The 71,503-nt window shown below is 44.5% G+C and overlaps 1 protein-coding gene and 1 long non-coding RNA gene across 3 annotated transcripts; both read left to right on the top strand.

Moving 5' to 3' along the window:
* The first annotated feature begins 5,895 nt into the window (after positions 1–5,895).
* On the top strand, positions 5,896–46,830 carry LOC134739067 (uncharacterized). Its single transcript, XR_010125531.1, has 3 exons — positions 5,896–6,373; positions 10,144–10,191; positions 46,687–46,830. It is a non-coding gene; the product is annotated as an uncharacterized LOC134739067 (long non-coding RNA).
* A 2,500-nt stretch (positions 46,831–49,330) lies between these two features.
* On the top strand, positions 49,331–65,098 carry PLP1 (proteolipid protein 1). Of its 2 annotated transcripts, none has more exons than XM_054472895.1 (7): positions 49,331–49,477; positions 58,059–58,245; positions 58,942–59,203; positions 60,275–60,443; positions 60,914–60,987; positions 61,809–61,874; positions 63,003–65,098. In XM_054472895.1, the coding sequence occupies exons 1-7, from the start codon at positions 49,474–49,476 to the stop codon at positions 63,072–63,074; spliced, it is 834 nt and encodes a 277-aa protein (XP_054328870.1). In that variant the 5' UTR covers positions 49,331–49,473; the 3' UTR covers positions 63,075–65,098. The 2 variants fall into 2 exon arrangements, with proteins under 2 accessions (XP_054328870.1, XP_054328871.1); XM_054472896.1 differs by having other exon boundaries at positions 58,942–59,098.
* Positions 65,099–71,503: the final 6,405 nt, after the last annotated feature.

The raw sequence follows: 71,503 nt of genomic DNA on the forward strand, positions 1-71,503 counted from the left end.
GTTGTCTCCATCCTAGTAAGGAGATCATTTCAGCCACTAGACAAATCATGGATGAAATGAATATGGTGTTTTTTTTTTAAGGGGTTAAATCTTCTTTGCTCCACCACCTCCTGACTCTTGCCACCAACCCTCTTCAACCCTGCCCTATAGCTTGGCCTAGCACTACCATGAGCAGAGATGGAAGTAGCCTTGACTGTAATTTTCGACAATTTAGAAGTGTCTTGTGCCTTCTATTTGGTGCCTGAAACATATTGATTTGGTGAGGAAAGGGAAAAGGACTGAAATTCAAGTGGAGATTCTTGCATGGGGCAAAGGAACAAGAAGGTCTAGAATCCCCCATACTCCCCAACATCTCATGCTAAACCACCAAGTTATATAACGTTAGAAATGACCAGATATTAAAGATCTAATTCGGTCTCCTCTTTTTGAAGGCCACAGAAGCGTGAAATGACAGGCTCAAGGTGATCTGTGATTTAGTGCAGGGTTTAGATTAGATCTCAGAAACTTTGGCTTCCAGGCCAGCTGCCCCCATCACATTACTGCTTTCCCCCAAAAGCTCAAAACTGTCCTCTGCTTTGTGCTTTGTGCTTTGTGCTTTGTGACATTTCCCCTTGGCCTCTCTCCACAAGGCGCCCATGTGCACTCCTATACACTGTGCACTGCACCTTGTAGCCATGAACTCTCCCTGACAGGCACAGGCCCAGGCAATCTGGCCTTCCCAAGTTGCAGAAAATGTTCAGCAGTGGGGCCAAGGGAGTCATTTAATATTAAGCCAAAAGTCAGCTAAAGTATCCACACACAAACTACTTCCTCCACTATTTACTCAGTAACTCATTCTCCTTCTTAAATCAGAGCTGGGAGAATAAAGAGAATAAGAGAGGAGAAGAAAGCAAGAGAGAGAAATGGAAATGGCCAGATTTCCTTAAAATTGTACTCTCCTCCCTTACCCAAATAATTTATTTAATGTCTGTTCTGTGGAACCACCTTCCCTTGCAACCCTGGGCATACACTGTCTCAATATAATAATAATAATAATAATGTTGCCTCAGCAGTGTCTGTCTGTATCTAGAGACTTTGTCAGCACAGAAGATTGGTTTTGTAATAAAATGTTTGCTTTGCAGAGGGCTGGGTCTCTTTTTCTACCACAAGAAGTAAACCATCTGGAAAGAGGAAGCTGCTTACTCTAAGAGATAAGTAGGGTCATGCCATGGGCAGCCTTGGGTTTCCCTGCTTTGAGAGAGCCAACCCTGAGAGTTGGTAGGAGCCAAGCACCTTCAGGCCCATCTCACCTCTGGGAAAATTCAGCACCACCCTGCTTTGTTTCCGGTACAACTTTCCCATGTAGAAGTGATTCTGCCTCTAGAAAATTAACCCCTCTATGTCAGGCATCATGTTAGGTGTTTCCATAGCCATGATTTTTGCCAACTCGTAGCATCATTGTCCCCAGAAACAAGCTCAGAAATGGCAAGTGGAGAGACAGACTTCATAGACAGGATTCCTGACACTCAGTGGTCTCTCCATAACACAGTTGCCTATGGATAGGCTGGGCAGAGCCTAACTCATGGGAAATACTTGCTGAACGTGTGTTGCATGAAGGAACAAATGAGAGAATGTGTGAACGAACTGAAGAGAGAAGAGAATCATGGTGAGAGCTCCTCCACTCCCTTGCTGCTTCACTGCTCCCATGGACCTAAGCAGAAGGACATGTGTTTTTTTTACACGACAGTTTTATTGACCAGGGACACCCTTCAAATAATGCTGATGAAAGGGTTTGCCAGGACCACATTCCCATTCAATGAATGCAGACAGGATCTTCTTTTGAAACCTCTTCATGAAAGGGGGCAGACTTGGCTGTCAGACTGCCTAGGTTTAAATCCTGACACTACCACTTACTAGCTCCATGACCTTTTCCAAGTGTCATAACCAGTCTAAGTCTCTGTTTCCCTATGTGCGAAGTGAAGTCATAAATAATACCTACAAGGCCGAGGCAGGAGGATCACTTGAGATCGGGAGATCGAGACCAGCGTGGCCAACATGGTGAAACCCCATCTCTACTAAAAATACAAAAATTAGCAGGATGTGGCGGCGGGTGCCTGTAGTCTCAGCTACTCGGGAGGCTGAAGCAGGAGAATCGCTTGAACCCGGGAGGCAGAGGTTGTAGTGAGCCAAGATCGGGCCACTGCACTCCAGCCTGGGTGATGGATCGAGAGTCTGTCTCAATCAATCAATCAATCAATCAAACCTATGCCATCAGAATTGTCATGAAGATTAAATGTGATAATAGATATAAAGCTCTAAAGTAGGGTCAGGCACATGATCAACACTCAAAAAACCCCAACTGTTACTATTCTCCACCCTGCAGCCTTTGTTTCCCTTCATCTGCTCTGTGGGCTAAAATGGTTTTACTAAACTGTCCCCTAGCTCAGGGAGATGGGATGGTGGTGGTGTGGCGGGACACCAGAAGAGAGGGCGTGGGATTTCAAGAAAACACCATAGAGAACTCACCCAATGCAAAGACCAACACTTACTAGGCCATCAGAACCGCAGCTGATAAAATATCCTGGAAGAGGGCTTAGCTCTGGGAGAAGAGAGGTGGTTGGAAATATTTGTCTAGGGAAGCAGGGACAGGAATTGTGGGGACAGAAAAAAACAGAGATCGAAGGGAAAGGAAGGATGGGAGACAGGAGAAGAAAAGGTTTGGGAGAGACAGGGAGGGGCTAGGAAAGCCCAGAAGGAGCTAAATTGCTACTGGAACATTAAGCACAAATGAGGGGGAATAAAATTAACATCTTTATTGAAAAGAAAAACAAAGAAGTAAGAAATATCCCTGTTTGGGGAAATCCTGTTTGGGGAAATCTTGTGTAGAATGGAGCAGGTGCTGGGGGCCTTTGGAGGCTGGTTGCCATGGCGATGCTATATGTCATGTTTTCTATTACCCTGTGAATATGTTAGCTGATAGTTTCTTTCTGCTCCAGTTTCTAAGACCAGGGCTTAGCCCTTGGTAAAGCTTTGATCATTCCCATCTCAAGCACATTGGTTATGCTGTGGGACCTACTGGCTTATTGTCATGTCTCCTTTTTGATATGACACAGTCCAGAAAGAAACAGGAGAAAGCATGCATGCTGGGGAGTTGGAGGGAGAAGACTTTTCTGTGCACCTCTTGTCACACGGATGAGAAGGCAAGTTTAGCAGGTGGGAGCACCTTGGCCATAGGAAGACTGGGGAGACTTTTAGTGACTCCTCCCTTTTCTAGGTGAATCCAGCTAGGCACTTCTCTAGGACACTAGGTTAACCAGTCATCCTCATTTGTCAAAGATATTAAGGATCCAATTAATATCAAGACTGAGGATTTCCTGGGATACAGAATTTTCAATGCTAAAACTGGGAGAGTACCAGGCAACCCAGGAGGGTTGGTCTCCTTAAGAAAAAATCCACTCAGAAATTCCAAGGTGGCTGGGCGCGGTGGCTTACGCCTGTAATCCCAGCACTTTGGGAGGCCGAGGCGGGTGGATCACCTGAGGTCAGGAGTTCGAGACCAGCTTGACCAACATGGAGAAACCCCTTCTCTACTAAAAATACAAACAAACAAACAAACAAACAAAATTAGCCGGACGTGGTGGCGCATGGCAGTAATCCCAGCTACTTGGGAGGCTGAGGCAGGAGAATCTCTTGAACCTGGGAGGAGGAGGTTGCAGTGAGCCAAGATTGCACCGTTGCACTCCAGCCTGGGCAACAGGAGTGAAACTCTGTCTAAAAAAAAGAAATTCCAAGCTAAAGAGAGCCTACACTCTTCCGAGCCTGATATTAGAAAAAACGACATGCAGAGACCAGAGATAGCTTTTGAGAAAAAGTCACTATTAAACCCAGGCTTGTAAACATGGGCGGTGGTTTACTAGCTCAGTTTTTGCCACCAACCCATTTTCCTCATACTATGTAGTATGTCAAGAGATTCCTGGCTAGGCGCGGTGGCTCATGCCTGCAGTCCCAGCACTTTGGGAGGCCAAGGCAGGTGGATCACCTAACGTCAGGAGTTTGAGACCAGCCTGGCCAACATGGTGAAACCCCGTCCCCACTAAAAATACAAAAATTAGCTGGGCATGGTGGTGCATGCCTGTAGTCCCAGCTACTCGGGAGGCTGAGGCAGGAGAATCGCTTGAACCCAGTGGGGCAGAGGTTGCAGTGAGTCGAAATTGCACCACTGCACTCCAGCCTGGGTGACAGATGAGACTCTGCCTCAAAAAAAAAAAAAAAAAAAAAAAAAGAAATTCTCCAAATTCGAGCAACCTCTTGGGGTCCTTGTTAAAATGCATTCTTGGGCCCCACCATTACTGCTTGGGCCCCACCATTCTTGGGCCCCACCATGACTGCTCACTAAAATGCTCTCAGGCGAGTGCAGCCTAGGTATCTGTATCTTATCAAGTTTTCCTGGTGACTCTGATACACATAGTCTGTGGGCTAGGCTTTGGGAAAGCCCACGTGGTGGTAGTCAGAGTTTGACAAGTGGAAGCCAATAAGCATCCAGACCTCAGAGAGCCTCACTCCTCTAAGACAAAACTGTTTGGAAATGACCCGGGCCGGGGAAAGGAACTCACCTCGCCCTTCCACCTGCACCAACTTCTCCTTCACTCTTTGCCTGTTTGATGCCTTCTCTTTCTTTCTCAGTGTCCAGATTTAAACATCATCTCCTTGGAGTTTTTATTTATTTATTTGTTTTTTGACATGGAGTCTCCTTATGTCACCCAGGCTGGAGTGCAGTGGTGCACCTTGGCTCACTGCAACCTCTGCCTCCCGGGCTCAAGCGATTCTCCTGCCTCAGGCTCCCGAGTAGCTGGGTTTACAGGCGCCTGCCACCAGGCCTAGCAAATTTTTGTATTTTTTTAGTAGAGACGGGATTTTGCCATGTTGGCCAGGCTGGTCTCCAACTCCTGACCTCATGTGATCCACCCACCTCAGGCTCCCAAAATGCTGGGATTACAGGCATCAGCGACCTCACCCAGCTGCCTTGGAGTTTTTTCCTGGCCCCTTACCCAATCTTATTGGTGCTCACAACATCTTGGGTTTTTAAAAAACTCTATTGTGTGTGATTCTTCAGAGATGCTCCTCCTTAGTAGCCTCTAAGCTCCACGAGGGTGAGGCCTGGGCCTAATTTTCTCATTGCTGTGCACCCTACAGCACCTAGTTTAGGGCCAGGCACAGGGTAGGTGCCAGCTAAATATTTGTAAATGAATACATGAATGAATAAATACAAGAATGGATGAGGAGGCACTGGTGCCTGCCCTAGCTTGGACAACAGTGCTGAGTGTCAGTTGCTCCATGGGGGCTCATCTTAGCTGCTCTGGTGGCAAGGTTTCTTGCAGCATCATTGTCTTAGTCAGCTAGGGATGCCATAAAAAAATACCACTGACTGGGTGACTAAAAAATAAGCGAAATTTAGTTCTCACAGTTCTGGAGGTTGGAAATCCAAGACCAGGGTGCCAAGATGGTCAGGTTCTGCTGAGGGCCCTCTTTCTAGTGAAGGAAATCAAAATATTTTACCCCAAAATATAATTTTTTGACACATTTTGAAATGACTGCTCAGAGGGCCTGCAAACTCAAGTAGCCTTGCAAAGCTGTCTTCTGTAGGGGAGATTTGCATTTGTAGAGAAAACCTGCATCGCTGCAGCCAGACTTTCCAAAGGCCTTTCCTTTTCGGGATCTAGGAACAATTAACTGAGATTCTGACAACTTTAAAGGTCTGAAAGGAACATTTACCACCTATTCTCTGTGAGAGCTGCTACCTGTGAGGTTTCATTTACATAACAAGACTGCATTTGCTGGCCAGGCCTCCTCTTCTTTCTCGCATTAACCTGTTTTGCCACTCCAGGCCCCCATTCTTTCTGTAAGAGAGAGAGCGCGTGCACCCTAGTCTCTTCCTCTTACTTTTATTTTATTATTTCTTTGAGATAGTGTCTCATTCTGTCGCCCAGGCTGGAGTGCCGTGGTGTGATCACAGCCCACTGCAGTCTCGACCTTCCTGGCTCAAGCGATCCTCCCACCTCAGCCTCCTGAGTAGCTGAGACTACAGGCACTTGCCACCACACCCGGCTAATTAAATTTTTTGTTTTGTTTTGTTTTGTTTTAGGGCTGGGGTGTCACTATGTTGCCCAGGCTGCTCTGGAACTCCTGGGCTCAAGTGATCCTCCTGCCTCTGCCTCCCAAAGTGTTGGGATTACAGGCATGAGCCGCCATGGCTAGTTTAAATGGTTTTTCAGGGTCACATATCTCGGAAGATATGTGGGATGTAAACCCAGCAGCCTGGCCCCAGAGCCCATGGTCTTCATGGCAGCAGCATGTGTGCTGCCTCTCATGTGTACAAGTGAATGAAGAATGAAAGGTAAGCAGCGCACCGTGGTCATCCCCGCAGCCAGGAGCCTCCAGAGGTGCCATTCTGTCTCTCAAGTCCCTGGGTTTTGGGGACTCCCTGTCACAACCCCTTTGGGGTAGCCTCCCACCCCTGCCACTGCATCTCTTCCTCCCCTTGTCTTCTCTCTGTCTAATTGTGAGCGCGCTGCGCTAAGTAGGTCACTCCCACCGAGGGCTTTTTTTTTTTTTTTTTTTTTTTTTTTTTTTTGAGACAGTCTTGCTCTGTCGCTCAGGCTGGAGTGCAGTGGCCCGAACTCACTGCAACCTCCGCCTCCTGGAGTCAAGTGATTTTCCTGCCTCAGCCTTCTGGGTAGCTGGGACTACAGGCACCTGCCATCACATCCTGCTAATTTTTGTATTTTTAGTAGAAACAGGGTTTCACCGTATTGGCCAGGCTGGTCTCAAACGCCTGACCTTGTGATCCGCCTGCTTTGGGCTCCCAAAGTGCTGGGATTACAGGCGTGAGCCACCGCGCCTGGCCTCACCCAGGGCTTTTAATGAGAAGTTTTGCCATACCAAGGCAGCAAAGATGAATAATTCAGTGAAGAAGGAATGTTATTCTTTTTTTTTTTTTGAGTTGGAGTTTTACTCTTGCTGCCCAGGCTGGAGTGCAATGGTGCAATCTTGGCTCGCCGCAGCCTCTGCTCCCAGGTTCAAGCGATTCTCTTGCCTCAGCCTCCCGAGTAGCTGGGATTACAGGCATGAGCCTCCATGCCTGGCTAATTTTGTATTTTTAGTAGAGGTCGGGTTTCTCCAAGTTGGTCAGGCTGGTCTCGAACTCCTGACCTCAGGTGGTCCGCCCGCCTCGGCCTCCCAAACTGGTGGGATTACTGGCATGAGCCACCACGCCCTGCCTTTTTCTTTTCTTTTTTTTTTTTTTTTTGAGACGGAGTCTTGCTCTGTCACCCAGGCTGGAGTGCAGTGGCACAATCTCAGCTCACTGCAACCTCCACCTCGCGGATTCAAGTGATTCTCCTGCCTCAGCCTCCCGAGTAGCTGGGACTACAGGCACCCACCACCACGCCCTGCTAATTTTTGTATATTTAGTAGAGACGGGGTTTCACCATGTGGGCCAGGCTGGTCTCGAACTCCTGACCTCAGGTGATCCACTCGACTCGGCCTCCGAAAGTGCTGGGATTATAGGCTTGTGCCATCTCGCCCAGCTGGGAATGTTATTCTTTCACAGAAGAGTCCCTTGACAGTGGGAGAGGCAGGGAAGGACTGCTTATTATGGGAGGAGTGGGGGCTGGGGTGACAGAAGTAGAGAGGTGAGGAGGAAAGCCCCACATGAATCACTAGCAGAATTCTGAGGGATCCTTGTCAAAGCCTCTGCCATTTAGGAGTTAAGCCTACTTAGGCTGGTGCAAAATCCCCAGTAATCTGATGGCTTTTGCCCCATAAAGCAGTGATCTCTTTACGACCAATGCCTACTTCCAAAGAGAGGTGTTGTCATATCTAGGGGTGATGGCCTGTTTTCTTAATTCACTGAAATTTCAAAATGATTAAGACTACTCAAAGGGGAAAGAGGACAGATGGAGGGGAGTGATGTGCATTCCCAGTCCTCATTCAATGCCTGTTGTGGGGTGGCAGGGGGGTTGCTAATCCTTAGACAGCAACTTTCAGAAGACATAAAACAGTTTTCCTGATGATGTGTTTCGAATTCTGACAGAACATATGAGATGCAAGCCTTCTTCTCAATTGTCAGTTAGCCATTTGGGACATAGAACTGGGGCTCTAGTTCACCCTTGTCTGAATAAAATGCAGCAATCTTTTTTTAGATGGAATCTTTCTGTGTTGCTCTGGCTGATCTCAAATTCCTAGGCTCAAGATATCCTCCCCTCAGCCTCCTAGGTAGCTAGGAAGACAGGCATAGGCCACCAGCAAGCAGTAATCTTTTTGTGGGAGTTGGCATCTGACACAAAGCAAGTTTTCTAATGTTTTATGTGCCAAAAGGATCCAGTGGCTTATACTCTGGTGCTCTAGAATAAGAAGAGTGGATTTTAGCCCCTGTTCTACTACTTCTTGGCTGTGTGACCTTAGACAATTTATAACACTTCGCTGATCTTCAGTGTCCTTATTTAAAAACTGAGTAGCTGTAACAAAACTCTCTCATGCTTGCTGTGAAGACTGTAGGAAATAAAAATGTATTTTTTAAACGGAAACTTTGTACATATGTAAGGGATATTTACAAGTAGAAAGGGGTACTTGGCAACTTCTCTGTACTTAGCACACTCTCACCTGAGCCCCTTTGGATAAACTGATTTGCTAGGGTTGAGAACAAAGTATGTGGCCATGGAACTGTTTCTATGCAAACCTAACTGACATGTCAGAAAGCCAAATAGTGATCTTAGTCTCAATGGCACTTTCCTATCACCAGAGGCATAGAGAGGCAATCTTTGGAGTCCAAGGTATCTGAGTTTGGTACTAGGTTCTGCCATTTATTAACTATGTGGGAAAATTAATCAACATCCTTGAGCCTCATGATTGTCATCTGTGGAACAGAATTAATAACAGTTTCTGTCCCTCAAAAATGTCCTAAGTTTTAAATTAGAATGTCCATATGTAGTCCATAGCACAGGCTCTGACACAGTAGCTTTTCAATAAATGGAAGCTTTAGATGCTGCTGTTATTTTAAAAGAGCGAAAAACTCTGAGATTTTACATATACTAAGATTCGTTTAAAATTTCTTCACTATAGTCTGGGCAATATAATGAGACCCCATCTGTACAAAAAAATTAAAAAAATTAGCCAGGTGTAGGGGTGAGCATCTGCAGTCCCACCTAACTACTTGGGAGGCTGAGGTGGGAGGATCACTTGAGCAGAGAAGGTCAAGGCTGCAGTAAGCCATGATTGCACCACTGCACTCCCCAGCCTGAGTGACACAGTCAGACCCTGTCTCAAAAAAAAAAAAAAAAAAAAGATCTTTACTGAATGCCAACCATGTGCCAAGGAATACTAGAGATACAGTGGTGGCCAAATTACCTGACTTTCAACAAGCATTTGGGAGTGAGTGAAAGCAAGACTCTATTCTGGCTCAGAAATTAATATGCCTAAGCTGTTAAGGTCTTGGAGGCTGAGGCTGAAGCGGAGATGATTTTTTTTAAGACTCTGGGACTCAGCTACTCACTAAAGGAATGGGAAAGTGTGCAGATAGTATCAGGCACAGGAGGACATACAGAGGAAGAAAGGTAGTGTTTTTAAGGAGGAAGTAGTACTACTTCCCTTTGCAATAGGAAAAACCAAACCAAATAAGGAAACAAAATGAACAAGTAACGCTTCACTAGCTGTGGACAGGACAAAAACACCAAGGGGCCTCACCTGAGTTTTTCCTTTCCAACATTCTGCCTTTTCCTTGTCAAAGCAGGAATTTAAGAAAGGATCTAAGAATTCATTCATACCTCTGTGTTGTAGGACCAATGTGAATTGCCTGGAGACTAGCCTCAGGAGTGAGTGATATCATAGTCAAGTCCCAGTTCATTGTGGGTCAAGGAATCTGGCTCCAGCCTCAGTTTCTTAGGAAAGAAGCCAGTGGGAGTTACACAGCCTCTGATATAACTTGAAAAACTGCCCACCTTGGCAGATGGTTATCCATCCATGGGGCTCAGTGACCTGTGATCAGATGGAACCAAATGAGGGCTGTGGCAATGGTGCCTTTGGGAGGCTTGGTGAGGCAGAGTTGGAGGTCGGAGAAGCTAAGTTGCCCTGAACCTTTCCTGAGGAATGTGTCTTCTGTTTCTTTAGAAAGTTACACTCTCACCAATGACCAGCTGCCTTCTGGGTGAAGTGAAAGTGAGTACCCTGCTGACTTTTACTTTCTGTCTCCTCTTCTTGGCTTTGGTTCAAGACAGAGCAAATCACTTTGTGCTGCAAAGAGCTGACTGACACCCCTACGCACTGCATCATCTTGCTTTTGGGGAATGGGGAAGAGAATGGGCAGGGTTGGCCTTCATCAAGACCGTTAAGGGTTAACACAAGTTGGCATTGGAGGCCCTTACCACCTTCCCAAGAGAGATCCTGAGACATGCTGCCTAATGGAAACTTGCCATTCCTCACTTCAGCATTCCCTTTCCTCTCTCTGCCTCTTTCCTCCTTCAACTTCCACAGCTCCCCAGGACCAGTTTAATTTGTCCAGTATTGAAATCATCCCAGGCAAAGCAGCCAGCCTCCTCTCTTTACTAACAGCTGGAGTGAGGACTGAGGAGGCCTGGAGGCTTACTGCTTGCCATGGTGAGAAGTAGGCCCTGAGAGGATTATGAGCAGGGAGCTGGAGTTTTTTTGTTTGTTAGTTTTGATGAGTTTTGTTTGCTTTTCTTTCTGCACCCACCTGCCCCCCTGTTTCCTTCCCACCTACCCCTCCAGAGTCTCAAACCACTAAAGCAGAAGGAGATTACTAGGAGCAAAATCAGCTCCTGACGTGAGCTACACTAAATCCAGGCTGCCCTGCTGAGGGTAATTGGTGTGTACTTTGTGAAGTAGACTCTGGGAGAGCCAAGTTTGGAAGGCAAGATGTACCACCTTTGTGGCATGGCACAGCATCCTGAGGCAGAGGGGGCCTGCTAGGGGAGGAGGGGGCGTTGAAGCTCTCTGAAGCCTCCACACTTTTTCCTTTCTGGCCAAATAGGAAAGTCGCAGGCAAACTAAAAGCCAGTTTAGGCTGAGAAAGGCAGCTAAGTCCTGAACTCCTGTCCTGTGTCTGCCACACCCCAAGGTCCCTTTCTACCAGAGTCCAGGCACCCACTCCACAAAATCTCCTTCAATCAGCTTCCTCTCTTCCCACTGGTGACCAAGGCAGATCATATTCATAGAGAAGATATGAGCTCCTGAAAGGGTGTGAGGTTATTATGTTACATCTATTCCTGTTGTTATTAGTGTTTTTGTGTTATTATTATTATTTTGAATTAGTTCCCTTCAATTTAATCCATGGCTCTGAGAATGGAGACAGCTGATTCAGGGAGATTTTTTGGACTGGGTACCTGAACTGCACTAAAAAATGACCTTGCTTCCTTATTAATTAGTAACCTGGGGCTGAGGAGCAATAAGAAAGGAGAAGCGCATGGGAAGGAAACTCTGAGCGGACCAGCAAGGCCAGATAATGGCCAATGGTGAAGTCTCAGTGTCTCCTATCTCCTCTTTCATTCTGTGGCAACTGCATAAAGCTACCTTGATTCGAGGATCATCTCAGAGTGAAAATATCCAATGGTGTCCCTGTACTTCTAGTTCAATCCTTTTATCCATCCCAGCCTAGAAATGGGTACCCTCCTCCCTTTTTGACCCTCCAAACATGTATTCTCAGTTTCCAAGGTTTCTATTTATCCTCACTTAGGTGTTGCTTTATGTATACTCTCAAAACCTTTTCTTTTGTCCATGTTTTATTTTCCCAGCAAGATGGCACATTTCCTGAAGGCAGGTTCTGCGTCACAAACTCCACTAGAATCCCTCTTCTTCAGGGCTCTGAATACGATGGGAGCTTGGTGAATGTATCTTGACTTACTGCTCATGAAGCAAGAGCCACAGGAAAGGTCCATGCTATGAATAACAGGCATAAAATAGGAGAAATTGGCTTATTACATAAAAAAATAAGATTAAATGCTTATGTCATGCCATGTACATAATAAACACTAGAGGTATTGCACACTTAAACATGAAAGGCAAAAGTTTACAACTATAGAAATACTGGAGAGGCTGGGCGTGATGGCTCATGCCTGTAATCCCAGCACTTTGGGAGGCCGAGGCAGGCGGATCACGAGGTCAGGAGTTCGAGACCAGCCTGACCAACATGGAGAAACCCCGTCTCTACTAAATTTTTGGTAGAGACGGGGTTTCTCCATGTTGGTTAGGCTGGTTTGGAACTCCTGACCTCCAGGTGATCCGCCCACCTCAGCCTCCCAAAGTGCTGGGATTATAGGTGTGAGCCACCACGCCTGGCCAACATTTCTATATCCCCCTAGAACTACTCTCACAGGTACACAAAGTAGCTTGCATGAAATGTTTGTTGCAATATTGTAATACAGAGAAACTGAAAACAACCTAAATGTCCATCAACAGAGGAATGGATAAATAAAATGCAAAATATGCAAATCATGGAATATTATATAGTGGTTAAAATGAACATATTAGTTTCACAGTTATCAACAGAATTAGTTCTCAATAATTATAATATTACATGAAACAAAGAAGCAGAGAAGATGTACAGAACAATACCATTTATGTAAATCAAACACACAAGAGTGCACATCTGGCCGGGTGCAGTGGCTCACGCCTGTAATCCCAGCACTTTGGGAGGCCGAGGCGGGTGGATCACCTGAGGTCAGGAGTTTGAGACCAGCCTGGCCAACATGGTGAAACCCTGTCTCTATTAAAAATACAAAAAATTAGCCGCGCATGGTGGCGGATGCCTGTAATCTCAGCTACTCTGGAGGCTAAGATAGGAGAATTGCTTGAACCTGGGAGGTGGAGGTTGCAGTGAGCCAAGATTGCATCATTGCACTGCAGCCTGGGCAACAAGCGTGAAATTCTGTCTCCAAAAAAAGAGTGCATATCCATCATGAAAGGAGATGGGATTGGGAAGGGTGATAAAGAGGGAAATAAATAAAGTAAAAATAAATAAAAATAGAAATAAAATGATACAAAGTGGGCCATGCATAAACTGATGATGATAATATGACTCTAACAGTATTCCAGTCAATGAAATTCTTTGCACCTGAAGCACACCCCTTACCCTGAAGGAAAAAAAAAAAAAAAGAAAGAAAGAAATGGGATAAGGTATAGGAAAGTGCCCAAAGCAGTGTCTGGCAACCAATACTTGCTCAGCAAAAGCAAGTTTCCATTTTCCTGCTTCACCCTTCTTCCTTGAGAGGGAAGTGGTAGTGAGCAGGGAATACTAAGAGCCCAGAAGCTAAACATCTGTTGTCTTAGTCTGTTTTGTGCTGCTATAACAGAAAACCAAAGACTAGGTAATTTATAAAGAACATAAATTTATTTCTCATAGTTCTAGAAGCTGGAGAGTTCAGGATCAAGGTGCCAGTAGATATGGTCTCTGGTTCCAAGATGGGGCCTTGCTGTGTCCCCAACACTGCACCCTCAAACGGATAAGGCAGAAGGGCTTGAGAGTGAACCAACTCCCACAAGCCCTTTTTATAGTGACATTAATCCATTCATGTGGTTGGAGCCTCCCAAAAGGCCCATATTCCAACACTGTCACTTTGGAGATTAATTTCCAGCATATGAATTTTAAGGAATACATCCGAGTCCATGGCACCTGAACATTTAGACCTGTCCTTGGATGTCAATTGGTCCACCTGGAGGAGGTGCCACTGCTGAAGGGCACCAAAAGTGAAACAAAAGCACCTCGTTGGAGACCAGCAAGGGGCCTCCACAGCCTGAATGTTTCTCATTGGGATGTGAGCTCCCTTTGTTCCTCATAATCCCAATTCCACCATCTTTGTGCTGAGAACTTGATCCAAGGAGCCTAATCAGTAAGGCTGCTAGCTTGGCAGTCCTGTATTTAATGAAACCAACCTCTCTATTCACTCAAGGATCATTAAAAAGCTTTATTTCTTCTGACAGATGCAACACTACACTTGCCCAGAGATTCCCCTGGCTGCTCTGAGAAATGGGCAGCATAGCTCAGGAAGCTGAGGGCTGAGACACCTGAAAGCTGGTTTAAGGAAACTGCCAGGCCGGGTGTGGTGGCTCATGCCTGTAATTCCAGTACTTTGGGAGGCTGAGGCGGGTGGATACCTGAGGTCTGGAATTCGAGACCAGCCTGACCAATATGGAGAAACCCCGTCTCTACTAAAAAATACAAAATTATCCGGGCATGATGGTGCATGCCTGTAATCCCAGCTACCCGGGAGGCTGAGGCAGGAGAATCGCTTGAACCCGGGAGGCAGAGGTTGTGGTGAGCCGAGATTGCGCCGTTGCACTCCAGCCTGGGCAACAAGAGCAAAACTCCGTCTCAAAAAAAAAAAAAGAAAGAAAGGAAAGAAAGAAAGAGAGAGAGAAAGAAAGAGAAAGAAAAGAAAGAAAGAAAGAAGGAAAGAAAGAAAGAAAAGAAAAGAAAGAAAGAAAAAGAAAGAGAGAAAGAAAGAAAACGACCTTTCTTGAATAGGGACACAGTATGAACACAAAGGCAGGGATGGTGTTTGATTGAGTATACCCAGACACTTAGCTGAAGGGTCTCTGGTAGGCAAATGCTCAGACAGCCTGCTTTTTACCTGTTTCAGCTTTGATTTCTACTGAAGGCCGATCATTTTAGCCCAACCTAGCTTCAGCCTGAAGATAGCCAGTTCTAGAGATAGTAGCCTTTAGAGACCTTCTGCTAGAGAAGAGAAGAGAAGAGAAAACAATGGGCAAATCCTTGCTCCCAAGGACATGGTTTTAGGAAGAGCAATCCCTGAGACTTGAGTGGTGACAATGGAGACAACCACACAGGAATGCAAGTCTCCAGTCTGGCTCTGACCTACTTTATAGCTGGGGAATAACATTTCCTTGCAGTGGTCCCAAGACAGAAGCAGGCCAGTTTTCTACAAACTAGGAAAACGGTATAGATGAGAAAGGAACAGACAAATATATATGGGGTCATAAAAGGGAAAGACTTCTGCAAAGAGCACTTGCTTATCATTTTTTTTTCACTTCTTCTGAGCCAAGCTCCTGCTGGCTAGGATTGTCATTGGGCCAGTGTCAGGACCTGACATCAACCTTGGTTTTAGCAATACCGAGAAACAAGGAGGCCTGGTCCTAGCAGCCACAAAGCTGCTTGACGGTCTGCCTAGGGGAAAAGGAATTCGGCCACATGGTAAGAGTCCGTATTTGTGCACACTTGTCTCCTCGCCTTCATTTCGTCTTTATCTCTACCTCCTCCCCCAACCCCAAGCTGTGGGGTATTTGGTCCTCCTGGCTCCTTTCTCTACATCTGTTGTCTATCTGTCCTTTTTGCATCCAAGGTCAGGCAATTGGGATTTGCTGATTTAAAATTTGTATTTAAAGATTTTGCATGCTGCCAGCTCAGGAACACAAATGGAGTACCAGTCCGCTCTGGATACTCTTTTGTCCAATGTCCTTGGTGGGATGAGGGAGGGAGGCAGGAAGAGCTAGGGCCAGGTGATAAGGGAGTACTGCTGGTTATGTGTCCCAAAGCATACTTCTTCAGCTCTATTACCAACTGCCCCTCCCCATCCTCCTACTGGACTCCTGATGAGAGAGGCACTGAGGTTGGGGTGGGTGCAGAGATAAAGGAAGAATTACTGTGTTATGGAGCACTCACTACATGCCTCCAACCATGTCAGGAAATCTACATATATTGCTTTACTTCGTGCTCACAACAGGCTGTGAGGTTAGTAATATTATCGTTCCCTAGTTTATAGTTGAGAATACTGAGCCCCAAAGAGGATAAGCAACTTCCCTCAAGGTCTCACAGACAGTAATAATGTTGAGCCAAGATTCAAACCCAGGTTTGGCTGACTAGCCGTAATGCCCTTAACAGCTGCTCTGTTAAGAGCACTAGTTTATGTTCCTGGCCATGTCACCAATATATACTATTTTTTTTTTTTGAGACGGAGTTTCCCTCTTGTTGCCCAGGCTGGAGTGCAATGGTGCAATCTCAGCTCACTGCAATCTCCGCCTCCTGGGTTCAAGCGATTCTCCTGCCTCAGCCTCCCAAGTAGCTGGGATTACAGGCATGCACCACCACGGCCAGCTAATTTTGTATTTTTTAGTAGAGACGGGGTTTCTCCATGTTGGTCAGGCTGGTCTCAAATTCCTGACCTCAGGTGATCCACCCTCCTCAGCCTCCCAAAGTGCTGGGATTACAGGCATGAGCCACCACACCCGGCCCAATATGTACTGTTAATGAAAAAATTTGTTTGGGCCCCAGATTCCTCTGGTATAAAATGGGAGTGATGGCCCTTTGCCTGACTACTGGGCTTGCTGTGAAGGTCAAACTGGTTAAGGCATATGGAATAACATATGGAATAATAAAGAACCATTTCCCTTTGTGTGAGGGTAGGGAATCAAAGCCTGATCTATGAGCTGGGCTGCCTGGGTTCCAGTCATGGCTGTGTCCTTCCCTGGTTCTTGACCTTGGATAAAATTACTTCAGGTTTCTGGGCCTCAACTATAAACTGAAGGAGGTGGCCTCAAAGGGCTCCTGCAGGTCTATGGGGCTGTGATCATTTCCCCTCTCTGCGTCTTAGGCTGTCTGCCTGCTGCTAGAGGGAGATGGTCTCACTCAGCCTTCTCCCTTCATTCTGCTGACATCGAATGGATCTGAAATAGTTTGGAATGAACAAGAAGCCAGAGCCCCAAAGTCCCCATGCCTTCTTCTGTCTTCCCTCACCTTCTACCATCACAGTGTTGGTCCCAGGTATTGCTCTCATTCCCACTTCCTTGTTATTAATGAGGGGAGAGACAGGGCCTTAACCCAATCTCCTCATAGCCCAGCATAGCCCTACTCCCAGTGTACCCTTCTAAAGAAAAAGTTGTGATGTTGGCTTCACTTGTGTCATCTGATGATGCTCTTGGGGACTACGGGTAGGGCCTAGTCCAAGGCGTGGGCCGTGAAGCAACTCACAGTAACAGGCTTGATAGTCATTTGCAATCCTAAAATGCTGCACTTCCTCCCAGTCATATCTTGAATTAATGAAGAGCCATTTTATTGGAAGTCTAATGTGTACAAAGTACTCTGTTGGGCACTAGGAAGGGAACACTCAGATAGACAAGAAGCTCACAGGCTGGTGTGTGAGACGGATGTGTCTTCTAGCACATAGAGCACTTCGTGTACTTCACAAGGGCATACAGGACTTTATCTCATCAGATTCTCAAAACTTCTAGGAGATATACAGGACAGTACCATCCTTATTTTAGTGGACCGAGTCGCATAAGTACATGCGAGCTTGTAAAAGTAAGAATAAAAATAGAAGAGTAGGTGCCAATTGCAGAGCTGTCTGATGATGTGAGGTAGACAGGTTCTAACCACACAGTACAGTGAGCCTTTGGGAGAGAAGCACTATGGGAAGACCTTGCTTTCATGTTTAGCCAGCTTATTCTTGGAAAACTGAGGGGTCACCAAGACTATTTTTATGCAGAGGAGTCAAAGCCTAAGGAACTGATGAAGACTGAGTTCTTGTTTTTAGGTAGCCCACTGATTGAGAAGATGGAGGGGTTTCTGCAGAACAATCAGGGCCAAGAGAAAAATTGCCATTAAGCCTGCTTTAGGAAGGTTCCAGAATGGAGTCTTAGAGCTTGATCAAGAAGAGTCCAGGAGGCTGTCCACAAAGCTTGGCTCACAGAGTTTTGAATGAGCCTGTCCTGCAGTGCAGCCTGAGGTCCTCTCAGCATCTGCCCTCTCTGGAGGCACTCTCTAAGCTCCTGGAGTTCTGTAGGTAACCCAGCCCCCAAAGCTCTGGCTTCTTTCAAAAACAGAGCTGGAGGGCACATCTGCCAAACTCCTTCACTAACAAGCAATCTCTTCTCTGGCAGCCCTGCTCTGCCCTTCCGCTGGAATAATTGAGCACAGATGTATGTGCATGCGAGTGCATGCATATCTGTGTACTTGGGAGAGGTGGGGGATGCAGTTGTATTGCCTGGGGAGGAGAGGATTCTCGCTGTTCTGTTATCTTACTAGCTGCTTCCAGGTATTTGCTTTTGCTGCCCTCCCTCCTTTCCTTTCCCGGCCCTCCTGCAGATTCATGGGAGGGGCTCGCTCCTTGCTCTGTGCCCTAAGGCTACAGTGCCCCAGAGCCCGACTGCAGCAAAACACTAAAAAGCCTGCAGGCATCAGGAACCAGGTCCTGAGTGAAGGACTAAATCTGGAAGTGGAGATTCAGGAGAGGGGACTCATGTACATGTTGTGTGCCTAGTGGTTAGGAGCCTGGGATCAACACATGCCTGTAATCCCAGCTACTTGGGAGGCTGAGGCAGGAGAATTGCTTGAACCCAGGAGGCAGAGGTTGCAGTGAGCCGAGATCGCGCCACTGCACTCCAGCCTGGGTGACACAGCGAGATTCCTCTGTCTCAAAAAAAAAAAGAGCCTGGGATCTGATGACAGATTTTCTAGGTTCATAATGTTGTTCCGTATTCTACCACCAATATAACCTCTCTGTGCCTCAGTTGCCTTGCCTATAAAATGGAGATAACAGTACCTTCCTTATAAGAGTGTTTCACAGATTCAATGCATAATTATCTATAAAGTAGTTAGAACAGGGCTGGACATACACCAAGTAATCAAAAACTATTAGCTATTAGTTTCAGTCTGTCTTCTAAGATTTGTTTCCAACTCCCAAGCTGCCAGGGTCTCCTATTAGTTGCCTGCCCTGATGAGGGTGCCTGCCCTCTTTAAGGCAGGTGCCATGGCACCTTGTAAAGGTTTCTCTCCGTGGAACTTGGGCTCAGCCCTAGCCAAGTGTGATCAGCTCTGAAGCCTTGAGATTTCTAGGAAGTGCTGCTTGTGCTGGCTCCAATGCTGTGATTCCTTCAGGAGCTTAAGGCCCAGTAGTCTTCTCCACACAGAGGGCAGAAGGAACTAGATTTGGGGAAGAGGTAGATGCCTGAGTAGAAAAAAAACAGCTGTTATTCTTATGCTGTTACCCAACAACATTCAACATGGAACACTTCCGTGACCAAATGTATGGTGTGTTTCCCAATTTCTCACACACCAAGCAAGCAACTCTGCAGGAGACACCAGCTGGATGTCCTCCAATTCAATTCTGATGCTACCTACCTGGAGATAGCATCAGATCCTGCAGGTTGAGGGCTCGGTCCCCAAGCCTGTCTCCCACTTCCAATGCCAATCACAAGCCCCAGGTTATTTTGCCTCTGCTTCTGACTGACTGGCTATAAATCGGGGTTCCCATGAACCCCTCCGCAGGTTTGATCAGTTTGCTAGAGCAGCTCACAGAACTCAGGGAAGCACTTACTTAATTTTACCAGTTAGAAAGGAGATTTTGAAGGATACAAATGAATGGCCAGATGAAGAGATATATAGGGTGAGATCTAAAGTCCTGAGCACAGGAGCTTCTGTCTCTGTGGAGTTGGGATATGCCATCCTCCTGGTGGGCAGATGTTCAAACTCCATGTATGGCTATCCACGGGCTTTTCAAACTCTGTCTTTCTGGGTTTTTATGAAGGCTTTATTATGTAGGCATGATTGATTAAATCCTTGGCCATCAGTGATTAACTTAACTTTCAGCTCTTCTCCCCTCCTAGGAGGCTGGGGGTGTGGCTGAACATCACAATCCTCTAATTGTGCCTTGGTCTTTCTGGTGACCAACTCCCATCCTGAGGCTACCTACCTGCTGCCAGCCATCAGTCAACTCATTAGCATACAAAAAAGCATCACTTTGGAGATTCTAAGGATTTTAGGAATTGTATAGCCGAGAACAGCAGGAAATGCCAGAAAAGGGTCAGAGAGGGGGTCTTGGCTTTCAAGGGCTGAGGAAGGCCCTTCTTGCCCTCAACAAGAGCATGATCCCCACTGACACCCACCTATGCAGTTTGCCAAAGAGGTTACCTCAGAAGGTTCATCAGCCCATGGCCTAAAGGATTAAGAGAGTTTCAAATTGATGAAAACTCCAGTGTAGAGAAAAGAAGAAAAACAGTTGTGAGCTCCAGGCCAACTTTTGGAGAAGCAAAAAATTAAAAATAGCTGAGCTTTAAAATTTTTTTTTTTTTTTTTTTTTTTGGTGTGGTGGGGGGTGGGTGGAGCTTGAGGAGGGCTGGAGCTGAGCAGGATGCAAGAAACATTTGTTCTGCTTGCTCCAGGAAGAAGTGAGTGTGTGTGAATTCAATTTTTTGGGTCACTGCCCAGAGTGGTCACACACCACCACAGATCAAGGATCCCCTTGCCACCAGAACTCTCTATGCACTGAGCACCTCACCCCTACCCTCTGCCTGCAGTTGTTGCAACTTCCGGTCTTCCTGCTAGTGGCAAATCTGTACGGGTCTGCAGCAACCTCAATTCTTGACTCCTCAGAAGAAAGAATTCGATGGAGGGTCATAAGGCAAAGGGAAAGACTGAGGCAAGTTTTAGAGCAGGAGTGAAAGTTTCTGAAGAAGTTTTAGTGCAGGAACAAAAGGATGCAACGTATACTTGTAAGAGGACCAAGCAGGCGACTTGAGAGGTTCAAATGCATGGTTTGACCTTTGACTTGGGGTTTTATATGTTGGCATGCTTCTGGGGGTTTGCATCTCTTCTTTCTTGATTCTTCCCTTGGGGTGGGCTGTCCACATGTGCACTGGCCTGCCGGCACTTGGGAGGGGCCATATGCACACTATGTTTACTGAAGTTGTAAGCATGCTCACATGAGGCATTCTTTCCTTATCAGTTGAGTCTTTTAGAGTAAGGCCATATACCCGTTAAACTCTGCCATTTTGCCTCTTAGTGCACATGCTTGAACCCACTAGCCCAGCTCCTGAGATCTTATCAGGAAGCTGCTGATCACCAGTTTTAGGTTTTTCTATCTATTGGGAGACATTCCCTGGTGCCAACTGCAACCAATTATTATTTTAGAGAGACAGTTTAACAATCACCTGACCGTCACCTGATGGTCACCTGACATTCCTAGTTTGGGGGGAGCCCTCTCCTGCCCTGCTTATGTCTGACTACCTACTATAACATTTCCAGGGCCTGGGCATGCCTTTTTGCAGGATTCAGTGGCACCAGGTTGGCTCACACTTGAAGAATACACATTTGGTCCTCGTGCATTGAAGGTGGCATTCAACTGGACACTGGCAGTGGAGGGAGGCAGCATACCCTTGGCCCACCTCAGCCACAGTGGTCAGCTCAGAGGACTCCATAGGAGGTTGGAGCTGAGGGCTCGAGTCTGGAAGAGGGACATTACCCATCCCACAAAGGCTTCTAAAGAGGTCCTCAGTAGAGAGGACCTCTTTGAAACTGCCTTTGCAAAAATTTTAACAGTGATAAAATTATGACAGTGAAAGAGATCTTACCTAACCAACTCCATCTTGCCTTTAACCTCCAAACTGCCCTTGATTATTCCTGGGTGTGGGCCAAGCCAACTTTGGTAGAAATTTATAGATTGAATGGTAATAGCCCTTCCCAAACCTAAACTGCCTTTATAAAACTAATACAAGGCCACAATTTTAAGATTATGAAAGGGGCCTGAATTCTGCTAAGATATAGGTGTAGTTAAATGATTAATAGCCATTGTTCCAGAGGTCACAAGATTTGCAACATTGCCAATTGCTCCTGTAAATAACATCACTATTGTGGAACCTAAGACTGGCTTTTTAAGATGTCTTTTCAGACTTTTACATTTCTGACAACTGACTGGATGACTCCACCTGGAACAGCGACTCCTCTGTGGTCCCAACCAGAAGTGGACTCAGCACATGAGGACCATTTTCCACAGCCCTATGATTGTCTCTTGAATATCCGTATCTGTATTCTTCCTATTCCCATTTCCTCTTTAGGCTATAAGGTTTACTGCTATCAGTTTTTCAAAGGGGAGGGGGAGTGGTACAAAAAAGCAGGTTGATAACTGCCAGAGTTCACACAGAACCAAACCATCCTTGAAAAACCTTACCCTTCAAATTTTCAGGGAGGCTGATTAGACTAATAATAAAACTCCAGTCTCCTGTTTAGCTGGCTCTGCATGTATTAAACTTTCTCTACTGCAATTCCCCTGTCTTGATAAATTGGCTGTATCTAGGTAGCAGGCAAGAAGAATGCCTTGGGTAGTGTATTAGTCCATTCTCACATTGCTATGAAGAAATACCTGAGACTGGGTAATTTATAAAGAAAAGAGGCTTCATTGACTCAGTTCTGCATGGCTAGGGAGGCCTCAGGAAACATACAATCACGGTGGAAGGCACCACTTCACAGGGAGGCAGAAGAGAGAATAAGTGCAAGCAGAGGAAATGCCAGATGATTCTAAAACCGTTAGATCTCATGAGACTCACTATTACAAGAATGGAATGAGGGAAACTGTCCCCATGATCTGATTACCTCCACCTGGTCCTGCCCTTGACACATGGGGATTATGGAGATTACAATTCAAGGTGAGATTTGGATGGGGACACAGAGCCAAACCATATCAGGTCGTTATAGCTTCACTTGGGACTTTGACATTTGTCTGGGATAGGATGAGGATGGAGCATGGACTAGTTCCTGAGGGTGAGATAAGGGAAAATGCTGCCAAGAAGACACTGGCCAGGAGGGAACCGGATGCTAGTAATTGAGACAAGAAGCCTGCCAACTCAAGCCAGACCTTGGGCTACTGGGATGTGGGAAGGAATTAAAGAACGAAGATAACAGCAGTATCTATTGGATTTGATGAGGATTAATGCAAGTGAAGCACTTAGTACAGAGCCTAGCACACAGTAAGTACTTAACTAATGGCATCAAGCTGCAAACTCTATCATCTCTGTCTTTTAGAGGCCATAATGCATGTTAGCATAGTGGAGGTTTTGTGTAGTCTCCCAAGTAGCTGGGACTACAGGCGTGTGCCACCACGCCTGGCTAGTTTTTGCATGTTTAGTAGAGATGGGGTTTCTTCATGTTGGTCAGGCTGGTCTCGAACTCCTGACCTCAGGTGATCTGCCCACCTTGGCCTTCCAAAGTACTGGGATTACAGGCATGAGCCACCGTGCTGGCCGAAAAAAAACATTTTTTTTTTTTTTCTTGAGACGGAGTCTCGCTCTGTAACCAAGGCTGGAGTGCAGTGGTGCAATCTCGGCTCACTGCAAGCTCTGCCTCCTGGGTTCACGCCATTCTCCTGCCTCAGCCTCCAGAGTAGCTGGGACTACAGGCGCCTGCCACCATGCCCGGCTAATTTTTTTTGTATTTTTTAGTAGAGACGGTGTTTCACCGTGTTAGCCAGAATGGTCTCGATCTCCTGACCTTGTGATCCACCCCCCCAGCCTCCCAAAGTGCTGGGATTACAGGCATTGAGCCACCGCGCCCTGCCGAAAAAAAATTTTTTTTAAGAGTCAGTGTCTCACTGTATTGCCCAGGTGACAGTGCAGTGGCATACTCCTAGCTCATGGCAGTTTTAAACTCCTGGGATCAAGCAGTCCTGCTTCAGACTCTCAAGTAGCTAAGACTAGAAGTGCATACCACCATGCGTGGCTAAAGAGACACTAAAACAAACAAACAAAACAAAACAAAAACAAAAAACTTTGGTTAACCCAGACTTCCCCAAATATATTTGCCTGCAGATTTTTTTTTTTTTTTTTTTTTTTTACACTAGACCTTTCACCATCCAGTGGAGCTGACAATCTCTGGTCATGCTTTGGGAATCTCCACTCTCCTTCCAGTGAGAGGCTCCAGTAACATTTGTCAGTGCTTTAAAAATGTTTCAATTTGATGTCAATTAATACTTTTTTTTGAGACAAGGTCTGTCTCTGTTGCCCAGGCTGGAGTGCAGTGGCATGATCTCAGCTCACTGCAACCTCTGCCTCCTGGGCTCAAGCCATCCTCCCCTTCAGCTTCCCGAGTAGCTGGGACTACAGGTACGCACCATCATGCCTGGCAAATTTTTGTATTTTTTGTAGAGACAGGGTTTTGCCATGTTGCCCAGGCTGGCCTCGAACTTGTGAGCTCAAGCAATCCACCCACCTTGGCCTCCCAAAGTGCTGGGATTACAGGCATGAACCACTGGGCCTGGCAATACTTTCTTTCCTATTTATTAGCTCCTATTTGGAGAAGTTGAGGGAGGTTCTCTTTAAAAATAGAGACTGTATCATCAGGGCTGCTGGGGAAAGGGAAAGAGGCATTGTATCTTTGTTGGAATTTGGGCTTTCTAAGAGGAGGAGCAGAAATTGTGCTGGTGGTTATGGTGGTTGTGGGATGAACAACAGGATGGATGTCCAGATGGACCAAGTCAGCCCTCTATTCTAATTCCTGGATGAAAGCTTGAAGGATCAAATCTCAAGAACACCAATGATGCTACTGTGCTCCTATATATATAAATAGAGATGGGAGGATGTTCTCTGGATATTTAATAAAGGCCAGCCACGAACAAGGCACCACACTAGGTTTCATGAGCGTCCATGTGAAATCACCAAACAGGCTTTGTGTGAGAAATAAAGCTTTTTAATCACCTGGGTGCAGGCGGGCTGAGTCCGAAAAGAGTCAGAGAAGGGAGATAGGGGTGCGGCTGTTTTATAGGATTTCAGAAGGTAGTGGAAAATTACAGTCAAAGGGGGTTGTTCTCTGGCTGGCTGGGGTGGGGGTCACAAGGTGCTCAGTGGGGGAGCTTTTGAGTCAGGATGAGCCAGGAGAAGGAATTTCACAAGGTAATGTCACCAGCTAAGGCAGGAACCAGCCATTTTCACTTCTTTTGTGATTCTTCTCTTGCTTCGGGCCATCTGGATGTATATATGCAGGCTTGGGCTCAGAAATCTGACATTCCTGTCTTCTTATATTGATAAGAAAAATAAAATAAAATAGTGTTGAAGTGTTGGGGCAGCGAAAACTTTTGGGGGGTGGTATGGAGATATAATGGCGATGTTTCTCAGGGCTGCTTTGAGCAGGATTAGGGGCGGCATGGGAACCTAGAGTGGGAGAGATTAAGCTGAAGGAAGATTTTGTGATAAGGGATGATATTGTGGGGTTGTTAGAAGAAACACTTGTTGTATAGAATGATTGGTGATGGCCTGGGTGCGGTTTTGTATGAATTGAAAAACTAAACGGAAGCCACAAGGTCCAAATAAGAGAAGGAGAAAAACAGGTATTAAAGGACTAAGAATTGGGAGGACCCAAGACATCCAATTAGAGAGTGCCCAAGGAGATTCAGCATAGCCCTGCCAGTAAAGATTATTTATTTACTTTAAGAGGGAGTTAAGAGTGGCGGGCGGTTTGGGGATAGCACCAGGAGATATCAGCTGTGATGGCTTGGAGAAACAGTGTAAACTGGCAGTGTAAACAAGAGCAGGGCATTTATGAGTAGTTGAGAACGGTGAATAGGAGTACGACTAGACAGAAGATAGTAGGGATGACAAGTTTTTGGGGCACAGCCCAAGTTGGGCGGGTGTCTGGAATGATACTGGGGCCTAATAAAAAGGAGTGTCTATACAGGAGCTCAAATGGGCTGTAACCTGTAGCATTCCGAGGACAGTCCTGAATTTTGAGAAGGGAAAGTGGTAAAAGTATTGTCTAGTCATTTTTAAGTTGTTGGCTGAGCTTGGTGAGGTGCGTTTTTAAAAGACCATTAGCCCATTCTACCTTTTCTGAAGATTGAGGATGGTAAGAGGTATGAGGGTTTCACTGAATACCAAGAGCCTGAGAAACTGCTTGGGTGATTTAACTAGTAAAGGCCGGTCTGTTATTGGACTGTATAGAGGTGGGAAGGCCAAACCAAGGAATTATGTCTTACAGAAGGGGAGAAATGACCGCAGTAGCCTTTTCAGACCCTGTGGGAAAGGCCTCTACCCACCCAGACCAAGAGGTATTTTAGTTTCCTGACTCAAAGCATGTGAGTAAAGTCAATTTGCCAGTCCTGGGCAGGGGCAAATCCCCGAGCTTGATGTGTAGGGAAGGGAGGGGGCCTGAACAATTCCTGAGGAGTAGTAGAATAGCAGATGGAACACTGAGAAGTGATTTCCTTGAGGATAGATTTCCATGGTGGAAAGGAAATGAGAGGTTCTAAGAGGCGGGCTAGCGGCTTGTAACCTACATGGAAGAGGCTATGAAATGATGACAGAATAGAATAGGCCTGTGAGGCTGGAAGGAGATATTTTCTTTTTTTCTTTTTCTTTTTTTTTTTTTTAATGAGAGATTTTATTTTATTTTATTTTATTTATTTATTTTTTTGAGACAGAGTCTTGCTCCTGTACCCCATGCTGGAGTGCAGTGGTGTGATCTTGGCTCACTGCAACCTCAGCCTACCGAGTTCAAGCGATTCTCCTGTCTCAGCCTCCCGAGTAGCTGGGATTACAGGCACCCACCAGGAAGGAGATATTTTCCTTGGTCCAAGAACCATTTGCCTTGTGTGGGAAGAGATTGATAGGTGGAAGTTTCAGTGGGGGATGATAGGTGGGAGTGACCAATGAAAAGGAGAAAAACTGGCCATGAGGGATGGAAATTGGAACTCTAGCTGCTTTTTGAGCTACCTCATCAGCATAAGCGTTGCCCTGAGTGATGGGATCTGACGCCTTTTGACCGCCCTTGTAGTGAATGATTCCAGCTTCCTTTGGAAGTAAAGCAGCCTTGAGAAGAGTTTTTACTAAAGAGGAATTAATGATGGAGGACCCTGCGTAGTGAGGAAACCTCTTTCTGCCCTTATAACAGCATGGTGGTGCAGAATATAGAAGGCATATTTAGAGTCAGTATAAATATTGATGCGTAGTCCTTTTGCAAGAGTGAGGGCTCTGGTTAAGGTAATGAGTTCAGCTTTCTGAGAGGTAGTGGAGAGGGGCCGAAAGTATATGCGTCTGATGTGAGGAAGAAAATAGATTTTGGAAGTTATGAGAACTGTAGAGAGTGAGTTGAGCACAGTTTGTGATTTTGAGGGCCTCTAAAAGTATTAAAACAGAGGCAGCTGCCACATGCAGACATGAGGGCTAGGCTAAAACAGTAAGCTCAAGTTGTTTGGATAAAAAGGCCACAGGGCGCGGTCCCGGTCCTTGTGTAAGAATTTTGACCACACAGCCCTGCGCTTTGGCTGTGTGAAATGAAAAAAATGAAAAAAGAGTTGGGATGAGTCAGGGAGAGCTAGTGTGGAAGAACTCTCTAATGCTGTCTTCAAGGAACGGAAAGAGGAGTGGGAAAAGGATTTAGGATCTATGGGGTCAGCTAGGTTTTCTTTTGTGAGTTTATATAATGGTTTTGTTAGGATGGCAAAACCAGGTATCCAAAGGTAAAAGTATCCAACCATGCCCAGGAAGGAAAGGAGTTGTTGTTTTGTAGAAGGGATTGGGGATTGAGAGATCAGTTGGACACGATCGGCAGGGAGAGCACTTGTGTTTTTATGAAGAATTATGCTGAGATAGGTAACAGATTAAGAAATTTGGGCTTGACTGAAGTAATGGGGGCTGTCTGTGAAGCCTTGTGGCAGTACAGCCCAGGTAATTTGCTAAGCCTGATGGGTGTCAGGGTCAGTCCAAGTGAAAGCGAAGAGAGGCTGGGAGGAAGGGTGCAAAGGAATAGTAAAGAAAGCATGTTTTCAATACAGAACAGAATAATGGGTTGTGGAGGGGTTGTGGAGGGAGGTATTGAGGATAGGAGAGTACATGGGTTTGGCACCATGGGGTGGATAGGGAAGACAATTTGGTCGATAAGGTGCAGATCCTGAACTAACCTGTAAGACTTGTCTGGTTTTTGGACAGGTAAAATGGGGGAATTGTAAGGAGAGTTTATAGGCTTTAAAAGGCCATGCTGTAACAGGCGAGTGATAACAGGCTTTACTCCTTTTAAAGCCTGCTGTGGGATGGGATATTGGCATTGAGTGGGGTAAGGGTGATTAGGTTTTAATGGAATGATAAGGGGTGCATGATCGGTCACCAAGGATGGAGTAGAGGTGTCCTATACTTGTGGATTAAGGTGGGGAGATACAAGGGGAGAATGTGAAGGAGGCTTTGAACTGGGGAAAAGGGTGGCAATGAGGTGTGGCTGTAGCGTAGGAATAGTCAGGGAAGCAGATAATTTAGTTAAAATGTCTCGGCCTAATAAGGGAACTGGGCAGGTGGGGATAACTAAAAAAGAGTGCATAAAAGAATACTGTCCAAGTTGGCACCAGAGTTGGGGGGTTTTAAGAGGTTTAGAAGCCTGGCCATCAATAACCACAACAGTCATGGGGCAAGGGAAATAGGCCCTTGAAAAGAAGGTAATGTGGAGTGGGTAGCCTCTGTATTGATTAAGAAGGGGACGGACTTACCCTCCACTGTAAGAGTTACCCAAAGCGTATGTGATGGTCCAGGAAGCTTCTGAAGCGATTGGGCAGCGTCAATCTTCAGCCGCTAAGCTGAGATGATCTGGGAAGGAGTCAGTCAGAGAGCCTTGGGCCAGAGTTCCAGGGGCTCTGGGAGTGGCTGCCGGGTGAGTTGGAGAGTCCAATTTCCAGTGGGTACCTGCACAGATGGGACACAGCTTAGGAGGAATCCTGGGCTGTGGGCATTCCTTGGCCCAGTGGCCAGATTTCCAGCACTTGAAGCAAGTTCCTGGGGGAGGTGGTCCTGGAGGAATGCCTGGCCACTGTGGTTTAGGTGTTTGGAAGTTCCTGTGTGCTGGAGATGTGGCTGGGGTTTCTCCCACAGTGGAGGCAAGGAATTGCAACTCAGAAATATGTTGCTACTTGGCTGGCTCTACTCTATTATTGTACACATTGAAGGTGAGGTTAATTAAGTCCTGTTGTGGGGTTTGAGGGCTGGAATTTAATTTTTGGAGTTTTATTTAATGTTGGGAGTGGATTGGGTAATAAAATGTATATTGAGAATAAGATGGCCCTTGACCTTTTAGGGTCTAGGGCTGTAAAGCATCTCAGGGTTGCTGCCAGACAAGCCATGAACTGGGCTGAGTTTTTATATTTGATGAAAAAGAGCCTAAACGCTAACTGATTTTGGAGAGGTTGGATAAAGAAAAAGGAGCATTAACCTTGACTATGCCTGTAGTTCCAGCTACCAATTTAAGAGGAAATTGCTGGGCAGGTGGGGGAGGGCTAGTCATGTAAGGAAACTGTAAGCCGGACTGGGTGTGAGGAGGGGAGGTGATCAAAAGATTATAGGGTGGGGGAGCGGAGCTGAGGAAGAATTGGGACCTGGCTTGGCCTGATGAGGAGCAGCCTGGGAAGGAGGGCAGAGGTCAGATGGGTCCGTAAAAAAGGAAGATTGGAAAGACTCAGCAACACTTGGTGTTGGGACTGAGGGGACAGGCAGGAGGGAAAGAAGGAAGATTTGGGAGGAGTTGCATTGGGAACAGAGACTAGGGATGGACCAATGTGTAAAAGAATGCCTGGATGTCAGGCACCTCAGACCATTTGCCCATTTTATGACAAGAATTATCTAGATCTTGTAGGATGGAAAAATCGAAAGTGCAGTTTTCTGGCTATTTGGAACCATTGTTGAGTTTGTATTGGGGTTAAGCAGCATGGCAGAAGAAAATAAGGCATTTAGGTTTTAGGTCAGGTGTGAGTTGAAGAGGTTTTAAGTTCTTGAGAACACAGGCTAAGGGAGAAGAAGGAGGAATGGAGGGTGGAAGCCTGCCTATAGTGAAGGAGGCAAGTCCAGAAAAAAGAGAGGGTAGAGACATGGAGAGAAGGGGTGGGGGGTGCTTGCCCCCCAGGAAAGTGGAGACAAAAGAGAGGGTAGCGACATGGAGAGAAGGGGTATGGGGTGCTTGCCCCCCAGGAAAGTGGAGAGAAAAGAGAGGATAGAGACATGGAGAGAAAGGGTGGGGGTGCTTGCCCCCCAAAAAGTGGTGCTTGCCACTAAGGGTGAAGGATCAAGGCAGGTGTCCCCATGGTGATCAGACACCTCTGAAATGTGGGTGAATAATCAAGCAGGCGTCCCCACAGTAATTAAACACCAAGGGAAGACTTTCTTTCCAAGTCCGTGACTGGCGCCGGAGTTTTGGGTTCACGGATAAAACGCGTCTCCTCTGTCTCTACCAGAAAAGGAAAGGAACTGAAATTAAGAGAAGGGAGAAATTGAAGTGTGGCACCAAGATTGAAAGGAGAAAGAGGCTGAGGGATAGTGAGAGAGGTTGGAGAAGAGAGTAAAGAGAGGCTGCTTACCCGATTTAAAATTGGTGAGATGTTCCTTGGGCTGGTTGGCCTGAGGACCAGAGGTTGTAGGTGGATCTTTCTCATGGAGTAAAGAGCAGGAGGACAGGGGATTGATCTTCCAAGGGAGGTACCCCGATTCGAGTCATGGCACCAAATTTCACATGTGTCCATGTGAAGAGACCACCAAACAGGCTTTGTGTGAGCAATAAAGCTTTTTAATCACCTGGCTGCCGGCGGGCTGTGTTTGAAAAGAGAGTCAGTGAAGGGAGATAGGGGTGGGGCTGTTTTATAGGATTTGGGTAGGTAGTGGAAAATTACAGTCAAAGGGGGCTGTTCTCTGGCTGGCTGGGGTGGGGCTCACAAGGTGCTCAGTGGGGGAGCTTTTGAGCCAGGATGAGCCAGGAGAAGGAATCTCACAAGGTAATGTCACCAGCTAAGGCAGGAACCAGCCATTTTCACTTCTTTTGTGATTCTTCACTTGCTTCAGGCCATCTGGATGTATATACGTGCAGGCTTGGGCTCAGAGGCCTAACACTAGGCTAGGGCCTTGTGGGGAGAGGATGTCTTGTGCTTATAGCTCCTACGTGTGGGCTCTGTCCAGCACACATCTCTACCCCTACCAGCCACAGTGCCCTTGAGGGAAGGTTCTGAGTACAATCTCGGACAGCCCATAGCAGCCACTGACTCAGCTGATTCTAAGGAAAAAGGCACTGAATCTGACAGTTTGGAACCTGGCAGCCCCTTCTCAAAACTCCAGACCCTCCTCCTTGGTCCCATCTCACTAGCTTCCTCAGTTTCCTGCCTGGCCCAGGGAAGGAGTCACTCTCATGACACTGTGAACCAAAAGTATCTGAGACAGGTCTCAATAAATTTAGAAAGTTTATTTTGCCAAGGTTAAGTTCATGCCTGTGACACAGCCTTAGGAGTTCTGACAACATGTTTTCAAGGTGGTTGGGGCACAGCTTGGTTTTATACTACATTTTAGGGAGACATGAGATATCAATGAATATATGTAAGATGTACATTAGTTCAGTCCAGAAAGGCCGGGCTACTCGAACTCAAAGAAGGGGGCTTCTAGGTCATAGGTAGATAAAAGAAAAATGGTTGCATTCTTTTGAGTCTCTCATTAGTCTTTCACTGAATACACAATTTACATGTGAGAGGTGGATAGAGGAATAATCACTTATGCCTTAGTATGGCTTAGTGAATCTGCATTTTTACATAAACAATAAGGCAGAGGACGTGATCAGATATGCATTTGTCTCTGGTGAGTGGAGCTATAACTTTGAGTTCTGTCTGTTTTCTGATACCTATGAAGATAAGCTATCAGTTTACATTACCAAGGTGAAATTAAACAGAGCTGTTTTAGGGTAAAGATCTTGAATCCCACAAGAAATTTCCTTGTGACAAATTATGAGGGAGGTATGTAGCTTTTTATCTTTGTAGCTATCTTACTTAGGAATAAAATGGGAGGCAGGTTTGCTTGACGTAGTTCCCAGCTTGACTCTTCCCCGGGCTTAGTGACTTTGGGGTCCTGAGATTTATTTTCCTTTCACAACACCTTAAGGCAGGGGCTGAGAGCAGCTTTAGCTCTACTTTTACTGATACAAGCTACCAACTGCTCAGCAAGCCACCCCAAATGAATGCATAATTCAAATAAAGTAGCCTTAAACAAATGCAGCCTCCAGGCACACTCCCTTTTTCCCCTAAGACACATTTCAGATAGCTGTCCCTAAGCCCCTGCTGCATAAAATGCCTAAAACTTTGTTGCCCTCCTCCTTCCCTACTTTGTTCCTCTCCTCCTTCCATTTCTCTCACCTCCCCAGCCCTGGAGACCTTCTTGTCTGGTCTTTATCCTAGAGCTGACATGCCTAGGTCAATGAATGCTTACATTTTTTTTTTTTTTTTTTTTTTTTTTGAGATGGAGTCTTGCTCTGTCGCCCAGGCTGGAGTGCAGTGGTGCGATCCCAGCTCACTGCAAAGTCTGCCTCCCAGGTTCAAGCAATTCTCTGCCTCAGCCTCCTAAGTAGCTGGGATTACAGGCATCCGCCACCACACCCGGCTAATTTTTGTGTTTTTAGTAGAGACGGGGTTTCACCATGTTGGCCAGGATGGTCTCAAACTCCTGACCTCGTGATCCACCCGCCTCAGCCTCCCAAAGTGCTGGGATTACAGGAGTGAGCCACTGCCCCCGACCCGAATGCTTACAGTTTTCATCTAAGGTCTCTTATGCCTGTGCTTCATGCCCACATCAGCCAGCATATCTACCCTCTGCCCCCAAGAGTACTTCTTTTAGCATCTCAACACTTGGTCCCAGATGAGAAGGAAACAAGAGAAGGCAGGAGACAGTCTCAGTAGGGGAGGCTGAGGTAAGCTTCCCAGAGTAGAAGCCATATGTTGTACCCCTTCTGAACCCCTTCCTGCTCCTCTTGTGTCCAGCACATGGTGGGCAGGAGGCTGATGGCAGTAAGAATCCACTCCATCTTTGCTGGGTGACTGATGGCGGTTTTCCACTGTCAGCACTAAACAGTCAGAAGCTCTGCAGAGGCAACTTGGGCCCCTTTCTTCACGCTCCCTTGAAACTCCTGTGCTGAGCTAGCAGCAGCCTCACCATAGCCTGCCAAGTTCTCAGCTCTGTTAGGGCCAGCCTGGAAGGGACCTGAAGAAAGAGATTCTGCCTGTTTTTGTTCTGTGCAGATATGGTCGGGGTGATTCTAGTAACCAGGCACAGCTCCAGACACACACACACACACACACACACAGACACACAGAGTTAAATGAGCAACTATAGTGTGCCAGGTAAATGAGAGCAAAGTGGCCAAGGATAATCGTGGAAGGGATGATATGCCAATATGTCAACTAATAGTAAGATGCAGACTGTTGGAAAATGAAATTTTCTTTAGAGGAATAGCCAGGAACGTAATAGAATCCCCCTTTAACCACTCTTTTAAGGGCAGTGTGGCACACTGCAAAAAGCAAGTCCTAGTTCTTGTATGGTTTCTCAGCTGACTAGCTGATCAGTCTTGGGAATGTTAAATTCTGAGCCTCACTTTTATTATCTGTAAAATGGGGGTGACCATCATTTCTTTCTTGTGGGATAAAAGTGAGATAATAAATTGCAGTAAGGGAGAGTGCACACTATGAGGAATCGGGGAACCTCAGTAAGACAGTGTTAGGAATGACTTATAGGATTTGGATTTAAGTGATTTTGGGGAGGGTCTAAGGAAGTGGGGCTTTACTCTTGATTGGATGCTGTCAGGAAGCAGGGTAGTTCTATAATTGGGTATTTCAATAAGTGTTATCTATCAGGAGGGATGATTAGAGCAAAGATAAAGATGTAATTAAAGAAGCAGCAGCCATTCATATTCCCCAGAATAGAGGGAAGTTTGATCACGTTTATGGTTTAAACACTGTTTATGTTTTATCTGTGTTCAGATCTGATTACACAGTGGTGTTGTTATGGCTTAATCCATCATGGCCACAGAGTGGCCTTGTATGATGTTGATATTCTGTGAAATTGTTTAGCAGTAGAACAGTAAGTCCCAACTGATAGGGCCAGGCCAAGTCCTAGCTGACAGGGGCTGCTTGTTTCTTTCTTAGTGCCTCCCTTATAGCCAAGGGCCGACAAAGTCAAGCTGCAGATAATTAATCAATGATATACAGGTTTTCACCATTGCCAAGATTTTGCTGATCAAGAGGTTGTTTAGAGAATGTAATCTGGGCCTTGCATGGTGACTCACGCCTGTAATCCCAGCATTTTGGAAGGCCGAGGCAGGCAGATTGCTTGAGCTCAGGAGTTTGAGACCAGCCTGGGCATCTCAACAAAAATACAAAAAATTAGCCGAGCGTGGTGGCTTGTGCCTGTAGTCTCAGCCACTTGGGAGGCTGGGGTGGGAGGATCCCATGGGCCTGGTAGGCAGAGGTTGCAGTGAGCTGAGATCACGCTGCTGCACTCCAGCCTAGGTGACAGAGTGAGACCCTGTCTTGGGGGGGGAAAAAAAAAAAGAGATGTAATTTGTAGTAGGACTAGAATAAGTCTGTTCTGCTCATTATGTTGCAGGATGAGTTGTTGCCTACTCTAATAAGACGATGTTTGTGCAGTAGCACTTGAAACTTTGGCAGGACACATAAGCCAACTGTACTACTAACAATTATAAAAAAAAAAATGATTATTAGTCCAGGAAACAAACGGCTTTATTTTTCAGCTGTTCTACTTACCTCGTAGTATATAGGTGCAGCAAGAAGTATTTGGTATAGCATAAAATTCCCCTTGGCTAGTTAAGAGGAAATCAAGGGTAATGTGGTTGTCCATAACAATCCTAGCTACTAAATTTAGAATAGTTTATTGGGCTTTGGGATTAAAAGTTACGTTATTTAGGAGTTTTGCTAGGGTCAGAAACACATTTTGAACTATTTTTGCAGTTGTATTATTTCTAATGTGGGAATCGTTGCTCGCATAGTATGCATGAAGAGGCAATCTAGGAGTTCTCCAAAGTAGCCTTTGTGTGCCTCATTTTGGAGGTAATTGAGCAATTTTGGAATAATTTGAAAAAGTGTTTTTAGAGAAACATCAACCTCTGAAGGAGTGGTAATTTTAAATACCTGAAAGTCTAAAAACTATGCTAAACCTGCAGCCTAAGTTAGGGTGTGACATTGACACCTGATGTCCACATATGAAGTAGTACCCTAGTAGGACGCAGACTGTATTGGTAGCAAAAGTATTATTAGCATTTATGACAAGAAGAGTGAGCCCATTTTGCATTCCTCAAAGTTGACAGGTTTTTTTAGTAAACAGTTTTTGCAAAGCAGGCTGGTGTCTCTGAAGGTCTGTGTAGGGTATGGGGAATTCTCTAACAGAAATAAGCAATGTAGGTTGTTTTTTCTTCAAGTCAATGAAGAAGCATGGCTGAGTTTAGAGTGTCACAGCAACAGACAGTGTGAAGGGGAAAACAATAATATTTCCTAGGAGGTTAGGCAATATGCTAAAAAGTGTTGAGCAGTTTTTGTCAATAGAAGAGTTTGCACAGCACGGGTAACCATTACATTTAGTGGAGCTCTAGAACTAAGCTAAAGTTTTTACATGTTTTGCTATTACTGTTACAGCTTTTAGACAAAATAGCTATGCCTGAGCTACTGGATCTAATGAAAGCCTGAAAAAAGCAATATACCTCTGACCATTCTCATGAGAGTAAGTTAGTACTCTTAGCACCTACCCAGAAACTTTATGAACAAAACAAGGGAAAGGGGCTTGTGAATCTGAAATCTTGGAAAAAATCTTTTGGTAGACAGGTATTATATCAGTTGTTGTGCTTAAATATGATTATGTTTTCTTAACTTGAAAAGTATTTAATCATTGAAAGACATTTATATTTCCATCTTTCACTTATCTCCAGAAGATAAATTCTATTTTTAATCTGTCAGGTTATTTTATACTAAATTTGATAGACAAAGTTTTCATAACAGTTTGACTTAATTAAAAGTTGGAAAAATTTACAGAAGCCTAATTATTCTTATTGCCCTTTCTTTAATAGGGTGAAAGGGCAAATTTTTGTGTCATTTCATGGCTATTTTAGGAAACCCAAATATAGTTTAGGCATAAAAGACATCTTAATAGTTGTATTATTCTGCATTTGGGAAAGGCAAAATTAATAGTTGTTAGAAAGGACAAGGTATAAGTCATAAATATCTAAAGTAAGAAATATTTGTATTCAACATTGTAAAATCACTAAGCAATAAGCAATGGCTATTGGGAAATTAGCTTTTTGTTTAAAATACTCTTATAAATAAACGTCTTTAGAATATTTTGCAAAACTCTGAGAATTAACAATAATTTGGTGACAAAAAGAAACCTCTACTAGCCTGGGCATGAAATAATTTAGTCATTCTGAGATGGAGCAGGGATCCCTCTTAGGGACCTGCAGGCCCCCAAGCATGGAAATAAACAAAAGTCTTGGGTTCCTTTGAGGGAAATTCCAGGCACTTAGTTAGTAAATAAGCAACTTAATAAACAGGAAGGTAATATAATAGTAGCTTAAAACAATAGTCAGGGAAGTTGGAATCACAGGATGTTTGATTCCCCTATAGAAACTAAGGATAACATCTTAAGGTATGTCCTTCAGTTGTTTTTCAGAAACTTGGACCCCCACCAAACGGATCCACTGACACGCAGATCTCAGATAGGGAGGAACTGAGAACTGAATTCTGCTGTTGTTGTTTTACATTTCTTCCTGAGGGGCCTGGAGGAGGTCACACCCAAAAGCCAGAGCTAATATTCTTTTCTGTTGATTCCCCCCACCCCCATTTTTTTAAAACAAGGTTTCACTCTGTGGCCCAGGCTGGAGTGCTGTGGCATGATCATGGCTCACTCTAGCCTCGACCTCCAAGGCTCAAGTGATCCTCCCACCTCAGCCTCCCGAGTGGCTGGGAAGACAGGCATGCGCCACCACGCCCAGCTAATTTAAAAAATTTTTTTGTAGAGGTAGTCTCACTATGTTGCCCAGGCTGGCTGACACCACATTTTTAGACAAGGCTTCATCTCCTTGACCAATTGCAAATCAGAAAATCTTTGAATCCATCTGTGGGCCCCTGCTTCGAGATGTCTTGTGTTTTAAGGTCAGACCAATATGTAGCCTTCATGTATTGATTTATGACTTTTGCCTGTAAATTCTGCGACCCCCCTTTAAAAATCCTTACCTGTAAGCTATTCTGGAATTCTGGTTTTAAGCATTAGATTCCCAATTCTCCTTGCTTGGTACCCTGTAATAAAGGCCTCTCTTTCCATGCAATCCCAATGTCAGTGTTTGGACTTACTGCATAGGGCAGGTGGACTTAAGTTCGGTTTGGTAACAATTTCACATAAAAAATCTCAAATTCTAATTTTACTCTTTTAACACATTATTAATATAACAATTTGTAAAAGATTTATTAATATACTTTATATGTATGCCTTTATGCATATGTAGATATATAAATATAAAAAGAGGTTATCATCTAAAGCTTGTAACTAGCTTTAAACAGAATTACCTTATCGGTATGTTAAATAAAATAATATGTATCTTACTAATCATGTGAATAAACTATAACAACTTTCTTAATAAGGTGAATAAAAATAATAGTCATTATCTTACATACATATTTATATTTCTCTGTAGTTGTTATATCTACTATAGCTATTTTTATTATTATTTTTAATTAACCAACTTTTTTCAGATACAAGAGAAAACTAGAGAACAGAAAAGTAAAAATTATTTGGCTTTTTTCCTCCACAATTAGTTAATATAATTTTACGGCTTTAGGAGGCAAAATGTATACAAAATATTATCCAGAGGCTTTTGTATGTTTTGTTAGTTGATAGTCATTAAAACAAACAAACAAACCTATGTGTCTGTTTTTTCTTTTTCTTTTTGAAAGTGTCCAGACATCCAAAGACTATTTACAGTTAATTTAGGTCTAAGGTCCTTTAAAAATTTATTTATCTATTTTAGAGATGAGCATCTTACTCTGTTCCTCAGGCTGGAGTGCAATCATAGCTCACTGTAACCTTGAACTCCTGGGCTCAAGCAATCCTCCTGCCTTAGCCTCCCAAGTAGCTGGGACCAGAGGTGCATGCCACTGTGCCCAGCTAATTTTTCACTTTTTGTAGAGACCGGGGCCTTACTGTGTTGCCCAGGATGATCTCGAACTCCTAGACTCAAGAGATCCTCCTGCCTTGGCCTCCTGAAGTGCTGAGATTACAGGCGTGAGCCACGACACCCAGCCTGTTTTTTTTTTTTTTTTTAATAGAAATCAGGAAAGAAGGCCAGGCGCGGTGACTGAAGCCTGTAATCCCAGCACTTTGGGAGGCTGAGGAGGGCAGATCACTTGAAATAAGGAGTTCAAGACCATCCTGGCCAACATGGTGAAACCCTGTCTCTACTAAAAATATAAAAATTAGCCGGGCATCTAAAAGTCTTCAGAGGCTGGATGATACTCAAGCTCATTTCTCTCAGCCATTGTACTTTCCTCCCCAGAGGTCCAGCAACTGAACCAGGCACAAGTAAACTTCTTATTTACCAATATTAGAGTTCCAGAATGGTGTTCTACAAAGTAACAAGCAGCTAACTGGTTTATCTGCAGAATAAGCATCCCTCTCTCTCTTGCTGATATTAGTGTGAGTAGTCTCTGCATCTAGTAAGCTCTTTGACACCTGGCATTATTAAGGAATGGAGTGTCTAGTTAATCAAACAGTGTAATTAATGTAGAGCTACCATATAAACCATATGTATGAAATGCGAAATTTCCAAGTCGTGAATATGATAATATAAATTCTGACTAATACTGTCTCTATACTATCTTATTTCCATCAATGGTACCATCACTCTTGCAGCCACGTAGATTTTCTTTTTCTGCTTCATTCCCTTAACTCATTCATCCTTACTTTGTAAAATTTTTTGGCACTCTTCCTTTTCTACTCTCCTTGCACATCTTTTCTTTTCCTTTCTTCACACTACCACGACCCCAGTTCATGCCCTAATCACACTGGGTGGAGCCCATTATATGAACCTCTGAACTGCATCCTCTATCTGATACTGGCTCATTCACTTTTCTTCTCAGCGTAGACACACACAACTATTAGACTGGTGCAAAAGTAAGCCATAATAGTCATAATAGCCAAGACCGCGATTACAAATTACTTTCAATGGCCAATACTGTGCTTATTTTTTCACTTAATACAACATTAATCTCCAAAATGGTAATTTTTATTGTTATTTACCTGCTCCAAAATCTTCAATTGCTTCCAATTGCCAATCAAATAACATTCAAAAAGATTAAAGGACCTCTGCAATTGATATCCTGTTTACTCCAATTCTCTATTTCTCTATGCAAATGTCCATTCTTCTATGCAAATTGTTACTGCAATCTCATCTGTTCATTCCCCCCATGCCATAGGTGCTTTGCATCAACCCCTGCATCTAAAATTCCCCTCTTCCTTATTCAGTTAGATAAATTCTATCACTCCTCAAGATCTTGCTTAAGTCTCACTTCCTCTATGACGTGTTCCCTGGCTAGCTTAGCTCTCTCTGAACACCCAGATAACTCACTACCAGGACAACTCACCTCACTCTTATTTATAACTTGCAGTTACTTCTCTACTCTTGTGAACCCAGCTTCTTCCTCTGCTTTTTATTGCTTTAGATATCCTTGCATCCCTCATGTCATATTGCACGTTGTGCTTTCATATATCACATTAAATATTGATTGAGTATAGTTTAATCTTTCATATATCAGAAGGCACTTCAGAATTCTAGAAGGCCCCTAAGACAGTTTTGAATGCTAATTCTCATTATTCTGTTTATGGAGAAATACTAGTCAATAGAGAATGTTGATATCAGAGTCTTTCACATATGGTTCATGCAAATTCTTTAGGCAGGGTTCAAGCGCATCAGTTTGGTGGAAGAAAGAGTGAATGTATGAATGAATAAATGAATGAATGAATAAAATGTACAATTAAAGAAAAAAGAAAAATTAGCCGGGCGTGATGGGCGCGCCCGTGGTCCCAGCTATTCAGGAGGCAGAGGCACGAGAATCACTTAAACCCGGGAGGTGGAGGTTGCAGTGAGTTGAGATCGCACTACTGCACTCCAGCCTGGGTGACAGAGAGAGACTTCGATTCAAAAAAAAAAAAAAAAAGAAAGAAAGAAAAGAAAAAGAAATCGAAAGGTAGTGGCCATAAAAGATGAACTGAAATCAGAAGTTCCTTAGGAGCCCAAATTCAGAACCATATGGAATTCTGAGCCCTCTCAGAATTCTCAGAAATCTTGAGGAAGACACTGGACTTCCTTGGTAAGGGATAAGATGGAACTTGAACTAATTATATTTGAACTGGAATAGACAGGATGACACTCTGCTGACATTTGGCTTACTTGTGCACTTAGGGCAGGGCAAGCACAGGGTAGGTGCTCAATGTTAGTTGTGTCTGAATTTTCATTTTGTTAACATCTGTAATATTCCTTCCAGAGGAGGCTGTAAGCTCTCTCAGAACAAGGGTTGCATCCGGAAACCATCCCATTTCTCTGTATTCCCCTCGATGTCTGGCAAAGTGCTAGATACAGGATAAGGAGAGAAAAGAAAAGACAAAGGTCAGCAACTAAGTAATTTTTTTTTTTGAGAGAGGGTCTCACTTTTTTGCCCAGGCTGGAGTGCAGTGGCACAATGAGGGCTCACTGCAACCTTGACCTCTCGGGCTCAAGTGATCCTCCCACATCAGCTTCTGAGTAGCTGGGACTACAGGCATGCACCACGATGCCCAGCTAATCTTTAAATTTTTTGTAGAGACAGGGGTCTCACTATGTTGCCCAGGTTGGTCTTGAACTCCTGGCCTTAAGAGATCCTCCTCCCTTAGGCTTCCCAAAGTGTTGGGATTACAGGTGTGAGCCACTGTGCCTGGTAGCCTCTAAGTATTAACAGGGAATTGCCATTTACTGTGCTATGTCCCAGGCTGAAGGGGGATATGAACCCAATTGGACTACCTACAAAGCCTAAACTCCTAACCATTATGGATTATGAATCCTGCTTCAGGACCCATCTCATCTTGCCTTGCCCCAAATGATCCTCCCCAGAAAAAAGCATGACTGGGGTGCCCAGGGCAGGCCCACAAGATGAAGAGATTGAGGGCTGAGATGCAGAGAAGAAGGTGTGTCCATAGGGAACATGATTTCCTGCGTGAGATTTCCCTAGCCCTTCTCCTGGCTCACACCCCAAAAGCCGGCTTGTCTTGCCACGGCAGACTGCCCTTGCCTGTAGGGCTGCCAGATTCACTAATAAAAATACAAGGCATTCAGTTAAATTAGACTTTCAGACAAACAATGAGCAATTTCTCAGTATAAGTATGACCCATCCAGTATTTCGGACATACTTATATGATTATTCATTGTTTATCTGAAAGTCAAATTTAATTGAGTTGAGCATCATGTGTTTTATCTGAAACCCTACTTGCCTGGGCATGATATTTCAAAGAGCAGAGGAATGGGGGGCTTTGGGGATTTCTCATTTAGTGATTTCAGCAAGGGGAACCTAACACCTGCTTTTGTTGTTGGCAGCCCTTGAGGCAACTGCTTCAAGCACAATGCTTAAGGCAGTGTTTCAGTGCTGGTGTAGGCTGACCAACTTGTTCTGGTTTTCCCAGGCAGTACCCATTTTTAGCACTAAAAGTCCCACATCTTGGGATCTCTTCGTTCCTGGCAAACCGGGATGATTGGTGATTGGTCACCCTAGTGATAGACATACCCAGAGGTGCTGGAGATGTTAGAAGACAACAAATACACAAAGAAACTGCTAGGTGTGTCTCAAAGAGTCTCAACGTTTCTTCCAAGCACATACCCTTGGCTCCATTTTAAAGATAGGCAGGTTCAGGGGAAGTACAGGTATCCTGGATCTGAAAGGTGTTGGTTCTAGAGATCACTAAAGTTCAGCCTCTATTTTTTAAATGCTTATCAAACATTTGCAGAGATACTCTGTCACCCCATCTGGTGATTATTATTATTGTTATTATACTTGAGCATAGGCACTATGGTAAGAATTTTATATTCAGTATCTTGTGTAATCTTTGTTTTTTTTTTTTTTTTTGAGATAGAGTCACTCTGTCACCCAGGCTGGAGCGCAGTGGCACCATCTCGCCTCACTGCAACCTCTGCCTTCTGGGTTCAAGCGATTCTTGTGCCTCAACCTCCCGAGTAGCTGGAATTACAGCCATGCGCCACCATGCCTGGCTAATTTTTACAGTTTTAGTAGAGACAGGGTTTTGCCATGTTGACTAGGCTGATCTTGAATGCTCGACCTCAAGTGATCCTCCTGCTTCAGCCTCCCAAAGTGCTAGGATTACAGGCGTGAGCCACCACATTCGGCCTTGTGTAATCTTTTTAATAACTCTGTGAAGTCACCACTATTATTATTCCTTTTTTTTTTTTTTTTTTTGAGACAGAGTTTCGCTCTTGTTGCCCAGGCTGGAGTGCAATGGTGCAATCTCAGCTCACTGCAATCTCCGCCTCCTGGGTTCAAGCGATTCTCCTGCCTCAGCCTCCCAAGTAGCTGGGATTATAAGCATATGCCACCACGCCTGGCTAATTTTGTATTTTTAGTAGAGACGGGGTTTCTCCATGTTGGTCAGGCTGTTCTCGAACTCCCAGCCTTAGGTGACCCGTCCGCCTCAGCATCCCAAAGTGCTGGGATTACAAGCGTGAGCCACCGCGCCCGGCTATTATTCCTTTTTTAGAGATGAAAAAATGAAGACTCAGAGAAGTTAAATCATTGCACAAAGTCACGGAGCTGGTATTTGGTGGAGCCGATATCAAGCCCAGTTGTGCCTGACTTTAGAGTCTATCTTATTAACTACTATATTCCACTGCTCATAGAGAGCCCCGATCATCTGGAAGGCCCACTTAATGTCTAGCTAAAATTCTTCATGCTGCAATTCTAACAACTTCCCTCTTGCTCAGTTATAAGTTATCAGTGGAGGAGGATAGTTACTTCCAGGAAGCCCAGGAATAACCATTCTCTCCAAACCCAGCTCTCACTAGGAGATCCAGCTCCACCTCAGTATCCACTAGCCACCTCCATGTTACCCCTTTTGAGGACATTTGAGGACAGCTGAACAGCTCCTGCCCCCCATAATGGAGAGCTCTATTGGCTCTTCAGGCTTGTAGCTTAGGTTTAGTGGCTCTCTCTAAACCCAGCTCCTTGGAAGGGGTCTCTTGGGCAAAGAACTGAATGGACCTTCTGTGGATGGGCAGCAGCAGTAGAGCCAGGGTGGAGAGGACATCCCAGTGAGGGTTTGCTTTTCTTTTGAAGGTTTCTGCTGTGAGGAAGGAGAAGAGGCTACAGGGAGCTGCTGCCACTGTACCCTTTGAAACCCTTCCAAGAACTGCTGGATTCAGCCTGTGGAAATAATTGCAGTGCTTTAGAAATTTTGAAGGATTTTCAAGGATAACCCAAGGAGCATGTAAAACCCTCTTTGGAGGGTCCTTAGGGGGAATCACTTCTTAGACTTTATGGTTTTGGACTAATTGTGCTTAAAAAAAGAAACCATTTTTCTCTTGAGTGCCAGGGTGTGCACAGCCTAGGGAAGGGCAGGCCAGGATGCAGGATGCATTAACCCCTGCCTACTGTGGGGGCTGGAGGTAGGCAACAGCTCAGCAGAGCCTGCAGACAGCCTCAGCTCCAGGTCCCAGTGCCTGTCATGAACTTCTGGCTATCACAGAGAAAATCCCATAGCAACAGAGTTCCTCAGGAAGGAATATTTGAAGGGTGGGGGCTCCCCAAGGTCCAAAGAGCCTGCTCCTTCCTGCTTAAAGGCAGGAGGAGGCAGCAAGTCTCTTCCCTCCGTGTGCCAGTATATAGGCTGTCACTTGGGCGCATGACGGTGGGGAGATCAGCTGCCCAGGCCTCCTCCTGGGCTTGACCAGGACTGGGGAGGAGGCAGCGGGGATGGCAAGCCTCAGGTAAGAGGCAGGGACGGGGCAGGTCGCTGTGTGGGGTATTTGCTCTAAGCTCCAGCAACATAATCTGTGCTTACTTGGGAATGTGCAACTCTCATCAGGGAGCACCGAGGTTCCCCTTCTTCCCCATCTTGACTGCTGGCACAGTTTCCCAAGGAAGGTACTCCAGCCTCAATGTTAGATAATCTGCTCCATAGGAGCCCAGCTTTGGGTTGAAGTGTCACCCACAGCCCAGAGTGATACCTTTCCAACAGTCAAGCAACCAGAGATGAAGGGGTTGGCCTGGTTTCCCTGAAAGGGACAACATATGATGGTGATGATGATCATGATGATGATGATGTTGGAGGGAGTGGAATCACATCTCTAAAAGGCTGCTCTGGGCAGTGGCTTTGAAAGAAGGAGGCCTGGGCAGCTGCCAGAGCCTGGGCCTTCAGAGACAGATATAGTTCTCAGTCTTTGTGGGGTCAGTAGATGGGCAAGGAGGGGGCTTATTCCCCTGGAAGGCTGCCTCTTGAGTGGAGGACCTTTCTGGCTTTCAAGGGCTCATGTGTTGCCTTCCCACAGGGAGCAAAGCAAGAGCAGCAACTCCTCTTCACCATCCAGCTGTGCCTCCAGAGAGGTTCCTAGGAGTCTTCTCCTCAGGCTAGGGGCAACCTATATTTCACAATAGATCAGTGTTTCAGAGAGACACAGGCAGAAGGGGGTAGGCAGAGTGGATGTTTGCGTGAGGACAGCGGAGGCTAGCTAACCTGCCATGGCGACGGTGTCACTCTCATGATCCACCTGAGGTCAGTGGATTATGAGAGTAGACTCTGAGGGACCTGCGGACTTCTGTCACTCAACCCAGCCTGAAGGACTTTTCAAATGAGATTTTCAATAGAATAAGTCAGAAATGCATAAAATGACAAATTCCAACCATACTAAAGGGCATGGAGTGAAAAGTCTCCCTCCCACTCCACACCCCCAATTCCCTTCCCCAGAGGCAATCACTCTTACTAGGCTATAGGCATCCTTATAGAAACATCAGAGATTTCTCTTGGAAATATATATATATTTTTGCTTCCCTCCCTACCTCCCTCCCTCCCACCTTGTCTCTCTCTCTCTTTCTTTTTCTTTTCTTTTCTTTTTTTTTTTCTTTTCAGAGCCTCCCTCTGTAGCCCAGGCTGAAATGCAGTGGCACGATCATGGCTCACTGCAACCTCAACCTTCTGAGCTCAAGCCATCCTCCCACTTCAGCCTCCCAAGTAGCTGGGGACACAGGCATGTGCCACCATGCTCAGCTCTAATTTTTAATTTTTTTTTGTAGAGACAGGTTCTGACTGTATTTCCCAGGCTGGTCTCAAACTCCTGGACTCAAGCAATCCACCAGCCTTGACCTCCCAAAGTGCTGGGATTATATGTGTGAGCCACTGTGCCCACTCTTTTTTTTCCTTCTGGATCAGCCTGAAGCATAATTCTGATGGCTTCTCTTTTCTGTTCAATTATGCACAAAGTAGAGAAAATAGTATAGTAAACCTCCATGTACCCATCTCCTAATAATTAGCAGTATTTGACCAATGTTATTTCATCTAACCTTGTTAAACTAAAATTTTCTGGAGTGAGAAAACCCCAGGTATCATAACATTTTACCTATAAATATTTCTCTATTCATATCTAGTGGATAATGACCCTTTTAAAAACATAATCACCAAGTTATTATCACACCTAAGAAATAGAACAAAAAGTCCTTAATATCCTCTAATCTTCACTGACTTTTGCTGACTAATTTGGAACCCCACTGATCCTACAAACTGCAGGAAGTTTGCCTCTGCCCTGAGTTTCAAATAGGGGCCTCCTACTTAACCTGAGAAGTGTAGAAGGTTGAAAACTTGGGCTACAGCAGTCCGAAGCCTGTCCATCCTCCCCACAGCCCCCGGCTGTTGTTGCTCAGGGCAAAGGCTCTCTATTCACACATTTTTTCACAGCAGAACAACCTCACAAGCAACTTCCAAGCAATAAGAGTCTGGAGACAGGCATTCTCTAGAGATGGCTCTGGTCTTTGCTTGCTAGGTACCATTGGGAAAGTTGTCTCAGTATCCCATCAGTCAAATTGAACAAATAAGATTGGTTCCCCAGAAATAATACTAGTTTTATTTCTACTTTGCTCAAAATCACATCAAACAAGCATCCTCCCTGCAGGGGCAATCCTGCAAAAGCTGGCCAAGTTTTTATGGTGGTGGAGGTGGGTTCTGTGGACAGCTTGTTTCTTCACATTGCTAGTAGCTATGTGGTGCTCCTCAGGCATTCTTTAGCTGAGATTTTTCATGTGATTATTTTGGCTTCCAGGCTACTCTTTACTCCATCCCAAGCCACGGGCATCTCCCCCTCACAAATACACCCCATGGCCTGCCCCTATCCATTCTCGCACTGTTCCTTGAACCTTCAGGAAAGGCAGACGATCACCCTCCACTCTCTACCCCTGTCTGCCAGCTCAGAGTATGTGACATCTCTGGCGCTCAGCCCTCAGTTCTCTCGGCCAGAAAGGCATAGTCTAGCCAATCGGCATGAAGTTGGGTGTGGAAAGTTCTAGCCACAAGTACATAGGACATAATATACTGCCTGCCTGCCAGCCAGCCAGTCTTCTATGCCAGGGCTAGGAAAGCTGTAAGATGCAGCCACTTGCCTTCCAAAATTTGGTCTGGGAAGACATTATCCTGGGAATGAGAAGCAAAGCCTCAGCTCTAGAAGCCCAAATAATAGCAGATGACCCCAGGCTCTCACTGGTACTGTGCCTTCTCTCTTCCCCTTTATGTTCTTCTCTGTGCTCAGGGAGAAGTGGGCCACTAGATTGGGCACTTGATCCCTTATCTAGTTTTTTCTGGGAGAAATTCACCGGACTTCTCTGAGTTTCAGAGTTCAGTCTACACAATGGAGCAAGGAGAACCCACTTGATCTGTGGCCTTCAATAATCTGATACTATGGGATCATAGAGCAGAGAGTGGAGGTAATATCCAAGTGTTTTCGAGTTATTTGCAAGAAAGCTGCACAGTCAAACCAAGCTATGATCAAGGGGGCCCAGATTCTCTGAGGTACCATGAGAATTGCATGAAGCAAACTGTTTACGAGTTTTATACAATCCTGCATTGTTCCCACAGGCACCCAGTACAGGCAGCAGGCTGCCACCAAGAAGGCTGGCAGTGCCCTCTTGAGGAATCCCTTGGCAGTGCCAGGAGCCCAGCTGGACTCGAGAATATTTTGCCAAGGGCACCCAGCAGAACCAATGGAAGCAGAATCACAGAAATAGGTGGGGCTGTGTAGATAAAAATGGGCTCTGGAGGACCTGGGAAGATATCCTATGAGGTCTGTAGGGAGCCCTCAGGAAAGGTCTGCTGACGAGGTACTGAGGCAGAGTGTCGGGGTGTACAGAGCAATGAGAACACACTAGATTCTAGGGAGTTGGGAACCTTAAGGCACTGGGATGAGTGAGACACGGTCACCTGGCTGGGTCCCTTTTCTGGCCCTGGGCATAAGAACAAGCATAAGAACAAGGCGAAGACAGGGAATGTGGAGAGAGAAAAAGAAGGAAACAGAGACAGACACACAGAGAGAAACAGAGACAGAGACAGGTAACAGACAAAAAGACATTGAGACTTGGGGAGAGGATAGAATGAATATTAAGGCAATGGAGATGGAGGAAAGGAGAAGAGAAATGTGTCTTAGGGGAATGTGGTTGATAAATTGGTATCTGTGGGTTTATTTGGAACACATATTTTCTTTCCAGTAGAGTTGCTGTCCCCAGAGCTGCTGCTGAGAACTCAGGGGAAGCTTTGTGAGAGGGCTCAGTCTGAGTGATGTCCCCTGTGAGCAGAGCTGTCTCATCTATTCGAGCTCTGAAGGATCATTTGCGTCATCCTCTAAATCTGAACTCCCAAAGTTTGGGCTCACTCCTGCCATCCGATGAGCTGAGGAGACACATTTGGCGATTTCTTGCTCTTGGTCCTCCCCCTTCTCCAGGGCCATTCCGACAGTGACCATTCAGAAGTTTATTGCTGGCACAATCCTACAGTTGAGCTTCCAAAGCAGGCATAGTCTGTGGCTGGCGAGCAGGGCTGGGGAGGGCAAGGGGCCCTAGGACCCTTTTCCATCAGTCACATGGCCTTAGTCTGGCCTGCTCTGGAAAGCTACTACTATACCGTTTTGCAAGGGGCAGCATTTCCAGAGATCCTTTTTTCTTGGGGCTGATACAAGAGCAAAGGATCTAGAGTTCTAGTACTCTAAGCAAGCCTCAAACGGTGCAGGATTTGGCCCCATTGGGCCCACAGGGGCATCTGCCAAAGACTCGCCCATTTCCTAACAGCAGAGCCCAAGCCACTAACATGTCCAAGGTCACAGCCCAAAGAGAAAACTGTAAGACACAATCTTGCCTCTCTCCCACCCCAGGAAGGTACTAGTCTCTGCTCAGTATCTCCCTCCTCTTCTCTCCTCTCCCAAGGCAAAACCACAGGAAAAGTTCCAGGAGACCATACCTTCCTTCTCCGGAGGCTTCCAACAGGTGCCCCTCTTATTATATGTCAGCCAGTTGTTTTAAAGGCCATCCATGGGAGGACACCGGCCTCTAGGTCAAGGGAGCTGTGAAGGGAGACAGGACTGACAAGGAGCCCAGACAGACACTGTTTAAGATTCACCTGTTCTAGAAAACCTTCCCAGGCTGATCCTATCTAGCAGTGGGCATTTAAATACCTTCACAGTCTTTAGAAACAACTTATTGCTAAGGCAGGTTTTATATAGTATTTCCCTGTTTTTGCTGCTTAGCCATTTTTGTCTTACTGCTTCTTTCTCTGTGGCAAGGACTATATTTCGTTTCTTCTCTCCACCCTCACTGCCACCTGCTGCTTCACTCTAACCCACTACCTGCCTCTCGTCTGCCTGGCTTAAGCTCTCTGATAAAGATATTACACTCTCAGGATGGAATACTGACTACCTGATTCCCAGATCGTGTTCTTGACTTGTCTCGAAGTCGATTATCCTTCTTGGAAATCACCCACATCTTCAACGCTGGCCTGTTTTTTTAACCTAGTCTGTGAACTCGCACAGGTCTTGCCCACTTCTGGGTCTTTATTATCGTAGCTATAAAATTATTACAATTCTAGCCTCCCCCAGCCTAATCACAATCTGTTCATCGAATTGACAGCCTGCATTTTGTCTTCATGCAGTTGAAACTGAGAAGGATTTGGAGGAAATTATCTTAAAAGACATTTTTTTCTTCTCTATTGTGTTCGTAGAGCTGGGGGTGGGGGTGGGGGAGGAATGCTTATTTTCCAAGGAATCGGGAGGGGAAAGGTGGAGAGGGCCAAGGGCAGCTAGGAGTGATGTGGGTAGCTGGAGCAGATTTGGAAGGACTTTGGGAGCTAACATCTAGGTTTTTGACTCTGAGCCCCTGTCGGGGCTCTCACTTCATGGCTTCTCACTCTTGTGCTGCATATCCCACACCAATTAGACCCAAGGATCAGCTGGAAGTTTCCAGGACATCTTCATTTTATTTCCACCCTCAATCCACATTTCCAGATGTCTCTGCAGCAAAGCGAAATTCCAGGCAAGCCTTAGGGAAAAAAGGAAAAACAAAGAAAATGAAACAATTGGCAGTGAAAGGCAGAAAGAGAAGATGGAGCCCTTAGAGAAGGGAGTATCCCTGAGGAGGAGGGGAAAAGGGGAGGAGAAGGGGAGGAGGAGAAGAGGAGGAAAGCAGGCCTGTCCCTTTAAGGGGGTTGGCTGTCAATCAGAAAGCCCTTTTCATTGCAGGAGAAGAGGACAAAGATACTCAGAGAGAAAAAGTAAAAGACCGAAGAAGGAGGCTGGAGAGACCAGGATCCTTCCAGCTGAACAAAGTCAGCCACAAAGCAGACTAGCCAGCCGGCTACAATTGGAGTCAGAGTCCCAAAGACATGGGTAAGTTTCAAAAACTTTAGCATTGAAGATTCAAGCGGACACAGGAATTCACAAGAGAATTTCCAACTTTGGGGTTCAGGGGTTCCATGGTTTAAATGAGTCGCGTTTTGGCACTTGTTTTTTTAAATTCCTTAACATTCAGTTAGATTAACTCCTTCTCCGCTGTACTAAGCATGATGCTTTATTACCAAAGAATTCCAGCAGCACGTGGAGAGTCCCACAGATCTCTGGAGAGAGTGCTCCGCCGGATGGATGTGGTCATGTGTCCTCCTACCCCCTCACTTCCCTCTATCTTCTCTTTTCCCTTGGTTCCAAGGCCCTGGTAACGGTTGGGTCAGCTTGCCCTCCTGGTTCTGCTGGAGGCCACTGAGCACTGTCTAGCCCTCAGATGTACAAAATAACTGCTTGCTTGATGCAAAGTTTGAACCATGTTTGGCATCAATAGGAAGCTGGGGATCGGGCAAGCTGGACTCAGGCTTGGCTATGGCTGAGGAGGCCATTCTCAGGTTCAGGAAATGAAAGTAAAGTCCTCAATGGCTTGACCATGGGAAACAGATATGGGTAGGAGTGTGTGTGTGTATGTGCATATGTGCGTGTGTGTGCACATATAGGGGTGATCATTTCTAGCAAATATCGCAGACATAGCTTTCCTGAAGGCTCTCTGCTGTGACAAGGAGGATGCTGGGACATTAGGGCTCTTGCTAAGTTGGCTGAGTATTGAGGGCTTTTCTAGGTTCCATGAACAAAGACAGAAGCTATGAGGTTCTGGTGGTAGTTTCTACTCAGAGTAATGTGTGCAGAGCACAAGGGTCTTTGTCCCTATTGGACTCCACAGAGTCCTGTAGACATTGCTTACATTTGGCAAAACAAAGACAGCAGCTTAAACACATCCTAAATGAAATGAGACTCAGTTGCCCCATGTATTCCCTATCAAATGTAGCATCCAGTAGACAACACCCACAGTGATCAATTTGCAATTATACTGAGCTGGTTCAGCCTTTAGGTTGTTTCATCATGAAACACGGAGAGAACACTTTGAAGCATGTGTTCAGGTAAAACAGGTGGGAGAGCACTGGACAGGGAGTCAGAAAAATCAGATTCAAATCCCAGATCTGCTACTTATGAACTATGTGACCTTGGACAGGTCACTGAATCACCACTTCCTCATTTGGAAAATGGGAATAGCAATAACTACTTTGTCTACTTTCAGGGTTGTGAGAATCAAGTAACAATAATGTCAAAGTCCTTTGAAAATGGGCAAGATCTGTAACAACTGTAAATCATGATAATACCTACTATTTGACAATAATGTGTATACAGGCTGACTCTTCCTCTTTCCAGGGTGGTTGGGTTTTCTTTGCTTGCTTGGGTCAGAATCATTTGACCAATTATGTGTGGCCAGATGAGAGGTGAATGTTGGAGGAACTCAATTCCTGCCCTGGGTAACATCAGGAATCCTATCTAATGTCAGCCCAGCTGATTGGATAGGTTGTGCATTAAAAACAGAGAGGGAGTAAAGAAGGATGTTGAATATTACTTCCTCGGGGGATGAAATACCTGAGGAAAGGCAGGAACAAATAAAGTGACCACAGGGACAATTGCCTGTTATGGAGGCTGGGTGGTTTCCTCCAGGGGAAGATTGCCACAGATAAGGGCACCATTAAGGATGCACATTGGGTCCCAGGTCCTAAGGGTGGACGATACTTGGGCCAGGTACATATGATGGAGCAGCCACTGAGTTTTCATTTATTCAATAACAGAGTATCTAAAGTACTTTGAATTATAGATCATCTCTAACAAGGTACTGGACTGCCACTACTTCTGATGTGGAGTGCACTGCTGTTCAACGATTGCAGTAAACATATTATATCATGGAATCTGGGATTGGAAGGAACTTTAGAAGTTGTCTGAGCCAACCTTCAATGTGGGATTCATTTTTACAACAACTAATTAAACGTTCGTACAGCCTCTGCTTAATCACCTCCAGGAACAGGGAACTTACTACTTCAACCATATAGAATCCCTTAGGATTGGAAGCAAGGAGGAACACTGATTCAGTAGTATCTGCACAAAAGATTTATGGGGAAAATGATAGCTCATTAATTTTTGCCTTGATTTGGAAGGGGAATGTTCCAAGTGAGTCTTTGGGATAATGATGGAACCAGAAAGGACCCAAAGAGCAGTAGCTGATTATTCTCTGCTCTGAAACACAATGCCATTATTGAACAGCAAAACATTGTCTGCAAGCCTGTTGTCGTCTGAGAACAGTGGCTGTTACCCTGGTAACCAGACTGTGATGCCTCCATCCAAAAGTGGCTGTTTGCCAAGCAGTGTAGTTTTGGCTGGCTTGCAGTAAGTGGGTGTAGCCCAGGCAAAAAGTGTGGCGGCAGAGCGAGGGTCCAGTTTTATAAAATGCCTGAAGACTAACTGAATCCCATCAAAATGGCAAGAATGCCCCAAGAATAACAGGAGCCAAAAATAAACCAGATCCCAGCCAGCATGTTCACCTAGTCTTCCTGGAGACACTGACTAAAATAATCAAGTGCAGCCTTCCCTACCTCACTTCTCCCTTTGGCCGTGCAGAGCCAGAGGAGTTCTTGGAAAGCCAGGCAGATTGAAAGGTCTACCCTGCTTTAGGGGGCCTTAGGCTTGGCTCTGAGCTAGGAAAGCCAGAAGTTTACTTAACAGGCTGACAACTGGAACTGCTCTCTCAGAGCGATCTGAGTAATAACAACCTCAACCCTGGGAGGTGGGTGGGAGGGGAAATATAGTCTCCAAACCCATTAAGGTAGAACTCCAGCCAGTAACATCACTTTCCCCCATTGCTTTTGTCTATCATCCTGAAGGCTTGAAAGCCATCCCCTGGGTACAGGTCTTTGTCTTGAAAGAAAGCAACAGTAGAAATGCCTTCCCTGCCCACAGCACTTCAGGTCTAAAGAAGACCAAGTGAGGACAGTGACATGATCAGGAAGGGTCACAGCAGCCATGGTAGGTGAATGGAGCAGCTTTTGCTTCCTTTCCTGCTTTCAGAGCCTACTCAGTGCCAAACTTACATCAAAAGCTCAGCAAGTACTGATTGACTAATCCCTCTTGCCTACTGCAAAGTGGCCCTGAGGGCTATCTCTCAGCTCTGCACTGGCCTCTGAGCTGTCTGCCAGGCAGGGCTCTAGAAAAGAGTCCCAAGGAAGAGAATAAGGTTCCCCAAATCAGCTTCACACTGCAACCAAGGAGAGAGGAGGAAATGGTGGGAGACTGACCTGAGGAACAAGGTATGGCTACTATCGTCTCTAGTACCAGTTACTTCCCTTTCATCTTCCCATTCGTGGGCAAGGTGGAGACAATGTGCCAAGGATAAGTTTTAACAATCAAAGTCCTACCTCAGCTTCCCAATGCTTGCACATAAATTGGAATATGTATATCATTCATTCTCTCTGTGTGTGTGTGTGTGTGTGTGTGTGTCTGAAGAGGAGTGGGGAGTATAGGAAACAAGATAGTCCAGATGCTGTTGCCATGGTAATACTAAAACGTGTCCAAAGAGGAGGCCGAGATTCCTTTTTAGTTAACCTTGTCCACATGATTTGACTATCCAGCAGGCTTGGATTCTCAGGCCCCAGAGGCTTCGGGACTGTTTTCCAGCACTTGAATGTGGTATATAAGTGCTGATATCACAAGGGATATGTAGGAAAGACAAGATTATAGGCAGGGCATTGTCTGACCAGGATGAGGCCAGAAGCAAAAGTCTTTGTTTGTCTCTGGCACCTCTTGATAATTGTTGTTTTACTCCTAGAACCCACCCACTGATCCCCATCCATCCCTAGTACCAGTCACGGCTGCTCTAGCATTTCGGCCTTGTCAACTACTGCAGGCCCTGATCAAGAAGGCCTCTGTTCATGGGGTGAGGTTAAGGGGTGGGTTCGGGGAGGAGGGTAAGACTGTAGTGCAGATTCGAGACCTAGGGAGATGGGGCCAGTTTCTCCCTCAATGAGCCTGCCTGTTGTTTAGCTCTATTGTATAGGGTTCTTCTATCTCTCCCTTTGTCAGCTGGATTCAAGGGACAGGCTGGGAATTGTGCAGGGTACAATTGGTCTCTTTCTACCATTCCTTTCGATGAAAGCCCTTCCTCTCCTTCCTTTGATGAGTTCCCAGATTCACATTGAATTTCCATCATGGAGCTGGTCCTTGAGGCGGGCCCAGGGCATGGGAAAGGAGGGAGGGAGGGTTGGGAGCTCTTGGCGCCTGCTTAAAGAGACAGCATCAGGATCAATACAGTCCCTTGATGAACCTGGATCTGTGTAAGATCCAGAATCACATTGGTTCTGTTGATCTCTGTCAGACCGCTGTGAAGATCACTGGTGAGAAGGGCTTAAAGTTGGAGTATCAACTATCACAGATTGATTAGACTTGTTTTGGGAGTTTGTATACAAATGTAGCCAATCATGACATGATCTTTTCCCTTTGCTTACATTTTGCCCACACGACTTCGTTATATCCATTTTAACACTTGCTTATAGGTAGCTTTAGATTTTGATTCACAGACATATGTTTGTTCGCCCCAACAGGATTTCAAGTTTTCTAAAGAAAGGGACTGGCCTTTTAATTCCCTTCTGCTTCTCCTAATGTCTATGTCACTGCTAGTGTGCTTAATTCTTGTACTGAATTCACATAAACAGAAATGAAAGGAAAACACTGGAGGGGGTCATTATTTTTCTCTATGACCTTTCATCAAAGTCAGGCGGTTTAATCTGATTGAGTTGCATTAAGAAATGTTATTACTATATGGTTCTTTTATGCCAACTCTCTCATCTCACAGTCTGTACTTAGACTGGAAATGTGAGAATGTCTCTTGAGAGAGCCAAGGAACTTCTCCCCTAGAATCTCTTCCAGTCTTCTTGAATCAAACTCACACCCTTTCAACCAGGAGGGGTTCTGAAATGGAGAGCTTTTGGCTTTAGGCTATTGTTCACACATACCCAAGGACATTTCTTGGACTGTGAAAAATCAAAGGGAACCCAGTGGATCTTTTCTCAGAATGCTTTGATTGTCAACTACTTTGATGAAAAAATAATTTCTTGCAGGCTCTAAGTTTTTCTCAGTTAGAATCTAAAATCTGATTCTTGCTTGGACAGACTGACTGAGATTCTTCACTTCTGCTGAACTTAAATGCCCCCAAAGCAAACATTTCATCTAGGTTGCGAAGAGATGAACATCTGATGCTTATGCTGATATTACTGAATTGTTTGTAGCTTAATAGTGATAGATTTATCTAAAGTCATTTATTTCAGACTTTACATTAGAAACTCATTAAAGCCTACTTCTTTCTTGTCCCTTGCTTTGAGCTGTAGTGGAGCAGAAAAGGGGATGCTAAGTTATTCAAGCTCTAAGAAAATAGAGGAAAAATGGATGTGAAAAGAAAGGCTATGATCTGGTGACTCAGAATTGCTCCTAAGGCTTAGCCATTTATCACCCAGTAAGAACACAATCCATGACACTCTCAGGTTATTTGGATGATGATTGAGGGATCAGATACACTCAAGAGGATGTTTCCCTCTCATCTTTGCAACCCTAGAGGTGGCATCAGCTAAACCTTAAAGTGGAGTTCTCTTTTGGCTAGCAAGAGTTCAAGTTCCTCCATCCCTGACCATACCTGCACAAGCACTTAGCCCTTCCCAGATGAAAATGCTGGGGTGAGTGAGTAGGCCCAAGATGGTCACTTGCTAGGGTGGATGGCTCTTCTTACCCTTGGCTAAACAAACAGTCCTGCCATTGTTCCCTGAGTCTGACCCCCTCCCCACCCCCCGGCCTGAAGGCCCCTGTGGAATACCAATCAGGCTCCTGAGATCTCAGGAAAGAACAAGGCTTCTTTGTCCGGGGGAGCTATGGAGGGCTCTGTCCAAGCCCTGACCCTGTGCTGGGGAGAAAGGGAACAGTGGGGTCACTGACCTTCCTCTCCCCCCATCCCCAGGCTTCAGAGACTTTCTTTACTAGAAAAGTCTAAGAGTTTGGGGGTGGGGAGGAGTTAGATAGGCAGAGAAGGAAAATGGCAGTCCTGTTTACTTCCAAGCTCCTTTTCTTGACTTATAGGCTGAATCTAGTATCTTAACCTGTTGTGAAAGAGGAAGGTCAATTTCTGGAATGTTTTCTGAGAACAACAATCGATTTCAGTTGTTGTGTTTTTCTCTGTGGTACACATGTGTGTATGTGCACATTTGTACACATGCATGTGCGTGTGCACACACACAGACACACCCATGGGCCAGCTCTGAAAAGACACTCTTCCCAAGCACGTTTGCAAAGTTCATGCTGAGTAAACTCAGCCTCCACTCACAGCAGCACAGCTACAGATTGCTTCTTATAGAGGCCAAGTTTCCTGGCAGCAATGCTTTAGTTCTTGGAAAAGGAAGTTCTGCTTCAAATGTTAGCTGCTTACTTTGTTTGGCTTGGGCTTCTGAGCCTCATCTTTGGTGTGACACTCTTTGAAAGCCAAGAAAGGGCTGTCATTTCAGGGGATGGTGGGTAATAGGACTCACTCCTTTTGTGTCTCTGAGAACAGAGGCAAATGCCTCTACCTCGATTTTCCCATGACAGAGATAATTTGGTCTTTCCAAATCTGTTCACATTGATGCAATTCAGCCATGCAAATCACCAGGTGTTCAAGCTCTCTGGGCTAAAAACAAACTGTAACTAATGTTAACAGAATCAGGCAAAGGAGTCCCCTTTCCCTGATACCCTATAGAAAAGTGAGTGTGGCTTGGAGAAATGCTTGAATACAAAAATCCAAGCTTAAGTAATTAATACAATTTATTTTTATTGTACAAGCTGTCACAACCTGCTTATTCAAAAATAGCAGCTTCTCAGTACATTTGCTGAGTATTTGTGTGGGTGCATGTGTATACTGTGTTTATAGATATATAAAATCAGTGGGTATATATATACATATATTTATATATATACATACATATGAATTAAGACATTTTTTCTGAAGAACTTAACATTCTCATTTCTTCTACATTTTAGGGATCTGGCCGAGAGGCCAGAGGAAGCCATTCTTTTCCTCATCTAGTCAGTCATCTACTTGGCATTTGCTAAGGTTCAATCCATATGACATCTTAGAGCATGGGACTAGTACTTGGAACACAGCTGCTTTCAGAGCCTGTGACTTCTTGTGTGCCTCTCCTGTTTCTCAGCAACACTGGCGTAGGGCCTGGGATACCAGGTCTGGGGATCTCAGGGACTCTTAGCACTTTAAGACACATGTGTTCCCAGGCCATGGTGTGTTCTTCTAGTGCCAGAAAGATGTTTCATGCTTTGCTGACTTTGTATAAAGTCTGTTTGTAACTGTTTTGACAGAATCTCAGTGTATAACTGAGGGTGGGGACATTAGCCAAGCTGCATTATAGGAGGACAAAACCACCATGCAAAGTGGCCAAAATCATTAAGCCTGCATTTTTATTATTGCGAGTAATATCAATCCTCCTATTTTCATTTCTTGTCCTGTGCTAGCTCCATCCTGTTTGGACTGCTCCTCCCATATGTAAACTAAGAAGAATCAAGCATTCCTTGCAACAAATACACACGATGCTCAAAAATATCCAGGAGCATGCAATTTCCAAAGTTTCCTCCACCTGGAATGCTCTTCATGCTAAAATCCTGTCTGACAATACCAGCACTCTGGCCTGCACTCATCCCTTCCTGGAACTCCAAGTGCATTTACCCTCTGTTACCACTTACTTGGCTGCCTGAATTGTTAGTTGAAAATGTTAGGTCTACTTAGCTAATTCTTCCTCAGGAAATTAAAGACTCCCATATGGCAGAGTCTGTGTCTTTTCTCTCTTCATATCCCGTATAACACCCAGCATAATGCTGGGCATATAGTGAGTATTCCATAAATAGTTGATGAATGACTAAAATAAGCAAGCAAACAAACAGACCAGAACAATAAGAAAGAAGGGACTGATTTCATAATCTCTCTGGCTTGCTATTTGAATTGCTGAATTATTATTATTTATTAAATATTTTTTACATTCTGGCAATAAAAGGTAAGGATTTATTTTCTTTCTTTCTTTCTTTCTTTTTTTTTTTTTTTCTTGAGACAGAGTCTCACTCTTGTTGCCCAGGCTGGAGTGCAATGGCGCAATCTTGGCTCACGGCAACCTCTGCCTCCCGGGTTTAACACATTCTCCTGTCTCAGCCTCCTGAGTAGCCGGGATTACAGGCATGCGCCCATGCCTGGCTAATTTTTGTATTTTTAGCAGAGACGGGGTTTTGCCATGTTGGCCAGGCTGGTCTCGAACTCCTGACCTCATGTGATCCACCTGCCTCAGCCTCCCAAAGTGCTGGGATTACAGGCATGAGCCACCGCGCCCGGCCAAAGATTTATTTTCAAGAATGAAACAAAGTAAGGATTCTGGGTCAATCTCACATGCTGAAAGCCAAAACCTCTAGCCGCTCCTGCTTTTTGACTCCGGGGTGCCCACTATCTCCGAGCCTGTGAGCACAGGGCCTGGCTGGCCTGGCAGAGAGGTTTGAGTGGCATGAGCTACCTACTGGATGTGCCTGACTGTTTCCCCTTCTTCTTCCCCAGGCTTGTTAGAGTGCTGTGCAAGATGTCTGGTAGGGGCCCCCTTTGCTTCCCTGGTGGCCACTGGATTGTGTTTCTTTGGGGTGGCACTGTTCTGTGGCTGTGGACATGAAGCCCTCACTGGCACAGAAAAGCTAATTGAGACCTATTTCTCCAAAAACTACCAGGACTATGAGTATCTCATCAATGTGTAAGTACCTGCCCTCCCACACAGACCCATCTTTTTTTTCCCTCTCTCCATCCTGGAGATAGAGAACTCTTCAGTACCTTAGTAACTAGCAGGGGACTGGGGTGGAGCCAGACCGGATTCCCGAGTCTTCCCTCTGTGCAGATCTCTCCTGCTCCGCATTCGAAGCCCATTCAGAAAGGAGAGGTCTGCCTGCCTGCCTGTCAGCCCCTCCCACCCCCGCCCCCTTGTTTTCTTACACGTGTTCTGACTTCTGCTAGGTGTGGTTCATATTGCCCAAGTTGGAGCCTCCAGCGTAGTAGGTATGGAGAAGCCAAGGGAGGCACTGAGCCTCTCCTGTTCCTAGAACAAGTTAGGCTCCTGTTCCTTCACCCACCTTTCTTCTTGTCTAGCTCCCTACTTCTGTGAGTTAGCATGTCGGAAGGGTGGGGCAGGGAGAGTAGGTCCCTGGTTCTCCAGGTCCTAGGGTAAGCAAGGTGTGGCGGGAGGGGCATATGTTTCTGGTCACATACACCCTGTCTTCACTTATTTCAACAAAGATAAGGTGAAAGCATGCAGGAGGAACCTGGTGATTACTCTAGAGAATCCCTAGCCTTGTTAAGGTGCTAGCTCTGGTGTATACCTCACTTATGTCGGGAAAGAAGCCAGGTCTTCAATTAATAAGATTCCCTGGTCTCGTTTGTCTACCTGTTAATGCAGGATCCATGCCTTCCAGTATGTCATCTATGGAACTGCCTCTTTCTTCTTCCTTTATGGGGCCCTCCTGCTGGCTGAGGGCTTCTACACCACCGGCGCAGTCAGGCAGATCTTTGGCGACTACAAGACCACCATCTGCGGCAAGGGCCTGAGCGCAACGGTAACAGGGGGCCAGAAGGGGAGGGGTTCCAGAGGCCAACATCAAGCTCATTCTTTGGAGCGGGTGTGTCATTGTTTGGGAAAATGGCTAGGACATCCCGACAAGGTGATCATCCTCAGGATTTTGTGGCAATAACAAGGGGTGGGGGAAAATTGGGCGCGAGTCTGTGGCCTCGTCCCCACCCAAGGCTGGGTCCTCTCTAGGGGCCTGGCATTTGAGTGAGGAAGCGATGGCTGCAGCCGAACGAGAAGGTCAGGAAGAACGTGGTGCCCAGCTGGCTTAGGCTCGCCTTTCAAAGGTTCCCTAAGCAAATTTCTTCTCAAAACAGAAAGCATGAGTTTTGTGAGATGCTTTGTACAATCAGACCATTTCTAAGCCATCTGTTGGTATCCCTTTGCTTCCTTCCTAGGAGGGACCACAAGAGTGGATCTAACTGGACAAGAGTCTAAAATGCTGCTCATGTGATTGAGACTTGGGCACCCGATCTGAGAGGGAGGATCAATAATAAAAATTAAATAATTGACTCCAAGGTGAAATTTACAATATTCTGGGATCCTGCACTGTTGGAGGTCCCAGAGGGAATTGGAGTAGATCTGCATGTTGAATGTTTTATTGTCTGAGGGTTATCCATGCTTTGAATGAGGTGCACATTTGTTTTCAGTCTCTGGAGTTAAAGATCCTTTGGCGGCTGAACACGTATGGGTTCCAGCAATGTCTTTTTGTGGCCAGCAGTTAGCTTAGAAAGGTTTTGTATCTGAAATTTTAATCTCTTATTGGCTTTGTTCAATGACTAGGGAACAAAAATATTCCTGTGGCAAGGAACATTTTCTAAGCTCAGCCTAAGGCACAAAATGGCACGACTTTCTTTCAAGATCTGTTTTGATTTCTTTACACCTTATCTGCCCAAAAACATCCTCTGAAGCCTCTCTAACCCAGGGATCCTCCTTACTCCTCCCCTACCCATTCCCCCCACCCTCCATCATACTAGGGCCAGTTCTCTAGTAGATACTGCCAATTACCCTTGGCAGAGGTGCCCTGCTCACTGATTTCATTTGAGGGAGAGCCCTGGAACCTGGTTTTAATGTCTGGCACACGCCACTCCAGGATCTCCCAGTTTGTGTTTCTACGTCTGCAGGCTGATGCTGATTTCTAACCACCCCATGTCAATCATTTTAGTTTGTGGGCATCACCTATGCCCTGACCGTTGTGTGGCTCCTGGTGTTTGCCTGCTCTGCTGTGCCTGTGTATATTTACTTCAACACCTGGACCACCTGCCAGTCTATTGCCTTCCCCAGCAAGACCTCTGCCAGTATAGGCAGTCTCTGTGCTGATGCCAGAATGTATGGTGAGTTAGGGCACGGGTGCTTTGGCTCTCCTACCCACTATGGAAGCACTATATATTTGGTTATTTTCTTAGTGTAAGGAGGGTGGTGATTATGAGAAAAATATAAGATGATGAATGATTGGGTCTTAGTTTATTAATCCTTCCCTACTGAAACCAGAGAGGTTTCTTCCCCAGGAAGGGAACTTGGAGATGGTGGGAATTTTCTTAGCCATTCACATTGGCCTACTCTAGTTGACTGCTGTTCACAACCCCAAAGCAGCACATTTCAATAACAAACACAAGGTTTCACCACTGTTCAATACCACCTTCTCTTTTTTGTAAACCTGTAGAAAAGAGGATCCTGATTGTTGGTAGAATCCAACTTTACAGCCAGGATAATTAGAGATGGAAGAAGGGCTCTGGGGGAAAGTCTCCATGTGGCCCCGTAACTCCACAAAGCTTACCCTGCTTGATTTTTGTGTCTTACTTAGGTGTTCTCCCATGGAATGCTTTCCCTGGCAAGGTTTGTGGCTCCAACCTTCTGTCCATCTGCAAAACAGCTGAGGTGAGTGGGTTATTTGGGTTATTTTACAAGGGAGTAGCTAATACCATACAAATTACACCCATGGCCTTCAATTTTAAGGACTGAAAGTTTCTCTTTGCTGGATTTTGAATTAGCCGATTGCCTTCTACAACATGTTGGCTAAGTATGCCTGAGCCAATGAGCATAGAAGGTAAAACACCTGTTTTCTCTAGAGTTGCATAGAAAGACTTCCTTTCCAACCCTTCCCCTCTTAAAAGAGAAGTTTGTAGCTTTAGGTAAAGATAGAGCCTAATGGCAAAATCCCCCACATGAAAATTTTCATTCCTTTAGTTAAAAACCATATCAAGAAAATGGGCTGTGCACAGAGGCATTCATAGGTTTTATAAAAACATTTTCAGTTTGGAACTTCTTTATCTCAAATGAGAGGTAAAATAAGTACATTTGAAAGGGAAAGCACTGTATTGAGAACAGATATTATATACAAATAAGGCAGGGGAATAAAAGTAAATCCTGGGGAGAAAGGCAGTAAATTATTTCTTTGACAGCAAAATGTTGACTTTAAATTTTGGGCCCCTGGGCACAACTGTAGGGAACCAGTTAATTATTTTGGAGTACTGTACTATTTCATGACTATTCTGTGTTCTGGGTGTTATGGGCCAGGTGCTATGGTGTATACTGAAGACTGGGAGGCCCACATTTAGGGAAGTGAAAATTTAGTTAGAGATGTGGAATTAGCACACAAGAAAGATATCAACACATTCAGAAAGCTGTATTCATGATTTACAGTGGAGCATATTACTGCTGTTGCAAGAAACAGTTCTTCCTCTTTCATTTTCCTGCAGTTCCAAATGACCTTCCACCTGTTTATTGCTGCATTTGTAGGGGCTGCAGCTACACTGGTTTCCCTGGTGAGTTGACTTTGAATGATCTTGGCAAGTAAATAGGCCTGAGATAGTGTGGGTACAGTTATTCTGAAAGGCAAGAAGGTAGGCTGCTTCCATCCTTGAAATGCTGGAGGGAAGCTTCTTGGAAGATAGCAAAGGGTAGAGGCTCCGTACTTCTACCTGCATTGGCAAGGCAGAAAGACATCACAAATTAGATAGGGACAAGAAAAGTGGTGTGAGGAAAGAGGTAAGAGATTCATAGACACGAATGATAATATTTAGTATTTATAGAACATGTAATGTTGCCAAGTACTTTGCAGTCATAAATTACAGTTAATTTTCAATACATTTTGATCAGATCAGTGACAAAACACTGAAACATCACGAAACATGACTTGCTATAGCCTGGAATTCTATATACTATCAATATGAATCCACCTTGGATACTCTCCAGTGGATTTAGTTACTCATATGGAAATACTGGGAGGACCTCCTAACATTATTAGAATTGTTACGATTATAATACAATGCTATGTCCCAGGTCTTGCTGAGAGGGCTACAGTGCCCTGTGAATGTAGTGTGCTCATTGTGCAGATTAAAAACCTAAGGCACTGAAGGGTGAAGTGATTTATCTGAAGTTATTTTATAAGCAGTGATCAGACAAGATGAGCTCACAGAACTCCTGGCCCCTACTGCTGAGGTTTCCATACAGAGTCAAGTAATTTCTCACCTTGTAAAATGAATTGATTCATTAACCAGGGGAGGGCTCTACTGCATGATGTGGCTGTGTGTCTACAGCAAGCACCCCATGACTCTAAGTCACTCGGATATATGGATGTGGCAAAGCCCAAATATTGTTCACTTCTCTGAGGAAAACTCAGTGCTAGATCAAACAGAGGTGTGGAATAAATCTTTATGATTTGATTCTCTGGGCCTGGACCATGAGACCCATGATGCCTCAGAGACATCGGACTTCCAGTCAAGTGTATATGGAGAAAGCCAAGCCTGGGATGTACTGCTTTTTGCAGAGCAGGGGTTTTTCCCTTATTTAGTTATGATTTTATGTCTACCCTTCCTCATTCCCAAAGGGATTTGAGGAGGGAGTGCTTTCTTTTCTACTCTCATTCACATTCTCTCTTCTGTTCCCTACAGCTCACCTTCATGATTGCTGCCACTTACAACTTTGCCGTCCTTAAACTCATGGGCCGAGGCACCAAGTTCTGATCCCCTGTAGAAATCCCCCTTTCTCTAATAGCGAGGCTCTAACCACACAGCCTACAATGCTGCGTCTCCCATCTTAACTCTTTGCCTTTGCCACCAACTGGCCCTCTTCTTACTTGACGAGTGTAACAAGAAAGGAGAGTCTTGCAGTGATTAAGGTCTCTCTTTGGACTCTCCCCTCTTATGTACCTCTTTTAGTCATTTTGCTTCACAGCTGGTTCCTGCTAGAAATGGGAAATGCCTAAGAAGATGACTCCCCAACTGCAAGTCACAAAGGAATGGAGGCTCTAATTGAATTTTCAAGCATCTCCTGAGGATCAGAAAGTAATTTCTTCTCAAAGGGTACTTCCACTGATGGAAACAAAGTGGAAGGAAAGATGCTCAGGTACAGAGAAGGAATGTCTTTGGTCCTCTTGCCATCTATAGGGGCCAAATATATTCTCTTTGGTGTACAAAACAGAATTCATTCTGGTCTCCCTATTACCACTGAAGATAGAAGAAAAAAGAATGTCAGAAAAACAATAAGAGCGTTTGCCCAAATCTGCCTATTGCAGCTGGGAGAAGGGGGTCAAAGCAAGGATCTTTCACCCACAGAAAGAGAGCACTGACCCCGATGGTGATGGACTACTGAAGCCCTAACTCAGCCAACCTTACTTACAGCATAAGGGAGCGTAGAATCTGTGTAGACGAAGGGGGCATCTGGCCTTACACCTCGTTAGGGAAGAGAAACAGGGTGTTGTCAGCATCTTCTCACTCCCTTCTCCTTGATAACAGCTACCATGACAACCCTGTGGTTTCCAAGGAGCTGAGAATAGAAGGAAACTAGCTTACATGAAAACAGACTGGCCTAAGGAGCAGCAGTTGCTGGTGGCTAATGGTGTAACCTGAGATGGCCCTCTGGTAGACACAGGATAGATAACTCTTTGGATAGCATGTCTTTTTTTCTGTTAATTAGTTGTGTACTCTGGCCTCTGTCATATCTTCACAATGGTGCTCATTTCATGGGGTATTATCCATTCAGTCATTGTAGGTGATTTGAAGGTCTTGATTTGTTTTAGAATGATGCACATTTTGTGTATTCCAGTTTGTTTATTACTTATTTGGGGTTGCATCAGAAATGTCTGGAGAATAATTCTTTGATTATGACTCTTTTTTAAAATAGGAAAATTGGACATTAAACATCACAAATGATATTAAAAATTGGCTAGTTAGATGAATCTATTGCGATTTTCTACAAGTATTCTGCCTTTGCAGAAACAGATTTGGTGAATTTGAATCTCAATTTGAGTAATCCGATCGTTCTTTCTAGCTAATGGAAAATGATTTTACTTAGCAATGTTATCTTGGTGTGTTAAGAGTTAGGTTTAACATAAAGGTTATTTTCTCCTGATATAGATCACATAACAGAATGCACCAGTCATCAGCTATTCAGTTGGTAAGCTTCCAGGAAAAAGGACAGGCAGAAAGAGTTTGAGACCTGAATAGCTCCCAGATTTCAGTCTTTTCCTGTTTTTGTTAACTTTGGGTTAAAAAAAAAAAAGTCTGATTGGTTTTAATTGAAGGAAAGATTTGTACTACAGCTCTTTTGTTGTAAAGAGTTGTGTTGTTCTTTTCCCCCAAAGTGGTTTCAGCGATATTTAAGGAGATGTAAGAGCTTTACAAAAAGACACTTGATACTTGTTTTCAAACCATTATACAAGATAAGCTTCCAGGCTGCATAGAGGGAGGAGAGGGAAAATGTTTTGTAAGAAACCAATCAAGATAAAGGACAGTGAAGTAATCCGTACCTTGTGTTTTGTTTTGATTTAATAACATAACAAATAACCAACCCTTCCCTGAAAACCTCACATGCATACATACACATATATACACACACAAAGAGAGTTAATCAACTGAAAGTGTTTCCTTCATTTCTGATATAGAATTGCAATTTTAACACACATAAAGGATAAACTTTTAGAAACTTATCTTACAAAGTGTATTTTATAAAATTAAAGAAAATAAAATTAAGAATGTTCTCAATCAAACATCGTGTCCTTTGAGTGAATTGTTCTATTTGACTTCACAATAGAAACTTAATAATCGTACCTTGTTCAAGGAGCTCATTCATTTTTCAGGTCATCCAAGTCATTCTCATAACATTTCTCTGAAATAAATAGTATATGAATAGATTACTTCTATTTTTATAGTTGAAGACACTAAGAAATAGAAGCAAAGTAATTTGCCCAAAGAAATCCAATAAATACATGTCTGAGCTTGTGTTAAAACGCAGATATTGAAACCAATTTATTGCCTACATAAAGGTTTCTTTTCTCTTCGAAGTTGGGTTTCAGAATATTCAGAGTCAACTATGGTTACTTTGTCAATACCTTAGTGGTGCCCCAGTCCCCGGTGCATTTAGATTTAAGTTATTGTTACCTTCTCTTTAAATTGTTTGGATATTCCAGTAATGACCCCTTAGTAATTCATACGTGACTAATATTTAGTTTTATTTGGATAGTACTGGATGGAAGGTTTAGTACTTAAAGGACAGAGCAGGTATGGAAAGGGCAACGTAAATGTAAACAGGCTGTGGCAGGGCAGTACTAAAATAAATTAGTGACACCTACCACCCTGGATGGCCAGCCTACTAGCCCACTGGGGACATAACATTAAAGCCCTTTCACAACCCTAGGTTAGAATTTGGCACGCTTGGACAGCACCCTGATGACCAGCTTAAAGAAAGCTGTCTTAAAATCATTTCATTGTCCCATAGTTGCAGCTGGCAAATGATTGGAGAGAAAGGAATCTTTAGCTGGAGGGATGACAAGTCAGTCATCAGTTAAGGGGCTCCATTCAAAAGCAGTTTCAATTTAATTTCCTGATTTCTGCTTAACCACAATTAATATTCTGCAAGCGAGTCTGGTTGAATGACTTTAAGACATAAAGAATAAAAATATGACAGGGACTTATTTTAAGACACTGCAAACAAGGGCACAGCACCATATTTTGGAGAATTGATTCAGGGTTCTACAGAGTGATTGTATTTTTGCCTCAGAGGAACCGAAAGCCAGTTCCCAAGAAAGTTATGTTTTCCATGTGCCCTTATTTGGCTCTGCCCTCTGGGATGCATCTATAGATGGAGTTTCTAGGCTCTCAGAAGCTGAGAGCATCTCCAGTGTATCAATTGAACCCATTGTTCTTAGCTCTCCCACACACCATAAACCTCCTTTTTTCTAATTGAAAGAGCCCTCTTTGTGCTGAGATCAGCCAAAGATCAAGATGCAGCAGTATAAACAAGAAACATTTTTTTACAGCACCAGTTGTATTGCTTTTCCTATCTTCAGGGTCAGTACTTAGTGCAGTTATGCAGAACGTGGAAGCTCCAGCTTTGTCCAGAGCAACATTCGTTCATTCCTTAATTCGTTCTGTGAACATTCATTGAGAAACTACTAAGTATTGTGTTAAACCCCAGGAAGTTCAAGTTTGGGGGCAGTGTGGGTAGAAAGGTGATCAAGACCAGATCTTACACTCAAGGATCTCTCTCAGATTCAGCCATAGCAGACAGGTCTTCCAGGGTAAACTGGAGTGGAGGCAAGGAGTGTGCAAAAGGCAGTCTGACTGGCTGACTCCAGTGGGCATCTGAATTCTCCCCTCAGTATGTGGGAGGGGTGGGTGTTAAGGGCCTTGACTTCACATGGCTCTGGGTTTTTAGGGCACGGATACAAACAAAACTTCAATTTAGAGTCCTGACAACTTGTGACTTGCTCTTTCTATGTCACCCTGCTTCTTGCTTTACATGTGACAGCATTTATGCACACACTGGCACAATGCATATGCGTGCTTCCACCCACTCAATCATTTGGGGAGTCAGAGGGCACATGAATCAAGACTGATATAAACCCAAGCTATTCAGTCTGGCCTTTTGTCTCTACCCAGGCTAAGTCTGAGAAGCCAAGGAAGGGTAATGTAAGATATAACATATCAAAACTGCACTTGTATCCCCTAAATTTATACAACAACAACAAAAAAGATACCAAGTCTTTCTCTGTTTGGATTTCCTTAACTGTGAACACAGGTAGTGTGTCTATTTTGACATTAACAGTTAACTTCATGAATATTAAGTAACAAATAAAAGAAATACTCATTATTATATTTACAAAATCAATACTTGGCCATTCCTACATCAATAAGCAGGTAAGGACTTCAAGTCAATATTTATACATTGGGAAAGATTTTCCTTGTTCACTCACTTGTTTGAAAGAAGCAAACATACTCTTCATTATATTTGTTGTCCCACAAAGTTTGGTGTCTATGTGCTCCTGTTCTGAGACTCCTTGAATTGATTGACTTTATTCTAAAGGAAAATATCAGATAAGGTAATGAGTGTTTTACTGATTATGGATCAGTACAAAGAAATCCAGTCTTAACATTTTACTCAAACTCTCAAAAAATATTTATTTGATAAATTATCTGTGCCAAGTGTTATGCTAAGTGTTTGTGGTATAGCAGTTAATAAAAGAGATACAGTCTCAGCCCTCACGGAGCTCAACTAAAGACAGAAAGGGGTAGGCAGGGAGACAGGGAGCATGGTGAAGAATGAGGCTAACATCCTTCCACGGAAACAGTGGAAAAGATAGAATCAGGGAGAAATTTGCACAGTCCCATGAGAAACAAAGAGTCATGTAAAAAAAAAAAAAGATATAGACATGCAAGTCTGTATTTAGGTAAATGCAATGGTATTTAAGATTGAAAAACATTAAATAGGCTTGGACTGTTTTGCCCCCCAATGTGGAAAGTCACCCAGCTCTAGGTTCCAAAGGAACTAGCTTCACGGATCTTCTATATATTATGTGAAACCCTATCTTTCAAGCATCAAAGGGGCAAAATACAAAGCTGATTCTGAGGGTTACAGTATTAAAACCAAACAAGCCAACTGATATTTGAAAGTGTATAGATGGTTTTAATTCTAGTTGATGATGAATTTACATGTAGACCAACTTTAAAAAACAACAGGGAAATGTGGCTCTTGCAATCAAAGCTTCCTTCCATGTCCCCAACATGTACCAGATAGAAATTTGGTGAAATCTCATTTGACTTAAAAGATGAAATCAGCCCACATTATCCAAAAAAAAGTGAACAGATACATAAAAATTATCCTATATGCAGATGATATTATCACAAGCTCAGAGTGGTCTTAGCAAACAAATGGCTCAGCTAATTACTGCTAGGAAGAAAGTATACATATCAACTTTCCTAAAAAAAAAATTTGTCAATTTCAGTAGATGTTCCTACCTTCTTGTTGGTGAGTAGTGTGAATAATTCCATAAAGCAGTTACCTCAGGATATATTCTGCAGCTGGCTTATCTGAAAGGACAAAAGTAAATTACATTTCTCAAAGCCAGGTAATATATGGGTGCTTATGGAATTTCTGCACATGTGTTGTTGTTTGTTTGTCTTTAATAGCTTAGCAGGTTACAACTACTTTAAAATATTTCCAGGTTAAAAAATTTTAAGTCATGCTTTATGCCCTATTTGTCTTGGTGTTAAAGAAGATTCAAAATAATTGTCTGGGCAGGGCGTGGTGGCTCATGCCTGTAATCCCAGCACTTTGGGAGGCCAAAGAGGGCATATCACTTGAGCTTGAGGTCAGGAGTTCAAGACCAGTCTGGCCAACATCGCAAAACTAAAAATACAAAAATTAGCCAGGCGTGGTGGTTCAAGCCTATAATTCCAGCTACTCAGGAGGCCGAGGAACAAGAATGCTTGAGCCTGGGAGGCAGAGGTTGCAGTGTGCCGAGATTGTGCCACTGCACTCCAGTCTGGGCAACAGAGGGAGACCCTGTCTCAAAAATAATGATAATAATAATAATAATAATAATAATAATAATAATAATTGCCTGAAGATAACCTTGGCCCGGACTGTAAGCAGCCTTGCCTCCAACAATAATAGCTGCACTTTATCAAGCACTGTATCTGCAAAGTACTTTACACATCTCATTTCATCCTCACATCAGTCTTACGAGGCAGAAGCAACTATTATCCTTCAGTTCCACGCTGAAGCATGTGGCCTTGTTGGTCACATCAGTTTACACATGAGCATGTTAATCCTATCCTAGCTCGGCTGACTGGCAAAGCTGCAGAGATTAGCTGAATTCCGGTATTTGTCAGGGAGCAGAGCCACTATCACTGTAGCTCAGTATTGTGAACAAAAGTTCTCTGAAAAGGGGCCACAAAGCGAGACACCGCCTCTACAAAAAAAAAGAAAAAAAAAAAGTACTCCAGCATGGTACCTAGTGCCTGTAGTCCCAACTACTCTGGAGGCTGAGGTGGGAGTATAGCTATAGCCCCAGAGGCTGCGGGTGCAGTGAGCTGTGATTGCACCATTACACTCCATCCTGGGCAACAGAGCGAGACCCTGTCTTGAATAAAAAATAAAACAAACAAAATTATTAAAAATAAAAAGGAATTTGGAGGAAAGAGACCTTTTTTTTTGAAACAGGGTCACTCTGTTGCCCAGGCTATAGTGCAGTGGCACTGTCTCGGTTCACTACAGCCTTGACCTCCTGGGCTCAAGTGATCCTCCCACCTCAGCCTCCAGAGTAGCTGGGACTGCAGGCGACTGCCACCATGCTCAGTGCTAATTAAAAAAAAATATTTTGTAGAGACATGGTTTTGCCATGTTGCCCAGGCTGGTCTCGAATTCCTGGCCCACCTTGGCCTCCCAAAGAGCTGGGATTACAGGCATGAGCCACTGCTCCCTGCCCCAAGGAAAGAGACTTTATTCCAGAGAACAGTTTGGACACCAGAGACACACAGCCTTAGGTGTAAAATGAAGGTGTGCTCCAGAGGGCAAAGCTAGGGTTATACTTTTACAGCAAAAGTTTATGCAAATGAAGTATTCAAACTCACCTAGTTCTGACTGGTTGATAGAACTGAGCCCTGATTGGTCAAGGCAACTGAGCCCTGATTGGTTGAGGCAGCTAAGCCATGATTGGTCAAGGCAGATGATCTCAGATTGGTTGGTTCAGGTGAGCTCTGGAAGTCCCAAAGTTGAACAGAGGTGTGGGTTTTGGAGGAACTTGAGACCTCTGACCTTTAGTTGGCAGATGGCCACTTGGCTGTATTTAAAATTTAGGCCCAGTTAGCCACTCAGGATCCATTTTGGAGCACCGCCTATTTCAGGTTCACATTTGTTCATAGTACCTGCCAAAAACTCCATTGAGAGAAGCAGTGGTTAAGGGGGGATAACCTGAAGGAAGTGTACTCCATTCATTCCCCAGTCATCTCCAAATATTTTTTATTGTGCAATACTATCAGTAAAACATGTTGGAGCCTACATCCCCCCGCCGTGACCTTGCTGCTCTAAGTGTGGTCTTAGAACAAGGAGCATCAGGATCACCCGGGAGCTAGTTAGAAATGCAGAATCTCAGCCTGATCTACACCCACTGAATCAGAAACTGCACTTTAACAAGATCCCAGGACGATTTGTATACATATTAAAATTTGAGCAGATTTGCTATGTGTAATTATATAAAATGTATTAAAATATATATTAAACATATGCTTTAAGTATTGACATTATATTCATGTACTGCTGTTCTAATATACACATTATAAAGCATGAAAAACAACATTTAAAAGTATAAGATAAATATGAAGTAATATTTTAAAATATGTTTTATTTGATAATATATACATACACAATTTATGTCTTATTTGAAACATAATATTATTAATATTTTAGTGAGAACAATGTGACTGAATTAATTTTGAAATTAATTTTGAATTAATTTTGAAATCATGGTTTAACATTTTAGAATACTGAGTTCAGTTTAAACTGACCCTTGGCTCGAATGGATGTTATAGCTGAAAATAATAACTTACAAAGATTCATAGATGTAAATGGGTGCAGTATGACATTGGCAGTGTTCAATAAATTACGTTAAATTTTCAGCCTCACTTTGCAGTTATGCAAAGATTTTTGTTGAAATTTGACTATCAAATTTTCACTCTCCCTGCCATCATTCAGTGGCCCTTGCAAACTACATTTTTTTTTTTTGAGATGGAGTCTCGCTCTGTCACCCAGGCTGGAGTGTAGGGGTGCGATCTCGGCTCACTGCAACCTCCGCCTCCCAGGTTCAAACAATTCTCCTGCCTCAGTCTCCTGAGTAGCTAGGATTACAGGCATGCACCACCACACCCGGCTAATTTTTTATTTTTAATAAGGACGGGGTTTCACCATGTTGGCCAGGCTGGTCTCAAATTCCCGATCTCGTGATTCGCCTGCCTCAGCCTCCCAAAGTGCTGGGATTACAAGTGTGAGCCACCGAGCCCGGCCCAAATTAAATATTTTTACAAATGAGTTCAAGCTATTAGAGTAGGTTGTTTTAGGCAAATTAAACATGTCCTGTTACTTTAAATATATATACATATAATCTTATACTTTTAAA

Source organism: Pongo pygmaeus, chromosome X (assembly GCF_028885625.2).
Source record: "Pongo pygmaeus isolate AG05252 chromosome X, NHGRI_mPonPyg2-v2.0_pri, whole genome shotgun sequence".
Classification (NCBI taxonomy): domain Eukaryota; kingdom Metazoa; phylum Chordata; class Mammalia; order Primates; family Hominidae; genus Pongo; species Pongo pygmaeus.

Bases quoted from the DNA above. Each gene is read 5' to 3' on its own strand.
- PLP1 (XM_054472895.1), top strand. The intron at 60,444-60,913 runs GTGAGTTAGGGC...TGTCTTACTTAG, and splicing joins TGCTGATGCCAGAATGTATG to GTGTTCTCCCATGGAATGCT. The intron at 60,988-61,808 runs GTGAGTGGGTTA...ATTTTCCTGCAG, and splicing joins CCATCTGCAAAACAGCTGAG to TTCCAAATGACCTTCCACCT.